Source organism: Dermacentor andersoni, chromosome 4, assembly GCF_023375885.2.
Source record: "Dermacentor andersoni chromosome 4, qqDerAnde1_hic_scaffold, whole genome shotgun sequence".
Lineage (NCBI taxonomy): Eukaryota > Metazoa > Arthropoda > Arachnida > Ixodida > Ixodidae > Dermacentor > Dermacentor andersoni.
The window spans coordinates 129687082-129738860 of record NC_092817.1 but is presented as its reverse complement, the minus strand read 5'-3'; the positions used below and the strand labels follow the sequence as shown (position 1 = coordinate 129738860).

The following is a 51779-nucleotide window of genomic DNA, read 5'->3' as shown; positions in this document are numbered from 1 at the left end:
GCGCAAGCGTTTTTCTGTCCACCACCAATTGAATCCCTCCTACAGTGATGTGACGCGCCGGGGGGCAGTGCCACATCTTCTGGCGGCCGCGCAAGTCACACGGAGTGTGACGGCGGTTACGCCATCAGCCCCCCTGGCGGGAACAGCCACTGCTCTTCCGCCCCTACCATGAAGAGCTAGCAGACCTCCATGCCTGCCGGTCCCAGGGCCACTGCTCGTGCAGACAGGCCCGAAAAACCCCCGAGAGTGCCCGCTGAGTGGGCGTCATCCAGCGCCTCTGACGAGGCCATGGATGTAACAAAAACTTCTCCGGCGTCTCAGACGCCGAAGGAACGGCGTTGCTCCCTGGAGCACGCCAACAAAAAAGAAATACCCGGCATCAAGGGGCCTGGAAAGGTCTCTTAAGCTAACCTAATTTATCTCTTGACACACACCATAAAACACTTCCAATATGGACACACAGATAATGCATTGGAATGTGAGAGGTTTAATACAGAATCTTGATGATATTAAGGAACTCCTTCGCAAGTTTAATTCAAGGGTACCGTGTGTGCAAGAGACACACCTCAATCCTTCACATACTAACTTTCTGAAACAATATGCCATTTACCGCAAAGATCGCAGTAACGCTCTCACCTCGTCAGGCGGTGTTGCTATTATAGTTGATAAGGGTATCGCTTGCCAACATTTACATCTGCAAACGCCCCTTGAGGCAGTGGCAATCAGAGCCGTGCTTTTTGATAAGTTAGTCACAGTTAGCTCTCTGTACATCCCTCCATACCATCAACTTTCCACAACAGAATTCCAGAGCTTTATTGCAGAACTCCCCGAACCTTACATTGTAGTAGGTGATTTAAACGCACATAACACCCTCTGGGGAGATTCTCGTTGTGATACGAGAGGGCGCCTATTAGAAAAGTTCCTTTTATCCTCCAATGCATGCTTACTAAACAAGAAAGATCCCACATTCTACAGCGTGGCGAACAAAATGTTCTCATCTATTGACTTAAGCATAACATCAAGTACACTAGTGCCATACCTGGAGTGGGACGGGATCAAAAATCCATATGGGAGTGACCACTTCCCAATTGTCTTAAAATTAAGAAAAAGCGATAAATTTTCCCCACATCTGCCCCGTTGGAAGGTCGACTGTGCTGACTGGAAACGATACAGAGAGCTGACCCATTTGACCTGGGATGACACCTGTACTGTCTCAGTAGATGATAGAGTATCATATTTGACGGCATTTATAGTTGATGCTGCATCAATATGTATCCCTCAAACGAATGGATCACCCTCCAAACGTTGTATTCCTTGGTGGAATGAGCAGTGGAAGGAAGCCCGCGAAAATCAAAATAAGGCTCGAGTCGCCTTCGCGACTGCCCAACTACCGAGAACTTGATCAGCTTCAAGAAAATAAAATCTGAAGGTTGAAGAACGCGCCGCCTTGCCATAAGGGAAAGCTGGCAAAAATATATATCTAGTATTAATTCATATACAGCGAAAGAAAAGCCTGGAACAGGGTAAAGAAAATAAAAGGCCGCGAAACTCATCCTCTACCATTGGTAAATACACAAGGAGACACACTCATTGACCAAGCCTACTCTCTAGGGGTACATTTTGAAAGGATTTCTAGCTCATCGCACTATTCAGATACATTTGTGAGATACCGGCAACAAGCGGAACGACTGTCTCGGGGTCGTAAAGGAAATAGCAACCAACCTTATAACCGCCCATTTAGCATGGCGGAATTTCATGCTGCGCTAAATGGCTGTAACAAGTCCGCTCCAGGAAGTCACAGAATATTGTATATAATGATCAAACACCTACACCCTGAAACCCACAATACACTACTCTCACTCTTTAACTCTGTGTCCTTTGCCGGCTACATTCCATCCGCCTGGAAGGCAGCAATAATTTTTCCAATACTAAAAGACGGCAAGGACCCAACTTCGGTCAACAGCTGTAGGCCTACAGCGTTGACAAGTTGCCTATGTAAACTCGTTGAAAAATGGTTAACCGGCGTCTCCTTCATTTTCTTGAAAGTAACAATCTATTACATCTCCTGCAGTGTGGTTTCAGGGAAGGTAGATCCACAATTGATCACCTTGTCCGCATTGAGACGAATATTCGCGATGCTTTTGTGCATAAGCAGTTCTTTTTATCAGTATTAATTGACATGGAGAAGGCTTACGACACCACGTGGCGGTTCGGAATTCTCCGTGACCTGGCTGAAATGGGAGTCCGAGGCAATTTGCTGAATGCCATCCAAAGTTACCTGTCTAACCGCACGTTCCGCATCAGAGTTGGTAATGTGCTATCTCGTCTATTTACACAGAAAACAGGTGTACCACAAGGTAGCGTGCTTAGCTGCACTCTATTCGTTATAAAAATGAACTCACTTGGTACTATCGTACCAGGTAAAATGTTTTATTCTGGGTATGTAGATGACGTACAAATAGGTTTTAAATCATCTAGTCTTTCCATCTGTGAGCGAAATGTACAGCTTGGGCTAAACAAATTGTCAATGTGGGCTGACGAGGATGGGTTTAAATTAAACCCGCAAAAAAGCACGTGTGTTCTCTTCTCGAACAAGAGGGGTATATTACATGAACCCGCTATTTACCTTAATCGACAACAGCTCCCAGTGAGCCATGAACATAAATTTTTGGGCCTCATGTTAGACACTAAATTAACATTTATCCCCCACTTGAAGCATCTGAAGGCGAAGTGCATGAAGACAATGAATCTTCTGAAGCTCTTGTCCCGTAAATCCTGGGGGAGTGACAGAAGATGCCTTTTGAGCCTGTATAAAAGTCTGATAAGGTCACGCCTTGACTACGGTGCTATAGTGTATAGCTCTGCTGCGCCTAGTGCCTTGAAGATGTTAGATTCGATTCACCACTTGGGTATCCGTCTTGCTACAGGTGCCTTTAGGACTATTCCTGTAGAGAGCCTGTACGTTGAATCCAACGAATGGTCTCTTCATCTCATCATCATCATCAGCCTAGTTACGCCCACTGCAGGGCAAAGGCCTCTCCCATACTTCTCCAGCAACCCCGGTCATGTAATAATTGTGGCCATGTTGTCCCTGCAAACGTCTTAATGTCATCCGCCCACCTAACTTTCTGCCGCCCCCTACTACGCTTCCCTTCCCTTGGAATCCAGTCCGTAACCCTTAATGACCATCGGTTATCTTCCCTCCTCATTACATGTCCGGCCCATGCCCATTTCTTTTTCTTGATTTCAACTAAGATGTCATTTACCCGCGTTTGTTCCCTCACCCAATCTACTCTTTTCTTATCCCTTAACGTTACACCTATCATTCTTCTTTCCATAGCTCGTTGCGTCGTCCTCAATTTCAGCAGAACCCTTTTCGTAAGCCTCCAGGTTTCTGCCCCGTACGTGAGTACTGGTAAGACACAGCTGTTATACACTTTCCTCTTGAGGGATAGCGGCAACCTGCTGTTCATGATTTGAGAATGCCTGCCAAACGCACCCCAGCCCATTCTTATTCTTCTGGTTATTTCAGTCTCATGATCCGGGTCCGTGGTCACTACCTGCCCTAAGTAGATGTATTCCCTTACCACTTCCAGTGCCTCGCTACCTATCGTAAACTACTGTTCTCTTCCGAGACTGTTAAACATTACATTAGTTTTCTGTAGATTAATTTTCACACCCACCCTTCTGCTTTGCCTCTCCAGGTCAGTGAGCATGCATTGCAATTGGTCTCCTGAGTTACTAAGCAAGGCAATATCATCAGCGAAACGCAAGTTGCTAAGGTATTCTCCATCAACTTTATCCCCAATTCTTCCCACTCCAGGTCTCTGAATACCTCCTGTAAACATGCTGTGAATAGCATTGGAGATATCGTATCTCCCTGTCTGACGCCTTTCTTTAATGGGATTTTGTGGCTTTCTTTGTGGAGGATTACGGTGGCTGTGGAACCGCTATAGATATCTTCCAGTACCTTTACATATGGCTCATCTACACACTGATTCCGTAGTGCCTTCATGACTGCTGAGGTTTCGACTGAATCAAATGCTTTTTCGTAATCAATGAAGGCTATATATAAGGGTTGGTTATATTCCGCACATTTCTCTATCACCTGATTGATAGTGTGAATATGGTCTATTGTTGAGTAGCCTTTACGGAATCCTGCCTGGTCCTTTGGTTGAAAGAAGTCTAAGGTATTCCTGATTCTATTTGCGATTACCTTAGTAAATACTTTGTAGGCAACGGACAGTAAGCTGATCGGCCTACAATTTTTCAAGTCTTTGGCGTCCCCTTTCTTATGGATTAGGATTATGTTAGTGTTCTTCCAAGATTCCCGTACGTTTGAGGTCATGAGGCATTGTGTATATAGGGCGGCCAATCTTTCTAGGACAGTGTTCCCACCATCCATCAACAAATCTGCTGTTACCTGATCCTCCCCAGCTGCCTTCCCCCTTTGCATAGCTCCCAAGGCGTTCTTTACCTCTTCCGGTGTTACTTGTGGGATTTCAAGCTCCTCTAGCTTATTCTCTCTCACCTTATCGTCATGGGTGTTACTGGTACTGTATAAATCTCTATAAAACTCTTCAGCCACTTGAATTATCTCATCCATATTAGTAACGATATTGCCGGCTTTGTCTCTTAACGCACACATCTGATTCTTGCCTCTTCCTAGTTTCTTCTTCACTGCTTTTCGGTTTCCTCCGTTCCTGAGAGCCTGTTCAATTCTATCCATATTATAGGTCCTTATGTCCGCTGTCTTACGCTTGTTGATTAACTTAGAAAGTTCTGCCAGCTCTATTCTAGCTGTAGGGTTAGAGGCTTTCATACATTGGCATTTTTTGATCAGATCTTTCGTCCCCTGTGATAGCTTACTGGTCTCCTGTTTAACGGCGTTACCACCGACTTCTATTGCGCACTCCTTAATGATGCCCATAAGATTGTCGTTCATTGCTTCAGCACTATGGTCCTCTTCCTGGGTTAAAGCCGAATACCTGTTCTGTAGCTTGATCCGGAATTCCTCTAGTTTCCCTCTTACCGCTAACTCATTGATTGGCTTCTTATGTACCAGTTTCTTCCGTTCCCTCCTCAAGTCAAGGCTAATTCGAGTTCTTACCATCCTATGGTCACTGCAGCGCACCTTGCCGAGCACGTCTACATCTTGTATGATGCCAGGGTTCGCGCAGAGTATGAAGTCGATTTCATTTCTAGTCTCACCATTCGGGCTCCTCCACGTCCACTTTCGGCTAACCCGCTTGCGGAAAAAGGTATTCATTATCCGCATATTATTCTGTTCTGCAAACTCTACTAATAACTCTCCTCTGCTATTCCTAGAGCCTATGCCATATTCCCCCACTGACTTGTCTCCGGCCTGCTTCTTGCCTACCCTGGCATTGAAATCGCCCATAAGTATACTGTATTTCGTTTTGACTTTACCCATCGCCGATTCCACGTGTTCATAGAAGCTTTCGACTTCCTGGTCATCATGACTAGATGTAGGAGCGTAGACCTGTACAACCTTCATTTTGTGCCTCTTATTAAGTTTCACAACAAGACATGCCACCCTCTCGTTAATGCTATAGAATTCCTATATGTTACCAGCTATGTTCTTATTAATCAGGAATCCGACTCCTAGTTCTCGTCTCTCTGCTAAGCCCCGGTAGCACAGGACGTGCCCGCTTTTTAGCACTGTATATGCTTCTTTTGGCCTCCTAACTTCACTGAGCCCTATTATATCCCATTTACTGCCCTATAATTCCTCCAATAGGACTGCTAGACTCGCCTCACTAGATAACGTTCTAGCGTTAAACGTTGCCAGGTTCATATTCCAATGGCGGCCTTCATCTACAACGAGGATATTTATCTTTCTCTTACGCCCTGAAAGTTAAATCAGATATTCAGCATCCATGTGATTTTGCAATTAGCGACTTGTCCACTGCCAGGCTATTCCGTAACCACCCAGCCATCAGGCCTCCTCTGTCCCTCCGAGTGGAAGCACTGTCAGAACAAACAGGCGTCCCTTTTCTAGAAAATATCCCAATGGCTCCTACTCGGTTCCCACCGCCTTGGGAGTGGCAAACTATCCAATGTGACATATCGTTCTTAGAAATAACGAAACGAGCGCCTGAGGCCCACATACAATCACATTTTCTTGAACTAAAAGACAAGTATTCCTGTGCTGAATTTTACACGGATGCTTCGAAGTCTGCTAATGGTGTTGCTTACGCAGGTCTCGGACCATCATTTTCGATATCTGGGACACTAAACCAACACACAAGTATCTTTACAGCGAAAGCATGCGCTATACTCTCGGCTATTAAACACATCAGGCTCACAAACGTCGCTAAGGCTGTTCTCTTCACAGACTCAATAAGTGTCGTGAGAGCACTAATTAGTTTACAAGAACATAAGAATTCCGTTTTGAATGAGCTGTACAACTTATTCTGCACCCTATATATGTTCAATCAAGTGACTCTGATATGCTGGGTACCCGGTCACAAAGGTATAAAAGGGAACGAAGCAGCTGACGAAAGCGCTACGTCAGTAACTTTTAGCGACAATGATGGAAATATTCCCATCCCTGCCTCAGACCTAAAGCCTTTTCTACGCCGTAAATTAAGGAATCATTGGCAAGGCGAGTGGCATGCCCAAGTAATGAATAAGCTTCACATAATAAAACGAAAGCTCGGGAACTCGATAAGTGGAAAAACAGCACGTTAGAAGGAAGTAATTCTTTGCCGATTAAGGATAGGCCACACATACGGTACTCACTCTTATCTCTTGACTGGAGGCGATCCCCCGACTTGTGGTAAGTGCGGCAATAGTCTGACAGTACTCCATGTTCTTATTCAGTGCCCTGCAATAGAAACGGAGAGGAAAAAGAATTTTCCTTCTGCATATCGTGATAATACACCTCTTAACCCTGCATTTTTTCTTAGTGATGAACCGCTTTTTAACCTGAAATTAGTCTTAGTTTTTATCGGAAACAGATACTCTCAAAATCATTTGGACAGGTAATTTTTAGCACACGACTAACAGCCCTTCTATTAAAAGGGCTCTCTTGAGGTTCTACTGTCACAGTTATGTGTTGTCTTGCTCCGTAATGTTTTTAACGAAACCCGATTGCCATCGTCCATGCCCTAATCAGTGTCATTATTTTAGTACCTATTTATTTACGCCATTTACAGCGACAGTTATTAGGCCTTTCTACAGCCATGTCACATTTACCATGATGAATCTACCGTCCACTGCATTCACAATGCATTCTCAAAATTACCTTTTGACATGGCGCTCTTTGGCCATACTTGGCCCTTGCGCCATTAAACACCACATAACATCATCAAGTCTGAGGCGTCATCGAGTCATGGTAGTGGGTAGACGTCTTTTCGGGTGCTATTATTTAAATGGCGATAATCGACGCAACAACACCAGGTACCGCCTTTTTTTTCACAATGAGGACAGGCGAAGCTCAAGGGCTGGCTGATCGTTCGATGACCCCTTTGCGGAGCATTTTGTTCTCTTCTGAAGGGATGACCCGACGTTCAGCACGCGATACACAACAGGGACGCCGACGAATAGGATTCGTGTCTCCATTGTTGTTACGGTGGCGAACAACAGATGTTTCTCTTAAAGGCTTGTCGCCGAAATCAAAGATGTCATGGTACGATTCGAGGACTAGACATATGTCCGTGGCCTGTGCAGAGGTGAGGTCAGGTGCAATCATCTTCGCGAAGACATCGGTTAGGGAAACAGAGTTGTGAGCTGCAATTGGTGCTAGGAAACCGCTCTCGGCATTCAGACTTTCAATGTCAAATTTGGAAGTATTACAAACGCTGGCAAAAAAGATGCCGGCTGGAAGCACTTGAATGCACAGGCTGAAATTCAGAAGGGGAAGAACGACGCCGTTATTAGTAATCGTCACCAGCGTATGCGCAAGAGCAACGGCCCGGTTGAAAAACACGTCAGTGATGGTGTGAAGGATATATTCACCGTCAGGAATTTGTGGCTGTGCGGTCAAAGCGGCGTAAGTGACTCCCTCAGGTGACATACGCACATCGTGAAGCGAACACAAGTGCGGGTGAGCCGTGCTCGGAGCATCGGCGACTTGAGGCAGTTCCCACTGAAGAACGCCGGTTGCGCAGTCGATGACAGCGGAATGATGGGATAAAAAGTCCAATCCAAGGATAACGACGTGAGGGCAGGTGTCGAAGAGAACAGAAGTAGGGCGGCCAGCTATAGTTATACGCGCAGTACACATTCCAAGAACAACCAGCACAGCTCCGTCGGTCACACGAAGCACTCAGGCAGCTGCTGGAGTGAGGACCTTCTGTAAAAGTCTACGTAAGCTGGCACTCATCACAGTTACGTGGGCACCGGTGTCGATGAGTGCTTAGACAGGTAAGCCGTCCGTTTTAACTTCAATTACGCTTCTCTTTGTGGGCACAGACAGAGTATTTGCTGCAGTAGTAGGCAATGCAGCACAAACTCCGCAGGCTGAATTTCTTAGTTTTCCGAAAGGGTGCTGCAAGAAGCCACAGGGGACGAAACTCGGCGTCGTGGCGGCGAACGGGAAGATGGGCGTTGCGTTTGCGGTGAACGAGACTGGTGTCCGCGCAGCGATGATGAGTGACCGCACCACGCGTTCCCTAGCAGATTTGTCGGTGCTGTTAGACTAGGCGGTGGGCGAAACATTGCGGGCATTTCCAGTAAAATGGCTCAGGTTGGTCGGTGTGCGAGGTGTTGAGGGCGACGATTGCGGCAGTATCTGGCGACATGACCAATGCGGTGATATGCGAAACATATCGGCTGGTCCTCCGCGGTTCTCCACTCAGTCGTGTTGGAGCGAAAATAGTAGAAGGGCGTTCCTTGGGCTCTGGGGTTGGCGACAGCACAGACAGAATGTAGGCCAAAGTTTTCAAGTTCCTGTCGAATGATGGCTTGCACGAGGAAAACTGAAAAAGGGGTAGCATCAGGGCTACGCGAATAGAAAGCTGCGGGCGCCATCGCGTCCAGTTCACGTCGAATGATTCGCACCACGTCCTATGATAAGGACGCATGCTGCTGTATGGGCTGATCATCACACGTCGACATTGCGGAAGTATTGGGAAATCTGGTGAATGGGTGCAGGACGCGTCGGCTTTTGGCGTGCTCGAATTGTCGGCACTCTTTAATAATGGCATCAACTGTAGAGCAGCTTTTGCATTTGAGCAGATTAAAGGGTTCGTCAGTAATTCCTTTTAGCCCACGGCCTACCTTATCAGCTTCTGTCATGTCGTGATCAGCTTTACGACAAAGGGCCAGCACGTCCTGGATATACGAAACACACGACCCCATGGGAAATTGGGCACGGGAGCCCAGTTCCACCTATGCGGCAATTTTGCGGCCGGCTGGTTTGCCAAACAACTCTGTTAATTTCTCTTTGAATTGGTCGCAGCTGGTCAGCTCCTCTTCATGGTGTTCGAACCACATCTTTGCCGTGCCTCCGAGGTAGAACCACAGGTTAGCTAGCATAAACGTAAGGTCCCATCTGTTCATTCCCCTCACACGTTCGCACATAGCCAACCACTCTTCCACGTCGGCGCCATTAGTCCCGCAGAAAGTTCCGCGATCCTTGGGTTGCACAACCGCAACCGAAAGGTACAACGACGTCGTGGGCGATGGTGACGTTGGAGGCGGCAATGACGTTGATCCCGAGTGCTCACCATCATTCATGGTGAGCGCGGTGATACGATGTCCACTGCGGAGCTCCGTTGCCAGCCGTGGTACTCCGCACTTCCCACCAATATGTTACGAGGATGTTAGGGGTATAGACAGACTGTATTTACAATGTATATACATGCAGAGTCAAGGGGCTAAGATGGCCGTCTAATAACAACACGCAGCAGCCAGCGTCTCGCGATGTTCTTCGTCTTTCTTGTTTTATCCTTCTGTAAGAATATCAAGGAATATTTATTGAACACTCTGTATAAGTGTACCCGCTATAGTATGGTACATGGTGTACGACAAGTTCTCTGTGGGATATTTTCGAGTATATTCAGTTAATGTGTCGATGCCAGGACATAGTTGTTTTGTATGTACATAACCAATGTATTCTCTGTTATTATATATCAAGTTGTATATGTGATTTACACGCATATTTTGTTATATATGCCCTGGATGTGTGTGCTGCTGTCCGTAATATAGAGCCAAGGCCCAGTCAGGCCTACCGTCTTTTACCTTGGCTTCCCCCATCATTTGAAAACATTTAACATGAAATAAACTGCATATCAACCCTATTTAACTCGCGTTGCCAGCTAATGCTACACTCTAAAGACTAGGAAAGGTATCGCAGGAGTGAAGCTGCCGGTTCACTCTTCAAAGCGTCGTTTTACTCTCGCAAAATGTCGAGAAGAGTGAAATGCATTGTTCACTCTGTCACCAAGGAGAGAGTGAAATGTGCTTTTCACTATCCCCTTCAGAAAGAGAGAGTGAAAAGACTCTTGCGACATTAGAAAAGAGAGACTCTTGCGGCAATAGAAAACAAAACGTAGCGTAATCTTCTGCTTCAACTGTAGGTGGCTGGCCCCCAACATGGCAATGGATCATTCATGCACGCTGAGCAAAGAACACATCGTTTTGCTTCTAAGAGAACAGGCCGCCGCAGTTCAAAGGAACGCGTAGCGAGCGCTCTACTTTTTCACTCGGAGTGGCTCCACCGCGCGCGCGCGCGCGCGCTCAAGATCGCGGAACAACACAGCACCGGAGAAAGGTGATCCGTCCAGCGAGCAAAGGCCAGCCGAGGGAGCTCGTGTGTCAGCCATCTCGCGTCGCCACGAAAACACGACAGTCGTTAATCATGCCTTGGATATAACAACAAATCCTCCACGGTAAGTGAATTCTAACTTAGGTGCACATTCTCCGTATATGTCATGCTATCGCCAGGAAGTCGTCGCTGCGCTTAGCCGACGCGATTGACAAAGGACTAGGCGTACGCGCTGTCTCTCGATGTCAATCGAAAAAGCCAGTCGTCGCGATAACTGCATGTGATTTTATCACTTTGCCGTTGTCCGTAAGAGCTTTAAAAATCGCAAACGCTGCCAGAACTATGGTATGTTCAATAAGACGCCAGGCGAGAGGACGCTTAAGATGGTTAGGTGATTAGCGTGATTAGCGTGCGTTTTGTGTGTTTGAATTTATTCAGTTTGGCAGTCTACTGTGTACGGAACGCTGTTGAACTAAGGGATCACATAACAGAAGGCGTCATTTTGCTGGCCGCATGCTTTTTTTTTATAAATAAACCGCGCGCTTGACGGTGTCTCGCGCAGGGGGAATCTGCGACCACTGAAGTTACGTGCAGCACCAGTGCTAGTTAGAAACTTTGCTGCAGGCATTCAGCTGCATGCTGCAAGAGGTCAGTTGGGCGCGTTATCTTGAACTTACTGAAAACGCATGAGGAATCCATGTTTTATGCTAAAAAAAGTATAAACCTCATATAAGCGATCTTGCGCGCGGCAGCTACAAGCGACGCGACGGAGATGGCTGTCGCGTTCGCTCGTCGCCTACAAGTCGTACTCCGTGCGAGCGACGATGTTGAGCGACGCCTCCCCGGTGTTGCCGGCATGAGGGCTGCAGTCACGCGTGACGCGTGCTTTAGTAATTTACGTTGATGTATTTTACTATAAAAAGTAGCATAAAATATTTCCGGAGGTCTTGCAGTACGTTCTTATCCTTGCACGTATAAAAATTGAATCATTTGCTCGTTCCGCGCGACAATCGGTAGTATTTGAGCGATGTATGTACATCCAGTTCCGGCTTCGCGCTATTGGCTAGTCGCTCATAGCACTTCTGGGCGACGAGAGACGATTACTAGATTTCCAGAACCGAGCCATCTGTTCAAGCGACGGCCCGTTTTGTCGCTCGAAGCCGTCGCTCGTCGCCGTCGCGCACTAAATCGCTCTCACAGTGTTTATCCCTAAGACTGAACTGTTTTTGCTCATGTTGAAATGGTGTGATTATAGGTCTGGTTTTGTCTCCTGTTGCGGTTTTCGTGCACGGTGCGAAACTGAAAGGATGCTTATGTCTACGAACTCGGTGAATTGTCGAGCAGCTAGTTACCTATCGGCATCGAATATAACGGCTGCTGTGTGGAATTACAATTGCAGGGGCGCTTTGCATACGCTTATTGTTTTGGCCATGCCTGTGCATTTGCTAATATGAGTTGGCGTGTCAGAGTTATGTCATATGAACAGCTAAATCAGCCTTCCTCGGGGGGTTACAAGCGTAATGTGTGCATTTTGCTATAGCATGGCAGATCAAGATGTGTTTATCGCTTGAATATTTTTAGTAGAGAAATAAAATATCAAAATAAAATGTTGCTTTAATTCCGTGTTACCAGTCTGTCGTACACAGAACAATAGGTTGGTGTAATAAACTAATAACTGCGATTTAACTGCAACTTTTACATGCCTACAAGAATCTAAAATGCTAGATTTCAAACTGCAGCAGTAGTCGGGTCTGTCAAAAATGAACTCCACTGCGCACCTCATGCATGAAAATAAGTTCATGCCTTTTAGTAAGCTTAGATGCAGGCCGCAGTGAACTTGTTAGTATTGAAATGTGGGTAAGTTTGCCATAACAAGCCTTGTTGCCCTTTTTTATAGGCACATCCATATATCCATTGAGCTGAAGGACAATATTTTCATCCCCACTGAGCATCATGTTTGCAGCTATAATTCTCAAATTATGGCTTCAGCAGCGGCACAACCAGGGATGGTGCGGGGGGGGGGGGCGGGGGGCACACTGGGCACGTGCTTAGGATGTGTCACAAGTGGTGTTTGCGATACACCAGACTCATGACAGACCTATGACGTCTGAAAATGACCAATATTCTATTCATTACCAGGAGTATTCTAACATTCATGAAAAACAAGGATGAACTGTGGTTTATTTGTTTTTGCTTAAATCTAAAAATTGAAGTTAGTTTAGCAGTTGACTGTTGCAGTCATTTGGATGTTTTGCATGCATTTCACTAGGAAGACTAAGAGCTAAGACTTTTTTATTGCCATGGCCTTGACTGTCTTGATGTTGTTTTGCACCATGCCCTTGTGTTGACTTTTGCATACGATATTTTTCAGGCACCCGCTTTATATAACGCAAGAAGGCAGCTGCAAGGACACGAGGATGTGAAAGAGCCAGTGCAGCGCGACTTCACGTAGTGCAGAGGAGCCAATGCCAAAAAATCAAAATACATTGGCATGTTATTTGGACATGGGTATATGGTGTACCATTTGACCAAATGTCAACAAAATCAAGATACAGTATGTTACACGAAGATGGAAATTCTCACGTGCTCCAGGCAGTCATCTTAACATGGTATATTTATGTAATGTCTCTGATTGGAAAGTCAAATCAAGTATGCTCTCTGGAGACAAACACATAGCAGCAAGTGTCATTGAAAAGTTAAAAATGTGTTTTAAGAAAGCTGATTAGTTCTGAGAAGTGACTGCTTTTTGTCTTGCCTCTCACCAGATATATCCATGTGATAAAAAAATAGTGGTACAATGAAATTGCATATTTGCTTAGCGACATGATACATACTTGCAATGAGCACGGTGCCTGTGTTTACTATAAAAAGCAACAGCCCATGCTTGGTTAGGTTAGGCCCACTACAACATGCAGGCATGGGTGATTGGCGCTTTTTTTATTTCTGTGTCGTGAGGTTTATTGACGTGCGTATAGGTGCAGTGGCACGCAGTATGGCTAGTACAAAAAGGGGGGGGGCAGATATATGTAGCTCACTGTACACGACACAGGGCAAAGGAAATCCGTGTTCAGCAACTATGTTAAATGCCATATACGTAAATTTTACAACGCTACTCGTTCGAAGCGCGCACAGGTGCATATTGAAGAAAAGTTTCCAGGGTAGATAATTTAGTTCGTAATTTACACTAATTTTGCTCTAACCACGAGACATAATAATTTGAATATAGTGCACGGAAAAACCTAGAGCGAATTAAATTATGTGTCAGCTTCGTGTGTATACATATAGTCTTTCCTATGCATCAGGTTTTTTGCGTAATGCATTAACAGTTGACAGCCTATCTTATGATGTGTACTCTGTTTACATTACAGTTGTTTATTAGTTTACTCGTTTGTTTTGCGACTGATGAAATGCCGGCATATATATATTGTCAACATTTGACATAACCCTGTATGTTTTGCAGGGACAACCCAGGACGTGCATTTCTCAGCACTCAGTCAACTGCCAAAAGTGACTCAAACACAGGCCACCAGTAAGTGGACATCAGTTGCAATTTCACATTATGCAGTTGGCGGCTGCCTTGTACGGAGGCTTTTCTTTTTATGAGATGGTGATGTCGTTCTAATGTACATTTTGACCACAAAGGTGCGATCATGTCTCACAGAGGCATATATGGTTGGTATTCTCTGCGAGGGACGTGTTCTCGTGTTCGTGAAGCATTTGTGTTTGGCAGTATTGTCGCCCAATGAGTCGGATATAAACACTAACTCGCCACTGACGGCAAGTAGTTGCGAGAAACGCATTATGACGCTGTAAAGTTATTTCATTAATTCGAAGGAAAGTTTTGCAGCAGGAAAAAAGGTTGCTATTCCAGGTAAACATGTCTTTTTCTCACAGGTTATTTAGCCAAACTGTGGATGCATGAAATTCGTGACTTATGAATAGATTTTAATTTATTCTTTAGTAATGCTTCTAAAAGAGACTAGAAATAGCATGTGACTGCCTCTGCAATCAGCCGACCATACATTTACAGTCATAAGTGGCAGTTCCATGCAGTCTCGCACTTTATATAACCTTTCCTTTCAGCTACATTGGAACTGGTGGCTGCGTTTTCAGAAGGAGAAGTGCACTTGACACTGTATATGTATGTGTGAATTCGGTTTTCTTTGTATGTGTCGGCTCACTGACAAACAGTGCAAAAATCTGTTGTACCATGAGTCTGACGACGCCTTCTGCTGCTAGAAATGCGGCACTTCGTATTTTATAGTACTGCATGACATTTAAATCAAAGCTACCACATAAAATGATCACGAAAACTAACCGCTGTTATAGCTGTTTTCCTCAAAGAACGCTTGTCCTTTATGGGCTGTGTTAATCTGAGCTCTCCACCGATGTTTCAGTAGTATTATCCCTTAGTGAGTGAGAGATTGGGGGCAATTAATCGTGTTAGTGTTTAGGTGGTGTCCCAATTATGTGCATTTGTTCCAACAAAGTTGTCTAGATTACTTTATTGTGTAGTGTAAAGCTTATGAAACCATCAGCAACTACTGAGTTGCTAACACGCAGATAGATTTGTCACTATACAGGTGGAACTCGGCTGTACCACTGCAGTGCTGCGGAAATTGCCTTCACCAGCGGCTTTGCAACAGCTGTTTCGCAGCATGTCGGTATGTGTTAATTTATAATTATGTTGGGATGGGCTAGTATTATGGACCACTGCTACTCTGTAATGTGACAGATCCATAGGATAAGGGATGTAATGGGCACAGCGAAAACCTTTGAATTTTTTACTATGGTACATAAACAGGCTCTCCTTTTCGTCACTGGAGCAGGAGAGAAGGGCATGCAGGCACTACTGAATGTACATATATTTCAAAACATGAGAGAGACACCCAAACACACACACACACACACACACACACACACACACACACACACACACACACACAATTAAACTAAAGGCAGGGACGTTCCATCTTTCATCTTGAATTGAATTGTGCAGCGCAAAAATACAACACAGACCACAGAGAGGCACACATGTTAACAGGTTTGATACACACGTTAGTTCAACAGATTTGATACTTCAAGTGTGCTATTTTACACAAGGGGGAAGGGAAAGGGGAGAAAATCTGAAAAAAAAGTGGAGTGGAAAAAAAGGAATCGTGCGAAAAAGCATGAGAAGCATCGCGCAGCCAGGATCACCAGCAGGACATCTAAAAAGCACTCTGATAAAATTACATACAGGACAACCTTACGTATAGTTTGTTTCAATCAACTCAGATCACATGCAGCCATTACTGCAATCAAGTTGTTTCCTTATGTCATATGAGGGAATGATGTGGGCCCAAAAAACTGTTTAGAGCTGAAGGATTATGTTCCATTCTAGCCTCATTGCCTGCTTTTTTATCATATTGTTATCAGCTGCTTATGTTAGGGACAAAAAGTAAGAGTACGAACTGTTTCCCGATTCGCCATTCCACACAACATGTCTTTGTGACTATATGTACATGCAGATGATCCATAGTTGAAAAATATTCAGTACAGTAGAATCTCATTACAAGATGCACTTGGTTGTAAGAGACATCTGAAAATGGTTTGGCGGTTTTCCGATGTTTGCCACGTTAACAATACTGTATACAAGAGACACCTTTGTTACTAAGGATGACTTTTTAAGTATTCACTACTTCGAAGGGACACAACCCAGACACATTCACTTTGTGCACCTTGTGTGCTCCGAAGGGCGTAAAGATCACGCAATCCTTACACAAGTCAATCGCGCATGTCTCTTTTAGCATGAACCAGAAAAGGAGGGCAACGAGGACAGTGCAGGGCAGAAAGTGTCGGCAGTTGAAGCTGACGAGCGTCTAAGAGCACCTCAAAGGTACTGCGAGCAACAAGGCTTGCAAAGTGAAGTGTTTAAATTCTAGAAGTTGGGAAGGAAGCTAACACAATCTACAGTCACTAAAAAGTGTGAATGTCTTCTTCAAAGGGCCCCTAAACCACCGAGGTTGAAATTTAGTTGCGGTGTTGCAGTTCTACACAATAAGGCAATGAACAGGTAGCCACGAGAATTTTTCGAAACGGTGCAGTAATAGTGGAGCTACGTGTGCTTGATTATCGAAAAGTAGTCCCCACTCATTTTACTCTTTCATCTGGTACACGCCATATGGACAGTATCGTCTTTTCCTTGCCTAGTACACCTCCAAATGTTACGGGACAGGCCAACACCAACGAGCTCTGTTGCTGCCGCGCTGGCCCGTCGTCCTGCGAGGGGTGGCGCTAATACAACGGAACTATATGGTGACTCGTGTTGAAGAGCCTCATAGGGAGACCCTTCTGTTGGCGTTTCTGTTCTTTGCCCCCATTGGCTGCCCACAATGGCATCGCGCGCAACGCGACGAGGAAGAAGGAGTGTGTGTATTTGCTTGCAGGCCTTGCCGGCAGTCGTACACTTTCGTTCGACCAATCGACAGCACCGGAAACTGGTGACATCATCAGAGACAGCCTGGTGACGTCAGGACAAACTGGGGGGTGCAGGATAGGTCCAGAGAGGCGCACGGGGTCATTTTCTTCATATTGTGGTGCTCCGGCAGTGCTACGCCCTCTGGCATTTGGCTTCGTCGATCGTGACGGCATTCTGATTTCGATACGCGTGTTTACTTGAAATGTTCAAAACATGTCGAGAAGTGGTTTAGGGGCCCTTTAAGCCACCCTGAGCATTTATTCCTTCAGATATATCAAAACATACTTTAGTGATGATGCATAATAAAGTGATCTAGTCTGGCTCCTCAGTGTCTCAAAATTTTTGGTTTCGAGAGACATGTTTCCCGTGCCTCTTGAATATCTTCTGATGAGGCTTTACTGTAATATACACAAACAATTGTGTAACTCCTCCTGCAAGTATTATTCATTAAGCCCGGTCACTTATGTGCAAAGCTTGTGGTTAAGTCTAGATGTCCGTACTTTTTAGAGCTATGTTTATTAATTCATGCTGTTCTTATTGGTTCTTCGATGCAGGAGACAATGCCTACGAAATTATTGGCCCTGATCATGAGAGCCCTCAAGGGGCAAACAACATCTCTGTTGCAGAAGTGAGCCCGGTACCACTTGGAAGTTACCATGAGAGATGACACGGCAGCAATAGATACAGAGACTGCCACGTCTACTGCAGCTGCAACAGTGTACGAGGCAAGCAGCACCGCGTCAGCATCAGCAGCAGTGTCAGAAGGAACCACACCAGGCCTGGTAGAGCAACATGTGTGCTATCACTGACTTTTTTTGTAGTGGATACAACTCATTTGCTCAACATACAAAAGCTTTTCACCACGACTGTGAGCCAGTGTTATTGTGCAGCAAGTGCAAGACTAAGTTAGGTGTTATAACACAGTACAAGCATCACTTTAATATATGCAAATGCAAACATATTACAGTTGTTGCCTCCCCAGCCAGCCCACATAGTGACAACAATGTGGAACACATGGTGGGACACACCTCTCCCCCATTACAAGATAGTAGAGACTGTCAGTGTTGTTGCTAGATTGACTGGTTTTTGTAGGCAACTAGAAGGACAACACAGGTGTCATAAGATTGTTGTTGATGTTGTTGTTGAAGAGGTAAAAAAGAAGTTTGATGCAGCTGAAGTGCCAACTGATATTGAGCAAATCAAAAGCAACCACCTGAGAAAGCAACACTATCGAAATTTGGGTATCTATGCGCCGCCAACTCTGGTAAGAATGGCATAGGACAGAAGTGTGATGAAAATCACACAGACACTGCTGTTGCATCACTGGCCATAGTGAGCAGCGACTTGTAGGGCAAGAGAGTCAACTGAAACTAACATTATGATATAGTGTCATGCTCCCATGTGACCACTTTTCAAGTTATTTTGCAAGATACAGCTCAACCTCCAGAAACGAGACTGCAACTTGTCTGTAAACAAGCTTTCACAAAAAATTATTCATAACACTATTAACATAGCAGTATTTTTTTTTTGTGTCGGTTCGAGGTTCCCGGCTGTCCATTAATGCAAAAATTGAGGAAAAAAAGAACATGTGTCGTGCTTACACCTTTTTAACAAGTACGAGGGGGACAGAACTTTTCTAGTCATGCATCTTCATCATACTATCAAGTTTTTAAATGCCTTTTATAATTATTATTACCTGTTATATCTGAGTGCATTGTATGCATGTAGCAGGTGTAAAATCAGGTCAGTTGGATCAGATGCCTTATCTGCAAGCGAGCCCTATATTCAAGAAATTTGAATTAAAATAGTTACGTTAGAGACGCAGTCTTTCAGCACTTTATTGTCTGTGGTTTAAGCATTGCTCAATACTTTTGTGGGTGGCAATTTCAACCGGCACAGCACTGCGCTTTGCCACAGTCACATTTGTCTTCAAAGCGGTGTTTACCATTTGTGTTGATCTGTTTGTGTATGCATAGAGCAAGTTTTTAATTTATATTTTTCTGCATTCTTGTGCTTGCACTAAGCTTGTATAAGGCAGTTACAAAATGTGCGTCACTATAACGAACTGTTCTGTTGAGCTTACACTTGCAAATAATCGTGTTCAGATGGCCGCACTTCTATGCGGGTGCACCGCTAGCTTTGTGTATGTTCTCATGTTTGTATAAAGCTTATATAAGCTAGTTAGAAAATGTATGTCACTAAGCATTGTGATATTCTTTAAAGAACTGCTTGGTTGGTTTTACACTTGTGAATTAGTATTGAGGCGGTGGTATTCCCATGTATGCCCACTGCTAGCTTTCTGTGTCCTCACGTGTTTGTATTAAGTTTCTACAAGGGAGTTACAGCATGTACGTCACTAAGCGCTGTGATATTTTTTAAAGAACTGCTTTGTTGGTTTTACACCTGTGAGTAATAGTACTCGGGTGGCACTAGTCATGTGTAGGTACACAGGGACCATTTGTATACATTATGCTCATGTAAAGCAGTTACAAAGTGTATGTCACTAATTACTGTGATATTTGTTGAATTGCTGTGATGGTTTTACACATGTGAATAATAGTGGTCAGGACACAGTACTTGCGGTGTATAGTTGAATTTATACACTGCCAAGACATGGGCTGTATACGTACCAAAAGAAATGTATGTCATTATATTGTTGTGATTATTACTGTTTGGATTTTATTAAACTGTAATAAAATTGTTTCTTGTATCTATTGAGGTATGGCAATTTGTCATGCAACCAAACTGAGGACCTGAACTTGTGCATACAAATAAACAGCTAATTTAAGAGTATACTGCTCATATTCTGCTAAACCAGTTTAACAAATCTTGTACTACAATGCTGGAAAAATGACAGAGCTGACTCGGATGTACAGAAAAAGTTCTGCACTGGCTGAAGGACTGCCCCACACTGGAGTTCGTAATGTTGCGTTTATTGGAGTAGAACAGAAAGTGCACTTCTATTAAAAATGCGACAGTCGGTGCAGAAACATAAGGCAGACGAGCGGATGTGGCACATTTTTTTCAGGGCCCTCCATGCCTACTACTGCATTTCTAGTCTTCCTGTGCTCTGCGTATAAGCCCCTGTTCAGCCAAGGTTTTTACTCCATGACAGTTGTTCTACTGGGTTCGTAGCAATATTGAAAAAAAAAATTCAATGGTTTTCAAGGACTTTCGAGGCCCCGACACAGTAACTTCAAGGACCTTGTGCAATGTGTGTAGTAGTTTGGACAGGCAATAACTTGTTCAAGAAAACCGTTAACTTTAATGCAAACAAAAGAAAACAAAACAAATCGCATTTCAGTGATTTCAAACATTTGAAAGACTGCTAATTTGCCTTTCACCGCCCACCACTAAACGCACACAAGGAAGCATTTCAAGAAAGCGCTCAAAGTTTTTTCTGCAATAGCACAATTAACTACTTGGACCTGCAACATTTGCAGTTTTTGAATACTGTTTGGTTTGACAGTGTATGTGATGTCATCTGTTGCCTCAGCTTTTTTCACCATCAAATAAGCAATAGTCATTTCTAATTTCTTTTTATTGTGTCTGTCGCTCTCAATTTACTCTTCACGGCTTCTCTTCGAATGCCTCAACTGTTGAGCTTCCTGCTTCTGCTCCTCCAAGCACATTTGTCGCCGGTTCCATGTGCATAAAACTGGTATCTGCAGCTCCTTTGTAATTTCAACTTTAAGGATGTCGCTTTCCTTCTATTACCTCCAGAGACAATTTTCTGTGACATGCGAAAGAGTGTCACAGAAGGGAAAAAAAGCGCTTGGCAATGTCTGCTAAGTCTAACCAAGTGTACAAGTTTAAGGACTTTCCAGTACTTCTAAAAATTCAAGGGTTTTCAATGCCTTGAAAATGGCATTTTAGAAATAAAGGATTTTCAAAGATCGCTACAAACCCTGGATTCTAGCACCTAAATAATTTTACAAGCTTATTTTGGCATGGAGTTAGGAAATTCATGCTTTCTAGCTAACGCTGCACTATCTCTGTACAGTGAAGCCACGAGATCGCAACTATTTTGGAGTAAAGAAAAATACTGAAAGCTTTTAATACCACTCTTCTTTTTTTCTATGGAGTTTCGTATTGCCTAGTTAAGTTTACGAATGTGCCTGGTTTTGGCGGGCGTTTATTCGACATTTTCTGGAAGAAGCAGATGTCTAGCCCCCGTATTCAGAAATGTATCTTAATACAAAGCTCATGCTTGACTTGATATAAACGACGCCTGGTGCGAACGTCCCCCAAGACGCTCACTGCCTTTCTTTTGGTGCGTTCACGACTTGCGTCGTTTAGATCAAGTCAAGCATGGGCTTCAAGTTATGATTCATTTCTGCATATGGGGGTAAGCGTGCACAATTCCGGGCAACGCACTGTGCCATTGACACCGAGAGAAAACGGGGAAAACAGAGTTAACCACTTATGCTCCTAAACTTTCGCGTACCTGTGGTGTGCGTGTATCGTGGAAGAAGAAACAGCGCAAACACAAGGACGAAAAAAAGCATCAACCACACCAGCGCTTGGTGGTGTGGCATGTTTTTGCGTCGTCCTTGTGTTGCGCTGTTTCTTCTAAAATGCTCAACCAACTAGCCGGCAAGTCCATCCTGTGCATATATAAATTGAACACACGCATGAGTGTAGATGGTCTTCGAAGCTTTTAGAACGAGCACTGCCACAGGATACGAGCAGTGCACGCGTAACAAGTGGACACATTAGTCATTTAAACATGCGTGCCAATGCATTTGACGCGGCTATCGGCATAAGCAGTCTCCAAATGCTGGAATGCATGCGCTTCAAAACGCTAACGATCCGCTGCTAATCCAGGACAACAGCTCACAGCGGACTGAACCAAACTCTAAACTAATGCACTTGAAAAGAACGCCTACACGGCAGCGTGAGGCACGTCGAAATGCGTGGTACTGGCGTCGCAGTTGCTCACCAGTATACGCGCGAATTAAATTCACATACGTGGATGGTTGGCGCAATACTTTGTATCCGCGTATTTTGGAGAACATGGACTGGAGAAGCACTCGATCATGAGCTGAACGGCACATTTGTTATTTTCCTGCGGTGACGACAAGCCGTGAATAGTTCTCACGCACACGTATTCCAGTACACAACAGCACAGCACACTGCAGAGAAACCCCACCCACCACAGCCGATTCATCAAATACGTTTGGTATATATATAACCTCTAAAAGAACACGACTGGGCGTGGTGGCGCTGTGGTGTAATGGTTATGATGTGTGTTTTGAATTGTACAAATGCGAGTGTACGCGGGTTCGAATTCACATGATGTATAGAGCATTGTGATTCTTGATAAGTATGTGATTCCCTTGACAATTATATTCTAATTAGATTGTGTGACTCCTGATTGTGAAATTTGCGAAGATATTTGCAGATTAAGTGTTAATTCGCTTTTTTTTCTCCTCAGTGGCGTTCGTGACGCATACGCATAGGCCGCTTCAGAGCAGTCACGCCTCACGGTAGGCAGCAAATAGCCAGGAAAAAATGACTTTAAAATCCTGCATAACTTTGCTCACGCCTATTCTGAAGGCCGCTTGGAATCGGGCCAGTGTCTCTGAGGAGCCGCCTAGGGAACAGTATATCAGCGGCCCTAATTTGATCTGATTTCCTGCCTGCATGCGTGACCAGGACTTGGCTAAGAGGGTATTGGGAAGAGTACTAGCACTCTGTTCTGAAGGAGTACAAGCACTCTGTTTGGGGGAGTAGAAGTACTCGGTCTGGCGGTGTACTATTAACCCTGTGGGGAGAGTATTAGCACTCTGCGGAAGAGTACTAGCACTCCCTGTGGGAAGAGTATTATCACTCTGCGGAAGAATACTAGCAATCCGTTGCGGTGGAGTAACAAAACTCTGTCAGGAGGAGTTGACCTACTCTCTCTCAAAGAGGGTCGATCTACTCTCGAAAAGAGAGTGAAATATGGGACAAGCAGCTACTCCCTCAAAGAGAGTGCCCGGCACTCCCTTAGTTTTTAGAGTGTACTAAAGTAATTATTGGTTAGGTTTTGCAATATTTGGCCTCGAGAACACTTTTTCTCACAACGCTGGTATTTGAGCGACCAAGAGTCATTCCAGGAATTTATACTAGCGTTTATATCCTGAAAAAAATATTTTTGTTGAAGATAATAGGTGCAGCAAATCAAGCAATCAATGGTGAAAATGGCATTTAAGAACAGCCCTAGGTCATTCGCAAAGGAGCATTTTGCACAATACGTCATCAATATTATGGTATTGTGATAAGTGTGCTTGTGCGAGCTACAGAGTGTTATCTCCGCATACACGAGCTGAATATGAAATTAGATATGCACCGTATAAAAGAAATCAACTAAAGTTACGATACTCCTAATTGCGCCGTTTGAGCGCAGCACTTGTTTTCATTTCGCGATACTGGCGCGATGGCGCGAACAATCTGTTTCGTGCGGCCCGTCGAAAACGGAGCGAAGTGTGGCACAACTGTCTCTCTAATCTGGACATCGCGAGGTGCAGCGCATGGGTGACGCGTGGGCGCTATTCACAGCAGCCGGGGCAGACAGACCGGCCAGACGACGCGCGCTACCCTGGTGCCATCTTGTAGCCACCATCGCCGCGCTACGATTTTTTTTCTCACACTTTCGCAATACCCCACTCTACCGCTATCCTGCTTTCGTTTTCGATCACCCGCTGCGCTCACTGTTCGCTCTTTCATCCTCTGCTCGGACGGTCGGTTACGCTGAAGCCGACGATTGCCTGAGGAATGGGCGCCTGAGAGCAGCACCCTTAGAAGAACGAAGAAGATGACGTGGTTTTGCCACAGGATAGCGATACTTCTAACTGAATGTATAATAAACGCATCTTTTGCTAAAAGAGATGTGAAAAACAGAGTACACAATGCAAGCATCAGAAACTTTAGTGCCTTCGAAGCTAGGAATGTTGCTTCGAAAATTGCTTCCCAAGAGCGACCTAGTTATTCAGAAACAACTAAGTGAACTGAATTGTCTGGCCGGTGCGTGGGTTCTGTGTCCATTATGAAGCAACGATTGTCCCCACTTCACGGTGTTTACATCTTGCTTGTGATTCAGAGCACGGTGGTCTAACAGGCTTCCTATGGTGCTTACAAAATGCGTGTTGAATGGGTTTTACACTACGTATTCCGAAGTTTCAACAGAAACCCTCGACTGGTGAAGGTTCGCAAACATAGTGGTAAATTACTTTTTACTAATAGTAATTGCAATAGCGTGTATGAGGAAGTATAGAACGGAGCAAGTGACTAATGACAAATGAGCTGCGGAAAGGCGACCATATCGCAACCGCTGCCCTAGTTCAAGCGAATCTGAACGCAATGCTTCCATTTTCACGATTTCCAAAAAAATCTGTAGGGCATGCAGCATTCAGGTGGACCGACTGGGAGAAGCGCAGTACTTCACCACTCACGGCAAGTCTGGAGCACGGCTCTGGCGTCTGGTACATACCAGACGAGCGCCCTATACAGGCCGTGGAACTGTACAAAGAGAACGCAATGGTCATCTCCGTGTAACTAATATACAACCAAGCGCGTGTTGAAGAAATTTGTTCTCCTTTCACGAACGCCGAGAACTACAATTTTGGTAGATTCCGCTTCCAAAGAACTTGGACATAATACGAAAGCCATGCACGCCATATGCATAGCCATCTCCACAATAAAATGCAGATGGCTATGGGTAAAGGCCATCTAGGTTAATGCGCGCTGTCTAGTGTTAAGTCATACCGAGAGATGGCGTGGTTTCGATGAAATGAAAACGTGGGCGAGATGATCAGAAAAAACGTATTTGTGTTGAAAATGAAAATGAAAGTAAGGGCTTTTTCTTGTGCGCAAGGTTTCAAACAGCGGCAGCCGAAGGAAATCACTATAAACCAACTTTGACGCGACGAAATAAGCAGTGGTGACAACGTAACAGAAAGACTGGCCCACAGGTTTGTTCCTTGCAGTCTTCAGGTAATTTTCCACAAGATCAGAAAATGTGATACACATTGTCACAGTGCTTCTACTGTCCATGTGGCCACCGTTTGCTGAATAAATGTGTGTATTCTAAGGAAGTTAGCGCTACTGCTTAAGCGGCTACAAAATTTCTACTTGTTCTTCTATTCCTTGCCAAGGCATACTGAAAAAAAATTAGACCGGTAGTCCGTGCAGTAAAGACGCACATAACCTCAATATCGGGGCGCAAGAATTGCACACAATTCTCGAGACTTTATTTCGCATGAGGTATCGCCCTATTCTTTTGCTACATTCTGACAAGTTGCAAGCTATTATAAAGAACCCGTCTATCGAGCATGTAGGCCTTAGTTAAATGTAAATCTGGAGCTCGACGTTGCAAAAACCTTTCAGATATCGTGTTTCCCACTGCTTACAAGCTCTCTTCGCAGACTGCTGCTTCTGTGCCTGCACCTTCAAGGAAAGTGCAGAGAAGGAGGGGAGGCTATTTCGGATGCCATTTCAGTTAAACCATCAAAACGAGCTGCACAGTCACTGTCGTGCTCGTCACTCTCACACACGTTGCTGTAGACGCCGGATTTCTTACAAATATGTGTGAGTACACTTTTCTCAGCTATTCCCTGTCTCGCATGTTCATTACACATTGAAAGCGTGAAACGTAGGTATGTTCTGTTAGAAGCCATTTTAATATGTAAACTACATAGAAAGCACGGCATGCTCCGGTAGGATAAAAAATGCTGCGGTATCAACAACTACTATCTATCATTAGTTTATGCAACTGTCTCAGAAAAATATATTTTTGGTGAAATTCCGCAGCGTTTATTAAACGATAACTAATTAAAATTGTAATAAATGTATACGCAGCCTGGAAATGGACAAAATAAATCAGGCAGCACTAAAGCGTCACATTTTCCTCTCAGCTACCTGCGTTGCATTAGTTTCGAGATGTGATGGCATCAAATCGATGTCACAATAGAAGCTAGTCCTTCTCAAAACATTTCTGCTCTCTCAAGTTGATAGAATAACGAAGAAACACGAAAATAGGCCAAAGCCGAAATAGGAATTTCTTTTAAGGCACACACCAGTACACACAGCCAATCTTGATCCTTAAAACAGAGGAAAAAATTGGTGCCAATAAAATAAGGAGAGTACAGACCGCGCACTTACAATCAATTGAACTTTTCAAAAAACCAAACAGCGCATTTATTCTATGTTTGGAAACAACACAGCGCACAAAATAAAACGTACAAATCCAGCATGCATACAACAAATACCGCCATTATTTATTACGTACCAATATTTTATTGTTCAGGAAAGCGAGAAATGTTGCACTAACGCACTAAGTGCCAACTGTACTTATGTAAACAGGCTCTGGATTTTCGACTTAGCGCTTAGTGTTCTTCTGTTACAGCAAGGTGTGCAAGCACACTGTTTGCAATAATATCGTAAATAATTGCCATACTATTTTTTATGGTGCTTAAGGTTGCCTGACTCTATAATAAAACACTTTCCCGTCGGTGCTATGTACGTGAAGTTTACCAGAGCTGATCGCGGATATGCTTTCCAGGCTATACAAAATTAATGGCCGCGTCAATGTTTTCGTAGGCCTTCCTGAGCTGTATTTGAATTACGTTTCCATTCTCTAAGTCTCTAATAGCTGGAATAAGTTGCCTCGATTCACTGTACGATGCTTTCAGCTGAATAAACATGTTAAATTGAAAGCAATGACACGTAATAAAGCTTCCTCATTTATTCACTTTTCATTTATTCTAGTGGCGGGAACAACAGCGTTACGGAGACTTCCGAAACTTCCGAAGTCGGTGCGCGATGTTGGTGAGTATACGGCTGTCTCTTTAAAAGATCGAAGCATTTGCATTTAAGAACAGCAAGGAAGTATAGGACTGGTGAAATATTTAAAGTTTGGAATGGAAATCGAATATTGTGAACTGAACCATCGCATTCGAAAATAAAGTGCTTGAAAATTGAAAATATTTGATAGTAACCAAATATTTTGGAACAATCGACTGGTAAGGTCTGGTTACTGCTCTCTGTCTGCTAAACAAAGTAACGAAAGTTATCGGTAGTGTAACAACGACATAAGTTTTCGATGCAATGCAGAAGCAACAAAATGATAAGCGACCCAAATCTTTGAGTTAAGTGTCTCTTAGTGGCACTCGCACCTTGCCGTTGGTGTTCTTTAGGTTACCTTTAGGCGAACGCAACGCATGAATCGAGCTCGGATGGAACTCTTTTCCATTGTTAGCCCGGTAAATATCATGGCACCTGCTTGTGTGTGACGTTATTGGTGACGTTATTGGTGACGTTATTACTTTCGCTTTTTATTTCGGCGTTTCCAGGAATTTCGCCAAAGTCGTGACCACGTGGCGCATCTCCAAAATCTAGGATTCCGAGCTTTGGTGTGCGGTATTCAGTGATTTCTAAATAATTATAATTATTCCAGACGCTTCAGTAACTCAAGTTTTAAGTAAACGTATGCTCTCATATTATATCTTAGTGAAACTCATGAATTTTGTACTGTGCTCTCTTTTTCAATTTTTTCTCGGCTATTTTTAGTTTCGTTCATTGGTCGTCTCAGTGATTTCTAATTAATTCTAATTATTCCTGGCACTTCAGAAACTCAACTTGTAACTAAGCTTATGCTCTAATATTATGTCTACAATGAAGCACATTTTTCAATGAAACCCATTCTTGTACAATGAAAACCCTATTTTCAAATTTTTTCTGAAATATGCTGAATTTCGTCCCCGCTACTCTCACTGATATGTAATTATTTCTAATTTTCGCAGACACTTCAGTAGCTCAAATCGCAACTATATTGTGCTCTGATATTATATCTGTAGCAAACAGATAAATTTTACACTGTACTATTTTTTCTATTTTTTTCTTATTTATCTTTTGTTTCGTCCCACGGTCGTCTTAGGAGATCACCGGGAAGAGCGGCGCAAGAAACAAGAGTGTCACTCGATGCTCGAGCTGCTAATAAGTAATGCAAACGTTGTTTACACTTTCGCTTTGCAAGCTTGCATAACGACCAGGAGTGTTTGCTTGTAGTCTGTCATGTAAGTGATTTGGCAGTCTGGTCTCGTAGCGGGTATGTGTCTTGCGCTATAACCAGCAATGTTTTCCTTGAAACGGACCCTGTTACATGCGTGAAACCCACGCATGTCCTTGAACAATTCAGTTCTTTTTTTCTGCACGGCTATTTGATTGCCGGCAATCATATATTTAGCGTGTATGGAAATCTTGCCACGGAGCGGCCATTCATTACGGAAAAGTTTGTTTCTAACTAGGCTCTGAAAAATGTTGACTTGCTAATCCTCCAGTTTCTTAAAATACAATTAGTTACCTTGTGTTAGAAACTGTCTCTTCATTTTTGTTACGCCACTCAATATTCATTATTGCATACTTACGATTCGTGTTAGATTCGTCGTCGAAAAGTTCATGTTCTCCCAACTCTACGAGGAAAGAATCGCTGCTGCTGTGCAGGCCCTTGCCCCAAAAGCATTGAAAGGGATATTGAATATATCTTTATTTTCAACAGATTAGGGGAGACAGGAAAGAAAAGCTGCAAGTGCAGCTAGAAAAAACACCCTGCCCCCTATGACCACAAGACATGAGCAGCGCGGAGCTGCCGCGTGTTTTTAACAATAAAAAATACACAGTTTTGCAAGAATGCATGAGAACCCTATTTAAAGAAATGCATGAGAACCCTAGTAATATTTTATTCTGGTTCCTTTCACTTCCAAACGTATTGCGCGTCTTAGTACCTTAATTTCACGCAGATCTGCGCAGTTTTTTTACCAATATTGCTATCAGTGATAACGATATGCTTAACAAAACTAACAATCCTAAAGTTTTGATCAGGTGACGTGATTTCGTACCTGCGTTTTTATTCCAAACGAGGACTTAGACGTCAGTAGCTGAAGTGCAAGTTCATACGTAGTTGCTGTGCCAGAACAATTACAAAGTACCGTATAGGCACATGGATCATAGCGTTTAGTATAAATTGTAACGTGCGAGCTGTCGGCGGAGCCTTCTTCGGGTTGAGCTGGTGGCGCTGGCGTACGAAGTTCTCGATATTGAAAATGAAAAGAAGGACATGGCGTGGAGTAGCTTACCTAGGGAAATGTAGTGATAGTAGAGATCATAATAAGTTTAGTAATTCTATTAGAAGCGATTTCATTTATCTTGCATTCGTTATGGGCAAAGGGTTCCAAAGAAGGTCCTTGTGCTGATATATGCGAAGGGCATAGTGCTAGTAGCAGATCAGGCAAAGCATATCGAGAAACTTGAGAATATGAGCGGCGATGCAGTGATAAATATATGCCTTAAATTATGCACATAAAAATCGAAACGTGGTATTTGATGCTGACAAGAGCAATGAACTAGCATCAATTCAACAGTAAGTCATACATAGGCATACATAAACATAGGTATAACATAGGCGTAAACATAAACATAAACAAAACATAAACATAGATAAACATACATAGCTATAAACATAGGTATATATAAACAAGGAAAGGAGTACTTAAACATCCCGCAAGATAATGAAATAATGATGGGGAAGCGGACTAAAGTAATTATGAACTCCAGAGAACTTTGGGGCGACAATAACTGTGAGGTTGTACGAAAAATCTAGAAAAGAGTAATGGTGCCAGTGCAATTGCTTGGAAATGCCATTCTATGCTTTAAATCCGACATCATGTCGTAGTTGGAAATCAATCAAAGATCGGTAGGAGGATTGGCTTTGTAAGCCCACGGTAAAGCCATAAATGAGGCGAGTAGGGGTAAAAGGCTTGGCCCTCATTTCAATCAGAGAAGCGAAGAGCAAAATAATTTTGAATAAACACTCAGGAACCTGCATGATAATAAGTGAGCGGCGAAAGTGTACAAATATCTATTCCACAAAGCGTGGACGAGAAATTAAAGAGCAGGTCAAGAATGTTGGCTCGCAGGTACAGCGTATCTGAACTTATCGTGTAGTCCCGCAGTCGGTCGACCAATCCAGCCATGCCAGTCTTAACGCACAAATTGGATCACGTCCGTGTCGCCAATTTGTAGAGGCGGCATAAGGAGGTAGCCGCCATGGCCACGGTTTATTTAGGCCGGCCAGCAACGGTGGAGCTGGATCTTCGCCGGCCGACACCACGGTTGCTCAGGTTGATCGCGCTAGCCTGGTCTATCCTCGCGCTGCCTGCACGTGAGCCCATCGTCGTCTTCGCTTGCTTTGGAGGCGATAGTCGGGCCGCCAGAGCCTCATCATTGTAAAAAACAATCGCAGCCATCACAATCAGAACGAGCGTGAACAAGGCCAAACCAAGCTAACCAAAACAACAAGCGAGCGAGAGCTGACGTGGATAGACGATTGTACGAAGAGAACGTTGCGTCTGAACCACATGCGAGTACGATTTGAGCGGTTGGGCGGGTCTGCATAACACCAGCTTCCCCCGCGCACGTCACTGAAAGGGCTGCTCTCATTGGTCTTTGGTGTGCGCGGCTCGCTTGCCGCCACAGAAAGCCGCGAAAAATTGATCCAGCACAGATCGCATCCGCGGCACGAAACATGTCGCGGCGCGCGTTCTGCCGCCGGCAGAGCGCATTTTTCTGCTAATCTGTACGGGTTGAGCGTAATTATATCTTGGTATTCATGTCATTGTCGTCACGCGATCATCGTCTTCCCATTGTCGGCATGATATCGCCGTCAATGCGTCGAAGCCGTCGTCATATCGTCGTTGCGGAGGACTGGATTATTACTTCTGGGCTGGAGGACGTGCGCTCAGTATCAGCGGAGGAAAAAAATATTTGTCTGTTCATCAATATATGACGCATCACGTCACTCGAGGCGTACCACAAGTGCCTCTGTCCGCTATACCACATTAAAGTTTCCTCAGGTTTCGCCAGTGGTATCGACTATGTGATCAGAAGCTGTCTGTGGTCCCATTCGGCGCTCTGCTGCCTACCACATCATGGCAAAACATTCCCCCTTCGTTGCTTCCAGGAGCGCAAACTAAACAGCAATAATGACACGTGCACTTATCTTTATCGGGCGGCCACGTTTGGCCGCCTAACAAATGTTATCGCGCAGCGCAGGACGCGCCTGCATGTAAAAGAAGTTTCTGGAATGTTATCGATGGTTCCGTCCACTGTCTTTCTTTACCAGGACAACAGGGGATGCCCACGGGCTTTTCGACGGCTGGATGATGTCGTTGCGCAGCATTTCGTCGACTTGTTCTCTTAAAGCTGCACGTTCTGGCGGCAAAACTAGGTAAGGGCTCTGGCGAAGTGGTCGAGCGCACTTCTCGGTGATTAAGCGATGCTTGGCGACTGGTGTTTGTCGAATCCTCGATGACGTCGAAAAGCAGCCTTTGTATTGTCGGAGCAGACCTCTGAGCTGCTGTTGCTTAATCACGGGGAGACTTGGATTAATGTCGTAGTCTGGTTCGGGAACCATCGTCGTCGGGGTAGATGCGGCGGAATCCGAGAGGACAAACGCATTAATGGTTTCCAGAATTTCCTCGATGTACGCGATCGTCGTGCCCTTATTGATGTGCTTGAACTCCTGGCTGAAGTTTGTCAGCAACACTTCAGTTTTCCCTCCATGCAGTCGAGCTATCCCTTTTGCGACGCAAATTTCACGGTCTAGCAGTAGGCGTTGGTCGCCTTCGATGATGCCTTCTACGTCAGCGGGTGTTTCGGTGCCGACCGAAATAACGATGCTGCAGCGAGGTGGGATGCTCATTTGATCTTCGAGCACACTCAAGGCGTGGTGACTACGAGGGCTCTCCGGCTGCATCGCTTTATCTTCCGACAGCGTTATTGGCTTCGACTGCAGGTCGATGATTGCGCCGTGTTGGTCGAGGAAGTCCATACCGAGAATGACGTCTCGTGAACACTGTTGGAGGATAACGAAGGTGGCAGGGTAAGTCCGGTCATGAATGGTTATTCTTGCCGTGCAGATTCCAGTCAGCGTGATGAGGTGTCCTCCAGCGGTCCGAATTTGAGGGCCTTCCCATGCAGTTTTAACTTTCTTTAACTGCGCGGCGATGGGTCCACTAATGACGGAGTAATCGGCTCCTGTGTCCACTAAAGCGGTGACTGCGTGGCCGTCGAGAAGCCCGTCGAGGTCGGTGGTTCTTTGTCTGGCATTGCAATTAGGTCTTGGCGTCGGATCACGGCTGCGTCGTGTTGAACTGAAGCTGGAACTTCGCGTCGTCAGGTCGTCTTTCGTCGGTGTAGTCTTGGCTTCCTGACTTCGTCGGCACGGCGGCGTGTCGTTATTATGTCGTCGAGATGGTCTCTTCGTCGTCTTCGTCGGCGGCGGAGGATCTTCGTCAGTTCGACGAACAGCAACCGCTGTTCAGATTGCGTGACTTAACACGCATGTAGCCGCGCCGAAGCGAATATCCGCGAACAAAAGTTTGAATAGATGAAACTCGGCCGCGTTGAGGCATAACGTCCGCCCTGCGCTTCCGAAAATTCGGCAGTTTGTTAGCACCGAGTGCGACAAAGAAGCCCGTAGCGATGTAAATGACGCCATGATGAATAATGGGCATAAGAAGGAGAGACTATATTTGAGACTTCAGGACTGTCGCCAACGTTATGCACAACGGCATTCGACCATAGCTGCAAATAAGTACTACCAGTTTCCTCCCCCGGTAGTCTAAGGAGGTCAGTGGAAAGTGCTGCGCGAGAAACAAGAGTGTCACTCGATGCTGGTGCTACTAATAAGTAATGCAAACATTGTTTACACTTTCGCTGTGCAAGCTTGCACGACAACCAGCGGTGTTTGCTTGTACTCTGTCATATTGCCACGCGCTTGCGCCGCGCACTTCGGCCACTTGTTCCCAGAAGAAGACAAGGACTGGCTGGCTCGTGAGCTCGCGCCTTGGTCTTTGGTCGGTGCTGCGATGCCCCTTCGACGACCCCTACAATAACGGTCTCGTTTAGAAGTCGTCTATCAGTTAAACGTAACATTTTTCTCGTGGAGGTGCGGGGTAATCTGGACCCATGCAACAGACCCCTCCTAGCACCAGGAACGGTAGACCGATACCGGAGATCACACCAGTACGCCGCGCCAGCCGGATAATCTGGGATTGGCCCCTGAGTTTGAGCCTTTACCTGCAAGGTCAACAAGAATAAAGGGAGGTATGGATGCTACATCCCATACTACTGCAACTAACCCTGCGACGGCCGCTCCGGTGCATCCGCATTACACGCTGCAAAAACAAACTGCGCGTGCCAATTCCGTCCCATGACGACCTTCTTAAAGACGAGGAAGACTGGCTGGTGGACTTCGAGCGCGTAGCGGACTTCAATGGATCGAACGACGAATCGAAGCTCCAAAACGTCTACTTCAGCCTTTGGAACAGTGCTCGCACGTGGTTCCAGAACCGCGAAGGTGTTCTGACATCATGGCGTGAGTTCTGTCGCGGCCTCTTGGACACCTACCTCAGCTTCGATCGCCGGGAACCTGCAGAATAGGCCCTCCAATCTTGAATTCAGAAACCAAACGAGATTGTGGCTATGTACGTGGAAGACATATGCGTCTCTCCAGGCGAGCCGACCCTACCATGTCTGGAGACAAGAAGCTGCGTCACTTTATGCGAGGCGTGCAAGAGCAGCTTTTTCAGAGTAGCTCGGCGAGAAGCAAAGTAGCTCGTCCAAAACAGTTGCAGAGTTTCTCACTGAAGCCTTCACTATGAAGAAGGCCCTGCACCAGCGCTTGCAGCAGTACAATCGGCAAGTGAATCTGACCTCTGCTACCAGTGGACTAGGAGCTCTCACGACTGACGTTCTTTTTGGCACCATCCACTTATTCCCTCAACGAGAGCTGTTAAAGCCATTGACGGTGTGGTATTTCTTTTCCACTGCAGGCGTCGCATACTGGGCGAACTTAGGAATTCTCGCATGCCATTCGCCACCTTCTCCATCAGTAGCGCAAGCTCGCATTCCCATAATTAGATCTAATACGCTCTCTCAAGATGTTGTAAGAGAAGACGCCCGACGGGAGCGCCCGAAGCTAGAATTTTGCACGCGTAACACGAAAAACGTACCGCCGCTCCAAGCACAAATTGTGCATTCGTTCACTACAACCAGTTCCTTTTATGTTCTTTTAATTTCGCTCTTTTCCTGGCTTTCTGAGCCCGCTTCCCATCGCATGCACACAGCTTCCAAACAGAAACATCGAAGTGGTTCACCTCTCTGCCTGTCCTCACCTTATTGGTTTTGGGCAAAATACTCTTCTTGGCGAGTTTCCCCCACTTTTCCATATTGGGTGTCTCTAGCCTCTTTCATTGGCCGATACCGGAAATAACGCTGCCTAAAAATGTGGCCGATCACGAAGATAGCTTTGATACGGGCGCTACCACTGGTTTCGGTACCGGGGGTACTGGTTGTACGAGTTGTACGAACAGTATCACTACAAGGGGGTAGTGATGCTAAGGCGAGCTTGTCGCATTCGTCTCTCATGACAGCGATCGTTTTCGGACGCTGTTGCTGCTTGATAATGACGCAGACTTTATACATCGGCAGAAGATTGGGAGATGGAGGATTGTTTGTCGCAGTAGGTGGCCGGAAGTTCCTGGCTCTCGGAGACCTCTGTCGTGCGCTCGGTGGCCTGGGGTTGTGCTACCGTGTCCTAGTTCAGCAGCATGACCTGCTGGCTTTCAAGTAAAGAGCTGACTCAGTTCCGGAGGAGGTGGGTCTACCGGACAATTCCAGCCTATGTGATCTAATGTGGCTTTATCGCCGCGAGTGTAGGCGGGAGAAAAGTGACCGCTATATTTGTAAGTATCATGTTCTGGAAGAAGTGGGTCTGTAACCAGTGGCAGATGATTTCCTAGTCCTTGGTTAAGGTCTTGTGAAGGGGTAGGTAGAGTTATCTGTTGAGGTGACAGAGGTGGTTTATGTCGTGAAATGACACCACTCTGTCTTTCGCAGACCTCAGATAGGAGATGTCTACGGCCCGGTCGACTAATTTTCAGGCGATAGTGTGGCCTGCCTCGTTCCCCGTGTTGGTGGAGTGGGCTGGGACCCAGTTGAGTTCGATCTCTCGGACGGGATATGGAGTGTAACGAAGGCTGCAGAGGGTGGTAGGGATATGTGGTCATTCGAAATGTTGCGTATGGCGGCTTTCGTGTGACTGAACACTGCATTGGTGTCGTTGCTAGCTATCGCTCGAGCGATCGCAGCTTCCTTTGCTGTTTCGGCGAAGTTGAGCATATGGTTGTAGCCACAAGCGAGGTGCCTATCCCAATTAGTGCTGCCTGCGTGGATGGATCGTGGGTAGCATATTCTGCTGCATTGATGCAGAAGGAGTTGCAGTACTGGTTGTATTTGACGTGGAGAACACGTGCTCGGGACTTATGGTGACCCTTACGATGGATCGGGTGCATATTCTCTGGAGAGTTTTTATTTCTAATGCGTTGTCAACGTGTGGTGGCAGTTGAGCAGGTTGCGGGTCTTACAACTCGAAGCCTATGATGAGGCGGAGGAGGAAAGCTGTGCCTGATCGAGTGCGCGCGAGGTGATACAGGAGTTGAGGTGGGCCTCGCACAGTTTGGGGAGAGTTTCAGGTTCCTAAAGCGAATAGTCGCACTGTGGAGTTTGTCGGTGGGAGATGTAGCGCCTACTGGTCTACTGTACGCCACTGTAACGAATACTGTAACGTCTGCATGGCGGATGAGCCGCGGTAAAGTAGGCATAAGGTAGGGCGTAAACAAAGCGGCTCAGTATGAATGCGTGTACCAGTCGGCAGAGGTCAGCTTCCTTCATATTCTGATGGTTTTATGCAATTGGCCGGAAGTGGCGGGTGATTTTAGTAATCGTTGGGGTGAGCTTAGCGAGAATCTCAGCATTCCCACGGTTGCTCTAAGGAGCTTCCCGAGAACGCAGATTGTGGTGAGCTACCTTAGAGGGAGGCGGCCTGCACTTATTTGCAGGGGAGGAGTCCCCAGAGGCTTGGTGATGAGCCCGTGATGACCAGAGAGTTTGGACTTATTGTCGGAGCACTCGAGTCCTGCGCCGTTATGTGAAGCTCGATCGCGCCGATCGCCTTTTACACGGTCTGCTCTACTTGGCCGTCATGGCCCGCGGTTACGCACAGAGTGATGTCAGAATAGAAGGAGTGCTGTAGTCCCGGAATGCCGGCTAGTTTAGGGGGAAGTGTAAGAAAGGAAGCGTCAAACAGGAAAGATAACTGAGTTTCGCGGTATGCCGCGCCTACACAGGGCTATTGGACCTGACCATAGGATGCCTAGAGTTATCTCGGTAATCTGACCAGATATGAACGAGCTTATTTAGTTGAACGAGTGCTCGCCGGGTTTGATAAGGGAGGGGTTAGTGAGGATGGCACCATGCGTGACGTTGTTGAAGGCTTTCTTACGTTGAAGCCGATAATGACAGTCGTGCACGTTTTCTCAGCGACGTCGAGAGCGTGTCGCGAGAGTTGAAGCGTGATTTGTTGCGTGGACAGGTGAGTGCAAAATGGCTGGGGGGGGGGCGGCAGGTCATATTTTTAAAGGGATTTCGGAGGCTGTTGCAGACAAGGTGCTGCATCAACTTGTCTATAAAGAAGGTGAGGGATATATGACGAAGGTTCTTGCTCCATAGCGGTTTGCCTGAATTTGGAATAAATGTGACTCGAGCTTGTCGTCATGCATGGGATAGTTCGCCTTCCCGCCAGTAAGAGTTCCTACCGTCGGTTAACACCGAGACGGAGGTGATTTCAGTGTTTGAGAGGGCTTCTTTAGAGACCCCGTGGCCCCTGGGCCAAAGTGGTATGGAGTTGATTTAGTGAGTGGTGCACTTCGGCATCGGAGAGGTCCGCGACAAAGGTGATGTTAGGAAAGCCTTCGCAGGTGGGGATAAGGTCGGTGTGTGTCATGTTTAGATAGCGGTGACGTAAATCCGCGAGCAGATCTGTATGACTATCTGGTAATTGATGAAGAAGACGCACTAAAACGTCACTTTGGTAGGTCTTTGATTGCGTAGGATTAAAGAAATGTCGGAACAAAATCCACGACTTTTTAAAGCCTAGCTGTCTGTTCATGCTGTCGCATGTCTGTCGCCACTGCTGTCGCGCCAGACCGAACGTATAAACCGCAATCCGGCGCGCCATTTTTGCGATCTGGCGACGCAGCTGTCGGTTATACCGCTGACCGTTCCAGCATGTAAGAAAGCTGGTGCCATTTCCGACATGCGGGGTTGGAATAAAGAGCTACCATGTCTTTCGCGGTGGCTGAAATGTCTTTTTTGATTGTGTGCACCCAATGGTCCATGTCATTATTATGTGTGAGTCCGGTTTCGTCCTGTAGGCGTAATTTCTTGTCCCAATCTGTGGTTTCGGCACGGAGAGGAAGAAATTTGGGAGGAGTGATGTGGAAAGTTGTCTGGAGAATGTAATCACTGTCGAGACTGTGACTGGAGTTAGACCAGTGAGCGTTTCATATATGTTTCCAAGGGTTAGGCCAGGGGACTCATTTATGACAACATGGTTACCTATGCGGGTGGTGGTTTATGGGTTGCTTAGTATGGTGAGGCCGAGATTCTGGGCGGTGAGCGATAATTGAGTGATTTTGCGTTATTCTTGCGTTGACGCCACGCCTAGTGGTGGGCATTAAAGTCGCAAACTATGAAGAGTGGGGTTTGGCCGCTAGACGAGTTACCTTTTAGGGGAGCTCCAGGATGACAGGTCGTTTGTCTTCGGGTCAGCTATAGAGTTTGAGGAGAAAAATATTTATGCCTGCTTTATTTTCGGGGAATGACGTCAACTCAAGGTTAGCTCTGCGTATGAGCTATAGATAGTATGCTGGATTGTGGTGATATTGCGCTGGAAGAGGATTCCGTGCGTGGGTCCAGCACATCATGGGGGAGATTTGACCAGGCCCTTAGCTTTTAGAGGGCAATTATATCTGGCGGAGAGCCGATGTGTTGGACGTGGAGTTGCAGATTGCCCCACTTATGGCGGTACCCCCACCAATTCTATTACCACATTCTAAGTTGCTGGCCGGGGTACCATGGTGGAGTACAGACGCTGGCGCTTGACGTTGGGGACCTGAAAGGAGACAGACTGTGACAGCTGCGAGGTAGTCTGTAATTTGTTGGAGGTTCCTCTAGATATTTTGTGCCCTGTGTGCAGTGTTATGTTGCAAACATGAACGTTTCTAGCGCGTTCAGTTTGACGTTTAACTTTCATGCACTGCACGAAACACCGCTAGGATCTCATCTCCCAAGTTGCGAAGGAAAACATTGTGTTTCATCGAGGTCAACTATACGTTGAATCGCATTCCGATTTACCGAAAGAATTATGAATGCCAAAATGACCGCCGATTCAGAGATAAAAACAAATACTCGCAAATAAATGTTTAAGAGAGGACATGTCGACGCGCTCATTCAGCCTGAACTTGTTTAACCCGCTGTTTATCCCGATAGGTGAAGCATTGTTAGCTATATTGATGTATCCGAAAATTACACCGTGTAAGACTCTTAGAAATGTGGCTATAAATGTTTATGCACCAAATAAACACGCGTGGGGTCACGCACCTAAAGATGCCGTATTTCTACGATTCTAATGCGCCGCCGTATAAACCGCCACCTAATTCTCACGCGGATTAAGTAAGCAAACAAAAATAAGGCTGAATATAACAGGAGCTTGCTTTATAAAAGAGAAATATAGCACGTTCTCACATTTCCGAAGAGAAAAAGAAAACAAGTGCTGAATTATCCTGTCATCGATGGGAAGATTTTTTTTCATCGACGCCATTTGCGCTTCAGTGGCCTCAAATACTAAGCACAGAAGGCGGTATTTTTGAGGGACCGCTTTTAGAGATACGACTATCACTAATACAAGAACTTTAGTGACTTGTAGAAGTATGCGGCTGTGAGTGTTCCAGGAACTTATCGCGGACAGTGAGCTTCGCAGAGTGCCAGAAACGCTTGGGGCTGTATATGGTGACGCATCCGGTGCCGAGTCGCGCGAAATCTCGCCAAAGTAATATTTCCTTCGAAAGTGATCGTAGTCAAACACAAACGGAAGCTTCAGCCACTTCCAAGTGAAAGAACTCTGCCGCCATCTCGTGATGGTGATGACGTTTCATCTGACGGCTCTGACGTCGGATGTTCCCAAAGCCGCAAAGGAGGTTTTGGTTTGATACTCGACTGTAACACGCCGGTAATTTTCTGGTTCTATTTCTTCGGAAAAAAGCAGATTTAAATTTGATCAATACGCACATGAATAGGTTAAGCTGAGAGCCGGCAGCGGGAAGCTTGAAAGTGTGTGGAAAAAAAAAAGTGTCGATACTACGCCTCCCTTGAACAATTTGGCCGCCACTCCGAAATTCAGCAGACGACGTTAACTCGAAACCTGGCTGCGTGTGGACACAGCAGACTCAGTGAGGCGCCAACATTCTCGGCTGGGCCTCACAACCTGACCCTTGCACCCGCAGCACATCATGTCACCTGCTACACGCTGCATGGCGCAACGCATCACTCATACGACGACGCTTGTAATTTAGGCATAAAACTCAGCAATATTCTGTCACATTCGTTACCTGGGTTAGTTGAATAAAAATACATTACTTGTGTACCGTAGCAGAGTGATACCTTAGGTAAATAAAGAATTCAGATCAATTGTCTTATATATATATATATGTTTTCTTTTATGGTGCTTCTGTCCATGTTGAGTTGAAGCCGAGAAATAATGAAGCATTATCTAATGGCTGAGTTTCTTCACTTGGAATGCAACCACTGATAGATATACAGCCTCGCAATATTTTCCGTATGTGATTAGTTTATAGCATGCCACAATATTGAATCATATGACTTATATGATACTTTCTGTATAAAATATGTTGAAATTCTATAAAACTGCACTAACATAATTGTCATGGTGACTATGACGCAGCCCATTAAGCTACCGACCACTGAATTTACAGATATGAGCGGTGAAATTTGCAATCAATAAATTGGGTTCAGTTAAGGTTGTCTTACACAATTCGGTACGTAGATGAATGACTGCAAACTTGCTGTAAAGGTGCTTTTGTTAGATATTCTACAGGCTATATATATATATATATATATATATATATATATATATATATATATATATATGTATATATATTGTCACAAGCTGTCATGAACCACGCCTGCCACGGAGACAACGAGAAGAAAGAGGAGAACGACGTTGGCCAAGCTGCCGCGAGACCGCTCTTCAACAACCGCGCCTATCAACCAGATTCCTCTGGTTCTGCGTTAAACACCTCGTGTGTAACATTTGGTGGAGCTGTGCGGGGTAACTCCCACGACTTACAACGGAACCACCAGCACTAGAGCTACGCCGAAGCCGTCGCCTCGCCGGACTTTCGCCGTCGCGCTCAATCATGGCTACAGAGCAAAATACCCTCACCAGCAGTGCCTCGGCAAGCCCAGTCCCTATCCAGCACTACCGAGAGCCACGCATGTTCTCGGCGAAGGCAGAGGAAGATGTGGATGAGTGGCTGACCCATTACGAAAGGGTAAGCCAATACAATAACTGGAATGCTGCCAGTCAGCTTAGGAACGTTGTTTTCTTCTTGGCCGGCACGGCGCTGGTATGGTATGACAACCACGTGGACATGCTAACTACATGGACACGCTTCGTTGAGGAGATCAAAAAGTGTTTCGGTGACTCGGACGCAAAGAGGAAACGTGCGGAACTCACATTAGCCCAGAGAGCTCAGGTACCCGGCGAGACTTGCACTACCTATATCGAAGAAATTTTGAAGCTGTGCCGAACCGTGAACCCTCACATGACAGAGGAAGATAAAGTGGGACACGTGGTAAAAGGAATAGCGGAAGACGTGTACAACTTTCTCATTGGTAAAGAGAACTTGCACACTGTATCAGAACTGATACGGCACTGCCGTACGTTCGAGGCGCTGAAGACTCGCCGAATTACACCAAAGTTTGGACGGCTGGCCAATGTAACAACTGTAGCAAGTGTTGACACGAGTCCTCCGCTCCCAGACCTATCGTCCGCCATCCGCCAGATAGTCCGCGAGGAGCTACAGCGACATGACGAACAGGCACGTTATGCGGCGCCACGTTACAACTCCTCCGTTTTCCGAGACACTCTTTGGGAACCCCCTTCGGCTACTTGGAACGACTCGGTGAACGTCGCGGATCTTAGCGGCTCCAGAGACGAACCGCATTACATTACGACCGAACCACCACGCAATGATTCGCCCCCTCAACGTTTTGATCCACGCCCACGCAACTTTCGTCCAAGAAGACTCGCCGCTACCTACGACTTTCAAGGGGAAGAGCCTCGTTACCCTCAACCGATGTCTTCGGCAGAATACTTCAACCCGCATTCTGAAGTTCGCCCTTCGCCAGTGTGTTACTGCTGCGGCATGCCTGGCCATATAGCTAGGTACTGTAGCCGACGCCGAGCATCGAACTACGGATCGTCAGCGCCGACTATGCGGTCTAGCGGTCGTACACTGCGCACTCAGTGGCCAGGAGACTCCACTTCAGGAAGCCACTTTCGAGAGGACCGATGCAGCGCCCAGGAGACCTACCTTGGAGAAGAAAGAACCCGGAACCGCTACCGCTCCCCTGCCTCCGGCCGTACTCTGACGCCACCACCAGCCTTCCGAGCCTCCCGATCACCATCCCCTCGGCCGCGATTCACGTCACCATCGCCTCGGCGCCGTTTCGTGTCGCCCCCGCCGGGAAACTAGCCAGCGCGGCCGATGGAGGTGAGGTCGCTGGAAAATGTGTGCTGCCGACTCAACTGCCTCCAACTATTTTCATGCTAAAGAATAAGGTTCATGTACTGATTGATGGGGTCTCTACAATGGCTTTAGTCGACACGGGAGCAACTGTCTCGGTCATGAGTGTGGGGTTTAAAGGCCTTCTGGGACGCAAGGTTATGTTTCGTTGGGACCAGTGCACAAGTTTCCGTGGAGTCAGTGGTGAAGCATTATACCCGGTTGGTGTGTGTAACGTGGATGTGTCATTGGGTGGGAAAGTTTTTAATGCAGAGTTTACTGCTCTTCCTCACTCCTCGCATGACGTGATTCTGGGGATTGACTTTTTGCAATTGTATGGTGCGAATGTTGACTGCCGGACGGGAGAACTCAGTGTCGACACCAGTGTTTCACCTGTGCTCTTTGAAGGTGAAGCTTGCCCGGAGAGTGTGCTGTGCGTGTCTGATGATACAGTTGTGCCCGCCTTATCCGCGATGCGTGTTGCCGTCGCCTGTTCATCTCCGGCTCCTATCTCGTTCGACGCTGCAGTGGAACCTGTACATCGGAACTGCCTCAAGAAAAACGTGTTAGTTCCGCACTGCGTAGTCTCAGTGACCAATGGATGCGCGGGGCTGTGGGTGCTAAACTGTTCCACTGAAGCGGCAGTGCTACCTCAAGGCCTAAAGATTGCCACGTTTCAGGAAGACTCGCCCGTATCGGTGGCAGTACTTACAGAGCTCCCCGATGGAGGAGCAACCAGTGTCTCGAGCCCCGGGAGCTCGAAGATACTTTCCATGATTGACAAGTCACTCAGCGATCACGAGCGTCGAGTTTTGATGGCCCTGCTTACGAAACATACCTCGGTATTCGACTTTGCGCAGCACGATGGCCCGCTATCAATTCCTGCGTCCAGAACTCGTCACCGCATCAACACAGGAGCCGCCGAGCCAATCCGACAAAAACCCTATCGTGTATCTCCGTCAGAACGCAAGATAATCAGTGATCAGGTCCAAGAAATGCTATGCAAAGGCGTCATTCGAGAATCATCTAGTCCTTGGGCAGCACCCGTGATATTGGTGAAGAAGAAAGACGGTACGTGGCGGTTCTGTGTTGATTACCGTCGCCTAAACGCCGTCACTAAGAAAGATGTATATCCGCTCCCACGAATTGACGACGCCATCGACTGTCTCTTTGCGGCATCTTACTTTTCCTCATTCGATTTACGGTCAGGTTACTGGCAAATTCCTATACACATGGACGACAGAGAAAAGACAGCATTTGTAACACCCGACGGACTATTCGAGTTTAACGTGATGCCTTTCGGGTTGTGTAACGCACCTGCAACGTTCGAAAGGTTCATGGACACGATATTACGCGGCTTAAAATGGGAAGTTTGCATGTGCTACTTAGACGACGTTGTGATCTTCGGGCGAACGTTTAGTGAGCACAACAAACGTTTGGATTTGGTCTTGAACTGCTTGGAGAAAGCGGGCCTTGTGCTCAATTCAAAAAAATGCCATTTTGGGGAACGACAAACTCTTGTGCTAGGCCATCTCGTCGCTAAAGAAGGCATCCGACCAGATCCACAAAAGACTGCGGCCGTAGAAGCATTTAGAGTACCCAACTCTGTCAAGCAGTTAAGAAGTTTCTTGGGCTTGTGCTCCTATTTTCGCCGATTCATTCCCCGGTTTGCTGACATGGCTCATCCCCTTACACGCCTTCTCCAAAAAGGCGTTCCCTTTGAGTGGACTGCAGATTGCGACTCATCGTTTCGCCAGCTCAAGTTCCTGTTGACATCCCAACCAATTCTTAGGCACTTTGATCCTTCATCACCAACTGAAATTCACACCGATGCCAGCGGCGTAGGCATCGGTGCTGTGCTAGTTCAGCGTGTTGACGACAGTGAGCACGTGATCTCTTACGCTAGCCGGTCCTTGAGCCGCTCCGAGCGCAACTACACAGTCACCGAACAAGAGTGCCTGGCGGTCATCTTCGCCGTGCAACGGTTTCGTTCGTATCTCTATGGGCACCCCTTCACTGTGATAACAGATCATCATTCGCTATGCTGGCTTGTGAATCTGCGGGATCCCTCAGGACGACTAGCGCGCTGGGCCCTCCGTCTACAGGAATACGATTTCGTTATTTGCTACAAAAGTGGCCGGCGACATGCTGACGCTGATTGTCTCTCTCGGATGCCACTTCAAACAACTGAATGTGATGCGGACAATTTTGATGAATACATCGCTTTTGTGTCCCCGGAATTTCCGGATATGGGTACCGTCATATCCGAGCAGCACAAGGACGAGAGCTTACAACCGCTCTTCGCGGCAGCACAGGAGTCACCTGCAGGCAGTCGCTTTCGCCTACGTGATGGTGGCGCGCTGTATAAGAAGAGCTACTCGACCACCGGTGCACGCTACCTTTTAGTTGTCCCCAAGAACCTTCGCCACCAAGTATTACACGCCATGCACGATGACCCAACTTCCGGTCATCTTGCTTCCACACGTACACTCTACCGGGCTCAAGAACGTTTTTACTGGCCTAAGATGCGGAAAGATATCGAACGGTACGTCGCCAGCTGCTCTCAATGCCAGCGCTACAAGCGTCCGCCACAAGCGCCACATGGCCTGCTTCAACCAGTTCCCCCTTCTAGCGTCCCCTTTGAGCAAGTTGGTATAGATCTTCTGGGCCCTTTCCCGCGATCCTCCAAGGGTAATCGTTGGGTTATCGTTTGCGTAGATCACCTTACCCGCTATTGTGAGACCGCCGCATTGCCATCGGCCACAGCTACAGAAGTTTCTATCTTCTTGCTGGCTAACGTTATACTCCGACATGGACCTCCTCGCATAGTAATCAGCGATCGTGGGCGACAGTTTACCGCGGACGTGGTTGAAGAAACCCTTCGTCTGTGTTCATGTAGCTTCCGCCATTCTACGCCCTACCATCCACAAACTAATGGTCTGGTCGAGCGCACAAACAGAACGCTTGCCAACATGCTATCCATGTACGTCGATTCAGCACACAAGAATTGGGACAGTATCTTGCCTTTCATTACCTATGCCTTCAATACCGCGAGACACGAGACCACTGGTTACTCACTATTTTTCCTTCTGTATGCTCGTCCGCCGCGCTACACCCTCGACACCATATTTCCCTACTTCGCTCATGACAACGAATCAATTGATGAGATCCTATGTCGAGCAGAAGAAGCGCGACGCCTCGCTAGGCTACGCACCCTAGCATCGCAGGACCGGTCCAAGATCCGCTATGACGGGCGTCACCGCCACGTTTCCTTCGATCCTGGGGACCTTGTGTGGCTCTGGACGCCGTTGCGGAAGCGTGGCTTGTGCCAGAAGTTTCTCGCCCACTACGTCGGCCCTTACGTTATTCTGGAGCGCCTCAGCGAAGTAAACTACCGCATTGCGCGTCTCACGAGCAGTGGACGACGCTCGGCCAAGGCTGAATGAAGTGACGCACGTCGCGCGTCTGAGGCGTTACAACCCACGAGATGACTGACTCGCCCGGCGGGCTTCGTCTGCCAGCGGGGAAATGTCACAAGCTGTCATGAACCACGCCTGCCGCGGAGACAACGAGAAGAAAGAGGAGAACGACGTTGGCCAAGCTGCCGCGAGACCGCTCTTCAACAACCGCGCCTATCAACCAGATTCATCTGGTTCTGCGTTAAACACCTCGTGTGTATCAATATATATATATATATATATATTTATTTATTTATTTATTTATTCATTTATTTATTTATTTATTTATTTAGCCTATGTGTACTATTTTATTGTTTATTTTTCACCAGGTGGAGCGGTAAAACAACAAAGGATTGACCCGCACATGGAACACAAAATTGATCTATTGTTGGATATGGGTAAGTGAAAGTTAATCAGGTATCTTTGTTTATTGCCTATTCTTATTTATTGTGCCAAGTAAGCTGGCAAGAAATGGAAGGCCAGTGGCAACCATCAGATGAATTGGTAGCAGCCGCCAATTGCGGTTCAAAGATTAATTCCTCTGCCTTTCAAAAGAATAATGTTACTCTGCTCCCGAAAGTTAACAAGAAAGACCTAAATCTTTCAAATACAACAAGTGCGTTAAGATAAAATATGAATAATACATTTCTGCGCTTCAGTTAGCGAATGATTGGACAATTAGATGTGAACTGTTTTAGAATATATAATCCCACGTAATGTACGGTGCAATAAAATTATTGGAGCCAGCACGTGGAAACCATAGATGCGAATGACAGTTTGCTCGAACCTCTATGTGCCCACTGTTTTCTTATGAACGGACTGCGCTCTAAGTATTATTCAAGCTGCGGAAACTAAGTTACATGAATGTATGCTGTCTAGCAGAACAACTACCGCAAAAAGTGCATCCACAAGCATATAAAACCGATCCTGTAGAGTATTTACTGCGTTTTAGGTGAAGTGTTAACTTCAACGTGTCGGTCGGAACCAAGGCAGAAAGGTTTCATTACTAAATGGCGCATAATCTTGCCTACTTATCGTTGTTTCTTGTTCTTGCTTTCTTTTTTTCAACATGTAAGCCTAGTTGAAATAGCATAGTTTGATTTCAATAAAGCCTCACTTGGAGTTCTATACTTCGGTTGATTTGGAAAGATATGGATATTTTTACTTGCCTGGCGTTCGAGAGCTAAGCGGTAATTCGGTTTTTCCTCAGTTACTTGTGCATGTGAAACAAGGCGTCTTAATCAGCAAAGTTTTTTTTGCCTCTTGATTCCATACTCAATTATTCCCTCTAAAATCCTTATCGGCCTTCCATTTCATAAAAGGAGCTAAACTTTTTGGAATGCCCGCAATTGATTCCATTGAGAATCTTCAGTTTTTGAATAAAACCAATAATGAGGCATCTGATTTACTCATACCGTCATTTATTCTTACAGCTGTTATTACAGCACCATGCGATAACTACTCTGCTCGTTGGGCATTCCCAGGGCACCTCTAATGTTTAAGGTGTGTGTAGAAAGCATGCCGCACGGAGACACAAGCCGAAGGTTGCTTGTATCTTAACTTAGAAATGTATTTTTTTAATGGAGACAGCTGCTGAGTGTTACGGCGTGCTTACTGTTCAAAGTCATTTCCACCATAAGATTGCCAATTCGGTCTAATTTAAAAATAAATGTAATTTCGAAAGCAACAGCTTTTTGTTCAAGGGAATACTCGTCGAAAAATATGCTTCATCGCTGTGTAGCCCTGAGTTTATCATTTAGTCCCCACACTTTGATGGCGAATAATGACTTAACTCTATTTATACCAGATTATAACGCGCCACTGGCAGATGTCTGCCAATCTGAGAAGCTAGCGAAGCTGTATCAGGAAATTTTTATATTACTCTAATGTAAAACTGTGCTCGCTGGTGCAGTCGAGGACAGAGGTAACAACGGCATCCTGGCAGGTCTCCTGGAAGAGCCGGCGACCGTGTGCTAGGGCCTCTTAGATTAGTAGCACGTGGGATTCTAGGCATAGCCGTGCATGCGGTGGTTAGACGGGTAGGTGTGACAGCCGGCGTATTTGGCTGCTTCTATGCGTCATGACAGCAGGAGTGGTGCTGCCGTAAGAGATCTGTCCCGAACGGCGCCTCGTCTGCTACTGAGACTGCGGTTATGGCACGCTTGCTATATTTGAAATAATTGGTTTTCTCAATAACTTCTGATAGAAAATGGTTGCATTAAATTGAGAGCGCACGAAACGGTGACGTTTTTACTGCCAAAGGTAATTTGCAAAAGCGGTCATTTATATTGACACGTGAACTTTATCTTTTACGGGTGAGCGCTTTTCACCGTCTAATAAATGTTATCGCTCAGCGCAGGAGGCGCCTGCGTGTGTCGGAAGTTTCTGGAATGTTATCGACGATTCTGTCCGCTGTGTGTATTCGCCGAACATTGTGTAGTCTGATTGCATGTATGCGCGATGCGAGTCCGCCTCGACCCGCAGAAGAAAGCTGCCATCGCAAAGTTCCCGAAGCCCATCGACAAGAAGGCAGTGCTTAGAGTCCTTGGTATATGTGCCTACTACAGGCGCTTTGTCAGGGACTTTTCAAGCGTCGCTGAGCTGCTGACACATCTAACCAATGTGATGTCGAGTTCAAATGGGAAACGCCTCAGGCCGACGCATTTCAACGACACATGCAAAAAAAAAAAGAGTCGCAGGTAGACAACAAATTGAGGTGAACTACGGAGATCTCTCTGGAAATGCCGTGCATAAAATTTACTTCGATGTGTATTTTAAGGGTGTGTGAGTCAAGATGGCCGGGACTCATAGCTAAAGACCCCCCGGGGGGTACGTGTCGTGTGGTTTCTTCGTGCACTAGCGTTGCTCAGCAGCACGTTCCTATGTCCAAAACTAGTCTCAACGTTTGCCCTTTGATTTGAAGAGAGTAGGATCATCACGCACCAGATTTAGTCTGCTGGCAAGCGGACAGTGTCGTACCAAATATTCTCCGAACTGCGATACGGACAATTTTCTTCAAGTATCCCTTGTACTGTGTACATGTTCCGGCAATAAAGGGCCTTGCCTTTTCTGTGTTACGTAAGAAATAGGCACAGCGTATTCAATTCGAAAGCTTCTGTAACTAACATTCTCTTTTAACTATATGTGCCTACATATATTTTTCTCTGAACAAGGTGAGTCTGGTGGACCCAGTAATATCATAGGATTATAACCTGTTTCAGCTATGCACTTCCCTTTCCGTTTCGAGTGATTATCTGACTTTCTTAAAGCCATCAAATGTTCACGTTTTCACACGCAGCCCTTGTGAAGTATATATGTTTTATCTATGTTTAGCTCCCAGCCCCTATGAAGAAGAACTAGACACTGGATATAACGGTGAGTATAGCCTACTACCCCATTTTGACGGCAGCATTCCCCCAAGTATAACACTTAAATTGTGAAGACGTGGTTCTTCATGGCAGGTTATTGTAGAGCTTCCAGTGCTTCGTAGCTGCGGTTCGTTCGCCCTCAGTACGGTTTTGGCACATTTGCTTCTTTTACATTTAGGAAACGCACCAGTCCCACTCTTTTTTGAGATCGTTTTTTGCATCCCTAATGTTGTAAAATCATTTCAAGTTGAATGTATACTTTAAAATCTAGCACACTACGGTTGATCTCCAAGACGATATATTTTGTGATCATTGGTTGCATTCTTTTATATGTCTGACCGAAAATGTATTTTTGATCTCACAAAGTCCCCACACGTAAACAGCTGCAACCCGGGGTGTTAGCACCCAGTGCTTGTTATTAAAACCCATGCGCATATATTTAATAAGGATACATTTAGGACGCGGAGATGAGGAAATTTTATGGTTATATTCGTGTGAGTATACTGCCAAACTGATATGTCGGTTCAGTAAAGTCTGTCAGTTACAAAGGGCTTGTAGCCGTGCATGTCTTTTTGAATTCAATGAAGAAGAGAAATAAGTAGGAGGAAAAGGATAATGCTCATGGTGTTGCGCCCAGCAGTTGCACTGCAAAAAACATTTATGGCTTAGCGATGGAGCCATGCGCATGAAGATCCTGTTATTAGCTTCTGCTGTAAAATATTGCGTTTTTTGAACTAAATATTCTCGCATAATACCGGCAAATACCATACCGCTTGCTAAAAATGTTGAGCTGTACGCCAAAATTCATTCGCAGTTGTATTCAACAGGCCTCAGTAGCTGACGTACAATTTCCGGCCTGTTTACAGCGCCGCCACGTACTTGAGAAATGGATACTTCATTCAGCCTGCAAAATAAATTATATCTGTCTTCTTTAGGAACAGGCATCTCGGGTAACCCAAGCTCCATAGACGCTGCGCTCATGCAGATAAAGTGCGGGGATTGCAGCTGCGGGCTTCCTGTGAGAATGGAGCAATATGGACGAGCAATGGGCTGCACTCAAGCGGTGAAAAAATTAATTTGTTCTTGCCCACCCAGGGTCTGCTATATGAACCACATTGCGAAGTGTCTACAAATGTGGGCCACCGGAAAGTGCAAGTCGCAACACCTATTCGTCACTTGCCCCTAATATTGCAATAAAGGCCTCTTTATGAAACTGCGCCCTTGTGGTGTGACTGTTCTGTGCTTCCGCGCAGAATGTTTCGGCCAATATAACACCGATGTGGAGGCACATCTGTTTTCTAAAGGCAGGAATGTATTCCTGTCGAGATCGCTTCGATTCTATATGGATTATTTAGCACGCCATTAGCCTGTCTCGATTGTCACACGTTGGCTTACTGCGCATTGTCGACGTGCGGTTTTTGTCATCGGTGACAGTACTACAGCAGAGAAAGTTTTCTGCTTCCAGAAATAGGAAGATATTATAATTCATCAGAACCATCGCTTTCATCTCTTGGGGGGGGGGGGCGTCTCTTTCCACAATACAATAAATACCGAAGGAATTGCTGAAATCTGCTGATTTTTTTCTTTCGTACGTAATGTAAGCCGCGTTTCCTTCCACAGAATTTCAGCCCCTCTGCAGCAGATGGATTCCGTGTGTATGAAAGGCTGTATTTTCAACTTGCTGATCCAAAAGAAACTTTTGGTGAAATGAGTACAATAATCATAGCTATGTTGTGCAATCTTCGCATCTATTAGCCTTTTGAAACTTCAGGGCTGCTATTCAATGCGCGGATAACGTAACTACACAAATTTTAACGCTTCAGACACAACTTTAGTTATTCACGCCCACAAAACTTTTCATGAGACTTTGCGGATGTCATACCAGTTGACCGCGTAGTAGTAGCCGCAGGCCGGCAGATATGACAAACAAAGGGCTTTCACTCAACTAACTTGTCCTCCCAGTGCCCTGCTGGTGGTTAACAGTTCTCGTCTTTTTTGCTTCTGATCGCGCGCACGCTTTTGCTGCAATTTCTTTGACAGGCACAATCTTTCGATTTAGGCAGAATTGCCGGCCCTGACACGCATTTTGTCACACAGTTCAAGCAGATAGTGTTTCTAAATATGTCTGGCTATAAGAAAAAGAGTACGTTGCTTCACTTTGAAGGAGCGGACGCGATCATGTGGACTTCTGAAAACCGCCATGACCTTTTATATTAAGAGTAAGACCCCACAATGCACGACCACGACATCGCTTGCCTTTAACTTCATTGTCGGTCTCGCGGCTCCAAATTAGGAGATTGTATTTGAAGAAGACATTTCTTTCCTCATCGCTTCTAGAGGTTGCCGGTTCGAGACATTCGCTATGCGTTTCGACGAGTGTTATCTGCTCAGCTAGAGTTACCTATGGCTTCAACTGTATGGTATGGTACACTAGGGTGCAGACGTCCATGCAATAGGTAGGTTTCCATCAAAGGGCCGGCTGCTTCTGTTTCGGAAAGGCCTGGTCTTGATAACTGCTTCGACTTCTGTCAGCGCTGCATGTCTTATTCAAACTTCAGGCAGGCTCTGCGGAGAATTTTACAGTGTGCAGTCTTCTATGATTAGAACAGCTGCTCCAGCCATTCACTCCCCCGCCTACTGGTATTGGGCACAATGTACTGCAACGAAGTCTTCTTGTCGCTGTCTATTTCTACCAACACGGGAATTTTTCGATAGGTACGCGCTTTGCCAGCGTAGATATCACTAGATAGTCCTGTTAAACCAACACGCCGTCACAAGCAGACTATGATGACCTAATGGGTCATGCAGGAGCTAAGCGCGAAGTGGAGTACTCGCGAAAAAGCCCCCGTGAAAAGCGGAACGTTACACTTTCCATCTTCGGCTTGTGTCCGCGCTAAGAGCGGGACGGTAACGGCGGAAGCAGCAAGTTCGAATGGTGTTGTCGCCGTCATCCGGTGACATGGTTGCGGTGGGAGTCTTTCCTGGGCCGTGCAGCGAAATGCTTGCACA

At 45.9% G+C, this 51779-nt stretch overlaps 1 protein-coding gene and 1 long non-coding RNA gene across 3 annotated transcripts; both read left to right on the top strand.

Moving 5' to 3' along the window:
• The first annotated feature begins 13273 nt into the window (after positions 1–13273).
• Positions 13274–19905, top strand: LOC126537813 (uncharacterized). Of its 2 annotated transcripts, none has more exons than XR_007600830.3 (3): positions 13274–14264; positions 15319–15399; positions 17750–19905. It is a non-coding gene; the product is annotated as an uncharacterized lncRNA (long non-coding RNA). The 2 variants fall into 2 exon arrangements; XR_008613884.2 differs by lacking the exon at positions 13274–14264 and adding an exon at positions 14823–14876.
• A 5737-nt stretch (positions 19906–25642) lies between these two features.
• On the top strand, positions 25643–49987 carry LOC129380221 (uncharacterized). Its single transcript, XM_055074444.2, has 5 exons — positions 25643–25766; positions 26946–27005; positions 45732–45800; positions 48736–48777; positions 49706–49987. The coding sequence occupies exons 1-5, from the start codon at positions 25763–25765 to the stop codon at positions 49954–49956; spliced, it is 426 nt and encodes a 141-aa protein (XP_054930419.1). The 5' UTR covers positions 25643–25762; the 3' UTR covers positions 49957–49987.
• The last annotated feature ends 1792 nt before the right edge of the window (positions 49988–51779 follow it).

Coding starts and splice junctions, on each gene's coding strand:
- LOC129380221 (XM_055074444.2), top strand. Junction 45,801..48,735: donor TGATCTATTGTTGGATATGG/GTAAGTGAAAGT, acceptor ATCTATGTTTAG/CTCCCAGCCCCTATGAAGAA. Junction 48,778..49,705: donor ACTAGACACTGGATATAACG/GTGAGTATAGCC, acceptor TGTCTTCTTTAG/GAACAGGCATCTCGGGTAAC.